Source organism: Nicotiana sylvestris, chromosome 7 (genome assembly GCF_000393655.2).
Source record: "Nicotiana sylvestris chromosome 7, ASM39365v2, whole genome shotgun sequence".
Taxonomy (NCBI): Eukaryota; Viridiplantae; Streptophyta; class Magnoliopsida; order Solanales; family Solanaceae; genus Nicotiana; species Nicotiana sylvestris.
Genome location: NC_091063.1, coordinates 162496141 through 162568229, shown reverse-complemented (window position 1 = coordinate 162568229; position 72089 = coordinate 162496141). Strand labels below are relative to the sequence as shown.

At 40.4% G+C, this 72089-nt stretch overlaps 1 long non-coding RNA gene across 1 annotated transcript; it reads right to left on the bottom strand.

Annotated features, from left to right (window-relative positions):
* Window positions 1–33787: 33787 nt before the first annotated feature.
* On the bottom strand, window positions 33788–51389 carry LOC138874199 (uncharacterized). Its single transcript, XR_011401242.1, has 5 exons — window positions 51056–51389; window positions 37616–37687; window positions 35482–37093; window positions 35191–35262; window positions 33788–34668 (listed from the first exon to the last, which is right to left on the bottom strand). It is a non-coding gene; the product is annotated as an uncharacterized lncRNA (long non-coding RNA).
* Window positions 51390–72089: the final 20700 nt, after the last annotated feature.

The window sequence follows — 72089 nt, the reverse complement described above, 5'->3', positions numbered from 1 at the left end:
GGGGCGGATTAGAGAGATTTTAGGGCAATTGGGCCAATGAAGAATGGTTTTGGCCCAATTCGGAATTAGACAAAGCTTCTTTCCTTTTTCTTTCTTTTTCTTGATTTTAACCTATAAAATTCATTAAAAACCTAAACCAAATCCTAAATCACATCTAATATATATAATTAAATCAATTATCTATTTTTAGCATTAGAATAATTAATTAACTTAAAACTAAAGAAAGAAAAATACTAATTTTAAAACTAGAAGCTAAATGTGTAAAATGACCAATTTGTTTTATTTAATAATGCCATTAGCTCACATATTTTAATCCTAAATACAATTAAGACCTAAAATGCTATGCAATAAATATTTGAGATATTTTTTGGTATTTTTCTATGATTTAAAGTATTAAACATGCAACTATATGCAAACAACAATTAGCAAGAAATTCCTAAAAATTCTATAAAATTAAAATAATTAGAAAAATCTATTTTTGCGAATTAGTAGAAGTATTTTTATTCGGCCAAAAATCACGTGCTTACAACAATAATAGTAAAGTTACTTTACTTTCTTTACAGTAAAATTACAAAACTATTTTTTGTCATATTAAAGTATTAAACTTTATTCAGGCATCAGTAAAGTTACTAGAATTTTAATTATTATAACAACAAAAGTATCCACCAAAGTGACTTTATTGTTACAGTGAGTAAAATTCAGTTAATTTAAAGTGACACAATAATTTGGCATTCCAAATGGTGATTTAGTTTGCGACAAAATTTCTTTTTATATTTACGAATGTTAAAGATTAGATACTTTGTATCTAATCGTCATCGAACCAATAATAAATAATATATAGAGGTCGTTACACATCAATAGATAACATTAATTAACACAAAAAAGATGAGCTCATATAGAAATTAATAAATTGAATTTTAATATACAACTACATATCAAGTATCAATATTATTGTGTGTAATTATTTTATTTTCTATTTATTGATCATGTGATGTAATTTTCAGTTATGTACCAATTACACTCACTTTATACGAGTAACTGTCCAAAAAATACTTTGACGATATTTTTGATTAATTTAATTAACGAAAATGATGATAAACTATAATTACGTATTTTAGTCGATTATTATATTCCAGTTCACTGCACTTCAGTTGAGTTTGAGATTTAATCGTTAGTGTTGTGCACTAATTATGTATTTTGTACCTTGTAGGAGTGATTCCGAGTTATGTAGATGTTATGGAATGAATTCAAGTGATTTGGAGCTTTGAAATCTGATTAAAAGCCCAAGAAATTAAGTCGGGATCGTGTTCGCAGATCAATGGATGATAGTTAAGAACGAACGAAGAATCGAGTACGCATATAGTGTACTGTCTAGTAAAATACATATAACTTTTTGCTCAAAACTCCATTTAGGCTCCACAATATATGGTTGGAAAGCTAACTTAAAGGGCTACAACTTTCATGCTTCACATGTTTCCAAATATCCAACATAACAGGGTGAAAAGAGCGCGGCAATTACGTGGCCGTGCATTGCAGGCAGAACACTGATCAAAATGTGCGGTTAATCCGCGGTTGATCCGCGGCCAGGCATGTATTGTCCGGGAAAAGTGTCCTTTTTTGCGTAGGAGAAGGTGTAATTATTTGGGCCCGACCCTACTTGTTATATATACAGGGAAAATGGTATTTTGAGGACTTTTGACATAATTTAGACCTAAGTAGACTAAGGAGACCGGGGATTCGACCTAATGAGGCAAGAACACACTAGGAGCAAGGCGGAGAATTCTTCTACGAGTTTTTCACTTCCTTCTTCCTATTTTCATTATTGGTTATAAATTCTCGTATTGTAGTTTTGCATACTATTATGAATAGCTAATTTGTTATCTAGGATTTTGATGGAACCTATTGGAGGATGATTTTCCTGTTACGTTAATATAGATTTGCTATAGCTTTTTCTCTAATTATTCAACTACGTTTATATTGTGGTTAGTTGAAGAGCTCTCAATCGACTGTGCTTATTTAGTGTGTATTACCCAGGAGAGAGTGCATATTTAGGTAGTTGTTGAACAACATCACTTCTAACGTATATGAGGGATCAATACGGAGGGTTTAAAGGTCGGATTAAGGATAACGAAACCTTGGTGTGATCCGAGTGAGCCGTATTAATGCCAGCTAGCGTAATCCGGGATAATATGTCTAGTAAATTGTGGTAACTACTCAGGAGAGAGTTACGACAGTCAGAGTGCTCATGATCGGTAGAAAAAACTTAGGCAAATTTATAAAAAATGTAGCGGAAAGGATTTCGACAATAGGGGAAATCATAACTCTAGACCTCCGTAATCTTGTCTCCAATCTTTATCCTTGTTAATTTATAGTTTTACTGCTTTCTAGTATTTGTTAGTTAATTAGATAAAAATAAGCATTATAATCTTTATTATTAGAAAATTATTTGGATTTGTGTTTCTTAGGGATATTGAACAACTGTATCTAATCCTTAGTTCTCTATGGGATTCGACTTCGGACTTGTAAACCGGATTATATTTGCAACGACCGCTTAGTCCTTTTTATAAGTCATAGTTGGGCGTGATTAAATTTTGGCGTCGTTGCTGGGGAACTAACGGTGTAGCTGTAGGTGTACATATTTCTAGGTTGCAAGTTTGAACTTTTGTTTTTGTTTTCTTGTATTTGATTTTTTTTTTTAATTTTTTTGACTTGAGAAACATGGAATCATGGAATTATGAGAGTTTTGATGTTGGTAATTCTACTTTTGATCCCCCTTATGCATATTGTGGAGGAAACCACCCATGGCAAAATTATCAAAATATTTCCGAGAGCGAGTTATGTATGTCAACTCAATCTTATGGGTGGAATGTGTGTGATATGTGTGGTGGTCAAGATGGTCACTTTCATGGTTGTGCTTATAATTCTTATCCTCCCCCAACCCCTTACTTTGATGGTTCTTCATTTTCTTGTGAAGTTAGTAGGAACAAATAACTCAGGGATGATGACCTGAAACAGATCGAGGATATGCTAAAGTACCTTGTGGAACAATATGATGAGATACAACTGCGGGTACAAAGGCAAGATGCAACTATTCGCAACCTGAAGGCACAAGTGAGTCAACTAGTTGAAGCATTTAATGCTCAACAAGCCAATATTGTGAATAGTAACCAAGAAGAGTGCGAATTAGATACCGAAATTGAGGTTATAATGGAGGAGATCAGAGTAGAACACCAACAATCTAACCAACTAGAAATTGAGGATGTCGATGTTAAAGAAGTAATACTAGAGTCAACCAGGGACGTTGAGGATATACATTTAGTTGACTTTAGTGTTTTGTCACGACCCTAACCCTGAACCCGGTCGTGATGGCGCCTCTCGTGAAGACAAGGCTAGCTAGACCAAAACAAAATACCTCATTTAAACAGTTAAATATCATAAATAGTTCTAAAATATGATATAATAACCATAATTTGCGGAAATAACGATAACAACAGTAGAAACCATCCCGACACAGCCCAAAACGGAGTGTCACAAGTCATGAGCAACTAATAAATCCGGATACCAGTCTACTAGACACGAAATCCGATACAGAAGTTCAAGGACATGAAAATAGTAAGATAAGGGAGGCATAGGGGTTGCGGATGCCAATAGCTACCTCGTAGTCTCCGAAAACACTGTCTAGACTGGGAGGATCAACACTCAGGAGCGGGCTCTGCGATGCCTGAATCTGCACACATGGTGCAGGGAGTAATGTGAGTACTCCGACTTAGTGAGTAATAATCATAAATAATAGCTGAAAGCAAGAAAACACATAAAGGCACAAAGCAATTCTATATCAAGCAGTAAAAATCACTTACAGCAGTAAATCAGTGAGGAAGTCAAATGAAATTCCTTTAAACCAAGTAAAACAGGTAATTTAGCAGGTAAATAACAAGTAGAAATAAGCCCATCGGGTACAGTAACAACCGCTCAAAACAGTATCAGCCCCTCGGGCTCACTCTCAGGACAGTATCAGCCCCTCGGGCTCACTCTCAGGACAGTATCAGCCCCTCGGGCTCACTCTCAGTACAGTATCAGCCCCTCGGGCTCACTCTCAGTACAATATTAGCCCCTCGGGCTCACTCTCAGATCGTGATGGGTACCCGCGCTCACTGTCGGTGTGCAGACTCTGGAGGGGCCCCTTACGGCCCAAACACTATATCAAGCCACCTCGTGGTATCATCTCTCGGCACTCGGCCTCACATCACTTGGCACTCGGCCTCACGTCACTCAAGCCACCTCGTGGTGTATATAAGTATCTCAGGCCCTTGGCCTCATATCGCTCAGCATATCCTCACATATGGCCATCGGCCTCACTCAGTCCAAAAATCATCACAAGCCCTTCGAGCATTAGTAAAACAGTAGTTCTCAGCCCAAAACATCTTTTAGAAATATCATTTAAGTTTCAAATATGAGTAAAAGTGGCTGAGTTTGCAAAACAGTAAATATCAACAGGACTGAGTTCAGGTGATAAATCAATACAATGAGAAATTAGTGATAAAAATCACCGGAGGGTTCAAATAGTTGGCACGAAGCCCAAATATGGCAATCAGCCCAAACCATGATGATAACAAACAAGTTTCAGTCAAATACGCGGTAAAATCATCAGTCGGGATGAACCAAGTCACAATACCCAATAGTAAACGACTACACGCCCATCATCAAGCACGTGTCTCACCTTAATATAGCACTACGATGTGCAATCCGGGGTTTCAAACCCTCAAGACATCATTTACAATCATTACTCACCTCGAACCGGCTATAACTCTAGCTCGCGATGCCTTAGCCTCTCGAATCGGCCTCCACGCGCGTCGAATCTATCCAAAATCAGAACGAATACGTCACAATATGCTAAGGGAACAAATCCCAAGCGAAAACAATCGAAAAATATCAAAAATTCCGAAATTAGCAAAACCCGAGCCCCGATCCCACTTCTCGAAACTCAGAAATTTTTACATCATTAGATTCCTTCTCACCCCAAGAGTTCATACATATTAAAATTTCTCAAATCCGACCTCAAATGGTCCTTCAAATCCCAATTTAAAAGTTCAAAATCTCAAACCCTAGTTCTTCCATTTTTAGCTTAAGTTCCATGAATTTCTAGGTTGATTTCACAATAGAATCACGTTTTAGGTTCAAAAATCTTACCTCCAATTAATTCTCCTTAAATCCTTCTTTAATCGCCCTCAAAAAGCTCTCAAAATGCTCAACTATGGAGGAAAAATGACTCAAAATCGTGGATGAAATAACTTATAAACCTTCTGCCCAGTTCTGATATTCCTTCTTCGCGAACGCGGTCAAACTCTCGCGTTCGCGATGCACAACTTATCTTACCAGATTTTCCTTCTACGTGATCGCGACATAGGACTCACGAATGGGATGCTTTGCCTAGTCAACCCTTCGCGAACGTGACAACACACCTGCGAACGCGAAGCCCAATTTCACTTCTAATCCACTGACTCAAATCCTTCTATGCGAATGCGACAATACCCCTCGCGAACGCGATGCACCAGGCTCACTCCCCTTCGCGAACGCGTGGCCTGCCTCGCGAATGCGAAGACCAATTTCACACCTTCCTCCTCTTACTCTTCGCGAACGCGAGGACCCCTATGCGAACGCGAAGAGATAAATTGTTGCAACTGCTGAGATCAATTTTCTGCAACTTTCCAAACTCAAAAGTTGTCCGATTGACCACCCGAAACTCACCCGAGGCCCCCGAGACCTCAACCAAAAGCACCAACACATCCTAAAAGCTCATTCAAACTTGCTCCAATCATCAAAACACCTCTAACAACATCAAATTACCCAAAACTCATCGAATTCAAGACTAAGTTTTCTAAAAACTTCCGAAATACGCTTTCGATCAAAAACCTAACCAAAACACGTCCGAATGACCTGAAATTTTGCACACACATCCCAAATGACATAAGGAAGCTACTGCAACTCTCGGAATCTCATTCCGACCCTCGAATCAAAGTTTCACCTACCCACCAGAAATCACCAAAATGCTAACTTCGCCAATTCAAGCCTAATTCTACACCGGACCTTCAAAACCAATTCTGATCACTCTTAAGTCATAAATCACCTCCCGAAGCTAACTGAACCATCGGAACTCTCATCTGAGCCCTCTAACACACAAGTCAATATCCGGTTGACTTTTCCAACTTGAACCTTCTCAAAAGAGACTAAGTGTCTCATTTCTTACCAAATCCACTTCGAACGCAACCTACTCAACTCGATCATATAAAACACGGATAACGAAGCATAATAAAGCAGAAATGGGGGTAACAGAGCGGTAACTCATGAGACGACTGGCTGAGTCATCACATCCTCCCCAACTTAAACAAACGTTCGTCCTCGAACGAGTCAAGAAACATACCTGAAGCCTCAAATAGGTGACGATATTTGTTCCCCATCTCCCGCTCAATCTCCCAGGTAGCCTCCTCCACGGGCCGACCTCTCCACTGCACTTTCACTGAAGCTATATCCTTTGACCTCAACTTTCGAATCTGACGTCCCAAAATAGCTATTGGCTCCACATCAAAGTTCAAATCATCATCCAACTAAACCGTGCTGAAGTCCAAAACATGAGACGGGTCCCGAATATACTTCCAGAGTATAGAAACATGAAATACCAGATGCACGCTAGACAAGCTAGGTGGCAAAGCAAGATCATAAGCCACCTCCCCGATCCTCCGAAGCACCTCAAAATGCCCAATGAACCGCGGACTCAACTTCCCTTTCTTCCCAAATCTTATAACACCTTTCATGGGCGAAACCTTCAGCAAGACCTTCTCACCAACCATGTAGGATACATCTCGAGCCTTCCGGTCCGCATAACTCTTCTAACGCGACTGTGCTGTACGAAGCCTCTCCTGAATCACCTTCACCTTCTCTAAGGCATCCTGAACCAAATCTGTCCCCAATAGCCTAGCCTCGCCGAGCTCGAACCAACCCACTGGAGATCTACACCGCCTCCCATACAAAGCCTCATATGGAGCCATCTGAATACTCGACTGGTAGCTGTTGTTGTAAGCAAACTCTGCAAGTGGTAGAAACTTATCCCATGAACCTCCGAAATCAATAACACAAGCACGCAACATGTCCTCCAATATCTGAATAGTACGCTCGGACTGCCCGTCCGTCTGAGGATGAAAAAACTGTGCTCAACTCCACCTGAGTACCTAACTCTCTCTGCACGGCTCTCCAAAACTGGAAAGTAAACTGAGTACCCTAATCTAAAATAATAGAAACTGGAACACCATGTAGCTGAACAATCTCCCGAATGTATAACTCTGCTAACCGCTCTGAAGAATAGGTAGTACACACAGGAATAAAGTGCGCGGACTTGGTCAGCCGATCCACAATCACCCAAATAGCATCAAACTTCTTAAAAGTCCGTGGAAGTCCAACAACAAAGTCCATAGTGATCCTCTCCCACTTTCACTCAGGAATAACTATCTGCTGAAGTAAGTCACCCGGTCTCTGATGCTCATATTTCACCTACTGATAATTGAGACACCGAGCTACAAATCCCACAATATCTTTCTTCATCCTTCTCCACCAATAGTGCTGCCTCAAATCCTGATACATCTTCGCGACACCCGGATGAATAGCATACCGCGAGCTATGGGCCTCTACCAGAATCAACTCCCGAAGCCCATCCACATTGGGCACACAAATCCGGCCTTGCATCCCCAACACCCCATCATCACCAATGGTCACATCTCTAGCATCATCATGTTGAACTCTATCCTTAAGGACAAGTAAATGCGGATCATCATACTGGCGCTCTCTGATGCGATCATATAAGGAAGACCGAGAAACCACATATGCCAACACCCGACTAGGCTCCGAAATATCCAACCTTATGAACCGATTGGCCAAGGCCTGAACATCAACTGCAAGAGGTCTCTCCCCAACTGGGATGTATGCCAAACTCCCCATACTCATTGCCTTTCGGCTCAAAGCATCAGCCACCTCGTTGGTCTTTCCCGGATGGTACAATATGGTGATATCATAATCCTTAAGTAACTCTAACCATCTCCGCTGCCTCAAATTAAGATCCTTTTGCTTGAACAAATGCTGAAGACTGCGATGATCGGTGAATACCTCACAAGATACACCATACAAATAATGCCTCCAAATCTTCAATGCATGAACTATGGCAGCCAACTCCAATTCATGAACAGGGTAGTTCTTCTCATGGGGCTTCAACTGACGAGAAGCATAAGCAATAACCCTGCCCTTTTGCATCAATACACAACCAATCCCAACTCTCGAAGCATCATAATACACAGTATATGAACCTGAAGCTGATGGCAAAACCAATATTGGAGTTGTGGTCAAAGCTGTCTTGAGCTTCTGAAAGCTCTCTTCACACTCGTCCGACCATACAAATAAAATACCCTTCTGAGTCAACTTGGTCAAGGGCAATGCGATAGATGAGAATCCCTGAACAAACTGGCAATAATAGCCTGCCAAACCAAGAAAGCTACGAATCTCTGTGGCTGAGGACGGTCTGGACCAACTCTAGACCGCCTCTATCTTCTTTGGATCAACCTCAATACCCTCGTTGGACACCACGTGCCCCAAGAAAGCCACTGAACTGAGCCAAAACTCACACTTAGAGAATTTTGCATAAAGCTTCTCTCTCCTCCCTCAATCTCTGCAATACAACTCTCAAATGTTTCGCGTGCTCCTCCTGGCTACGAGAGTACACCAGAATATCATCAATGAAGACAATAACAAATGAATCAAGATAAGGCCGGAACACATTGTTCATCAAATGCATGAACGTTGTTGGGGCATTGGTTAGCCCAAAAGACATCACAAGGAACTCATAATGACCATATCTGGTCCTGAGAGCAGTCTTAAGAATATCTGAATCTTTGATCTTCAACTGGTGATAGCCCGAACGAAGATCAATCTTGGAGAACACTCTTACTCCCTGAAGCTGGTCAAACAAATCATCAATTCGAGGTAAAAGATACTTGTTCTTAATTGTTACCTTGTTCAATTATCTATAATCAATGCACATTCTCATGGTGCCATCCTTTTTCTTCACAAACAGGACTGGCACACCCCAAGGTGACACACTAGGCTGAATAAGCCCCTTATCTAGGAGTTCTTGAAGATATTCTTTCAATTCGTTCAACTCAATACGGCAGAATAGAAATGGGTTGAGTGTCCGGCACCAGGTCAATACCAAAATCAATATCCTTGTCTGGAGGCATGCCCGGCAGATCTACAGGAAAGACCTCGGGAAAATCCCTCACAACTAGAATAGAATCAATACTGGGAGTCTCAGCTCCGACATCCCTCACAAACGCTAGATATGAAAGACAACCCTTTCCAACCATACGTTGGGACTTCAAGAACGATATCACTCTACTAGGAACATAATCAGTCACACCACGCCACTCGATCTGCGGTACACCCAGCATAGCCAAAGTGACTATCTTAGCATGACAGTTTAGAATAGCACGACACAGAGATAGCCAATCCATGCCCAAAATGACATCAAAATCCACCATGCTCAATATCAATAGATTCACTTGGGTCTCCAAACCCCCAATAGTCACCACACATGACTGGTACACATGGTCTACAACAACAGCATCGCCCACCGGGGTAGATACATGAATAAGTAAAGTAAGAAACTCACAAGGCATACCCAAAGAACAAGAAAAGTATGATGACACATAGAAAAAGGTGGAACCGGGATCAAATAATACAGAGCCATCTCTGTGGCAGACTGAAACAATACCTGTAATGATAGCATCTGAAGCAATAGCATCTGGCCTGCTTGGAAGTTCATAGAAATGGGCCTGACCGCCCCCTGATCGACCTCCCCCTCTGGGGCGACCCTTGGCTACCTGACCTCCACCCCTAGCTAGCTGGGCGGGAGGTGAAGTAACTGGAGCAGAAGTCAAGGGCTGACCCCTCTGCTGGGACGAACTAGCAACATGACGAGGACACTGCCTCCACACATGACCAAACTCTCCACGCTCAAAACAACTCCCAGGTGCTGGAGAAGGGGACTGAAGGGAACCCCTCGCACCGGAGTGGCTAGCTAATGCACTGGGCATAGAAGAACCCTGAGCCGATGGGGCACGAGATGAACTCTGAGCTGGGAGGGCGTTGAGTGAAGGCTGACCCTACTGAGACCCATGATAACCACAACCTGAAGATGCCCCGCGATACTCTGGACAGGCTGACTGAGCAGGCCTAAAAGAACAACCTCTACCATGCTGGAACTAGCCCCTCGAAGGAGCACCACTGTAACTGCCAGATCCTCAAGGCCTCTTGGCCTCCCTCTCCTCTCGATCCTGACGGCGAACCGTCTCAATCTCGTGAGTGATATCAACCACATCCTCGAACGTAGCACCTAACACCCTCTCTCGGGTCATAAGAATATGGAGATGATAGTTAAGGCCATCAACAAATCTCCTGATCCTCTCACGATCTATTAGAATCATCCAAACGGCATGACGAGCCTGTCATACCTCTTTTTTCCGCCCCCGCGAGGGTGCAAGGGAGTTTTTCCAATTAAAGGACAATCGAAACGGGATTTATTTATTTATTTCAGAGTCGCCACTTGGGAGATTTACGGTGTCCCAAGTCACCAATTTTAATCCCGAATCGAGGAAAAGAATGACTCCATATTACAGTCTGCGCACCAGAAATCCGGATAAGGAATTCTGTTAACCCGGGAGAAGGTGTTAGGCATTCCCGAGTTCCGTGGTTCTAGCACGGTCGCTCAACTGTTATATTCGGCTTGATTATCTGATTTTATACAAATATGAACTTATGTGCAAAATTTTATCTTTTTACCGCTTTCTTACTTATTGTTATTATTTTACGAGAATTGCAACGTCGTGGAAACATATCTCGAACCACGTTACATCAATGCACCCGTAGTTGTTTGGCATATCTCGACTCGGTTGAGATTTGGATTTGGGTCACATAAATGTGCACCCGAGTTAAGGAAAATAAATTATTAAAGGCGCGCCTAAAGCAACTAGCGTCTTGTTATTTTGGGGAAGGCCGTAAAATTCGCTAAACGGCCTGTCCTCGAATTCTAAGTATTTTAATATATATATTTAGAGGGCCCCGCAGCTTGTGCATTTTTTGTTTGTCGAGGCTCGTCTCATTCATTATTAAAAAGAATTTGCAACGTCATGGAAATGCATCTCAGACCACGTCACAATCAATGTACCCGTGATTAGAGACACATTTCGATTTCGTTGAGATTTGGATTTGGGTCACATAAATGTGCACCCGAGTTTAAGGAGATAACATTATTAAATACGCGCCTAAAGCGACTAGCGCAGGGTTATTTTGAGAAAAGGCCGTGAAGTTCGCTAAGCGGCCGATCCCGAGTTCTAAGTAATTAACACATACATTTGTGAGGGCCCCGCAATCTATATATTTTACTAGGCGAGGCTCATCTCATTTATTTTAAATGGACAATTAAAAGGAAAGTAACTACATTTATATTTTTATTTGTCTCTAAATAAAGAAAAATCCTAGTTAATTACATGCTAAAAAAACGTAACTTATTTAATTAATAGATTACAACAGATGCTAACGAAAATTATACTTGAACTTGTAAAAATGAAAAATTGTTTCGCGCCTTATTCCATAAGCTAATATTACCAAAAATGGAATTATGTATATAAAAAAACGTACAAGATTGACTAACGTTACTACAATTAGCCATTTTTAACTGTGGTGAGGTTAACTAAATGATCAAAGCTATAGACTAATTCATTAACCCTAATGGATTCGCAATTTAACTATACTTTATTGAAACTACTCTACATTAGTGTAAGTATACTTAATTATTAATACATAAAATTATCGACTACGACCTTTATTTATTTATTTATTTATTTACTTTTATTATTATTATTGGAGCTATAATGTTGACACTACCCAACCACCTTATTTTTACATTTTTATCAAGTCCACAATCTATCTATGTGAGATTATTTGTAACATGAATTAATGCCAATACTGATGAGAGTATAATCACTTAAGAGGACTAATGGAAATTAGTTTTAACCATCTAAACGAAATACTAATTGGGTTTTGACTAAGTACTCTATCTCATTTATGGACTACTTGAATATATGCATGGAAACAAACAACTAACTAGAGATATGCTACTTATCATGATTTACCCCATTAATCTAATAAAATTGAAAGGTTCATGTTATATCAGCGCATGACCATTTATATGATTCCTTCTCTTTTCAATCCAATTATACAAAAATAAAAATAAAAAAAAATAAAACAGTTCATAAAAAAACTAAATAGACCAGATTGTCTACTATCTGCTTTATTGAAACGGTTCCATTTTATTGCTGCATTTCAACTTCAAAGCTTTATCACTATAAGATTCGAATGTGTACCTGGAATTCGAACTACAAATAGAGAAAAGAGGTCAGGAGCAACAATGTACAACAGTAGCACAGCAACAGAATCCCACAGCAAATAACAGCAACAAAACAGCAATAACCAATGTAACAATGGTCAGAACCAAACTGAAAACCCCAGAAAGCTTGACTGAAAATCAGTAGTACTAAACGCAATCCAACAGATGGCAGTAACAAAGTTCTGATTTCAGCAGTAAAGAAAAGAACCTCACTTTCAGTTTTTAGCTCTCAAAGACTGATTTTTAGTTCTGAAAAATTAGCCTATCTCTCACTTTTAAGTGCTGAAAATTTCTGTTCTCTCAACTTCCAGTCTCAATCCTTTTTTTTCTTTTTTCCAGTCCCCTCTTTCTCTATATCAACTCCCCTTACTTATAGGCTAGAACTAAACATTATTTATTCAAAGTTTTCACTTTCAGCCTGTATATTCCCTCTCATGTCTATACACTTTTATCATTAATCCCATGCTTATTTTCTGATTTTCCACCCTTAAAGATACCAAACAGGGTGTATTCTGCACTACTAATTCCCTTTTCATTAAATAATTCATTAATTTTAATTATACACTGAATATTCAACTGGCAGACTACTAACACTAAGCATTTAAAAAAAATTAACACCCAAAAATAAACCTGAAAATCCCCTATTATTATTGCCTTGCCCTCACTCTTAGCAATCTGTATTTAAACCTCTCTGATTTACAACTACACCAAATCACTACACAGCTACAACCAATCCTTAAGTCAAATTCACACGAATGATTCAAGCATCAAAACAGACCAACGGAGTGATTCATGCTGTATTCGTCCAAACAAAGCAGTCATAAACTAACTATTCGACGAAGTTGTTCAAATCGAATGTAGCTTATAACTCAAACAAACAGAAGAAAAACCTTGACCAAATAAAAAGGTCTTGAAGAAGAAGGAGAATTAATGAACAAAACAAGATTACAAAAATAACACTTTAAACAAAGAATCAATAATCCGAAAAATAGAATGAACCAAACAAGATTACAAACAACACTTAAAACCAAAAACCATAACAGAAAATAAATCAAATGAACTAAATAATCTTGAAAGAAAAATCTGACACTTGAACGAACCCAAGTCGAACTCGGAGTTGAACATATTGGAGGTCGAACGGACTGTTTGGTTCACTGCTGTGCGCGAGGAAGCGACGGGGAGGCTGGTTATGGTCGTTTTGACATGAAAGAGGACGAGACCATGGGCTATGGCGTGAGGGTTTTCTTCAGTTTTCTTCTTCTTCAAAAATGAAGAAGAAGATGAACAGTAGCTTTTTTTTTTCTTTCTCCTCTCAATTTTTCACGTTTTGTCCCCTTTTTTCTTTTCTCAAAATTTTTGGTTTTAAAAATTCTTTCAATCCCTTCCCTTCTCACGTTCTGTCCGCCCCCTTTTCAAACTTTTTCAATCCCTTTTTTTTTGCTTTTAAAATTCTTTTCATCCCCCTTTTTGTCTTTTTCCTCCCCCCTTTTCACGTTTTGTCCCCTCCTTTTTCCCAAAATTTTTCAGCCTTTTTCATTTTAAAATCTCCCCCCCCCTCATGCCATGCTTTGTCCATGTATCAAGGGACATGGACCCCACGTGTGTAGGGGTTCAAGACATTTGTCCCCCATGCGCGATGGGTTTGGATTATTATGGGTCAAGTCCGAAAATTAGGCCTAAGAATGGGTAATTTAAACTCAAATATTATTCTTTTGTCCGAACCCGAGAATAAGAACACGACGTTGTTCAATTAATCCTATGTAAGTAAAATAACTACCAAAAGACTAATATTTAAGACAAAACTATATCTTTTTAAATATTTTTTCAAGATTAAAATAGCTACAAAATATTAATAAAACTATTTTTGTAATTTTCGTTTTTATATAAAGATAAAATATAAAATAATATTTTTGTATTTTTTCAAAATTAAAATGACTACAAAACATTAATAGAACTATATATATATATATATATTTTTTTATAGAACTATATAGAACTATATTTTTTGGTAATTTTCGAAATTATATAAAGTACAAAAGTAAGGTACAATTTTTGTATTTTTCAAGTTTATGAGAAATACATAAACTAAAATTTATATATATATATATATATATATATATATATTTTTGTAGTCTTCTTTTGCGGCGAAATAAGATAAAATAGTCAAAATAGCTATATTAGACTCAATTCAAATATTAACGTCTTGTAGCCCTCTTTTCTTTTTTTTTATTTTTGATAAAACTAAAATTCTAAATTGAGCTACAAACTAAATTGACTCCAAAAATACTAATTAAACTCCTAACAAAAATTATCATACACAATTAAACGCCAATTAAAACAAAATTGCATAATTTGACATTAAATGCTAACAATGCAAAAATATTCCTATTTTTGTGACTTTTATTTTTTTGTAAAACAAACTTAATTAAATACTAAATGAAAATGTGATATATTTTATATTTTTATTAATTAAAACAAATAAACATGCACTCATAAAAATACAAATAATTATACAAAAATACCACAAAAATAACAAAAATTGCACACAAAGGAAAATTGTTTTATTTTGAATTTTTTGGGAGTAATTCTTTCATAGGGCAAAAATCACGTGCTTACAGCTGCCCCTCTTTGCCCGAAGACACGAAGGTTTTTCGTGCAAAGATAAAGTGAGCGATTTTTTGCCCGTCCGAGTACTCCGTGTGAAGCATTTTTTTTGAAAAAGATTTAACCGAACCTTTGCTTCAAAGGTTTCCTACATATCCTGGGCTAAACAGGAATCAGGTCAATGTAGTTCGGGAAGTCTTGGTAGCTGGGACTACCGGGGAACTGTGGTTCTGTTGTTACTGCTGTTGTATATTGTTACCACTTCCTTACTGATCTCCTTATTACACCGTATCCAAAAAGAAAACAAGAAAATCAGAAGCTAGGCTAGCCTATGGATCACAAGATCTTATCTATTTTCAACTTGTCTTTGCTGCCTTGCTTTCTTGTCGGATTGTGTTTCTTCCGGTGCCTTTCTTCCGTGAATTTCTGGCCCTTTGCTTTTCTGAATACCAATTTTCATCATTTTGCTCGGTCCGCTGGGGATATGGCTTCCTTCATTAGGCTTTTCGGCGGTTCCTCTGGGGATACGACTCTCTTCATCAGATCTGTTATGCTGGGCATAATTTTAATGTTCACATGCCACTTTTTTCGAGACGCGTCTTTTCTTCCTTTTGACTCATGCGCTTGAAACTTGTGCTGGGACCTCTTGTTGCAACCTTCTGCTTTCCGTTGCTGGGGATTTTTATTGTTTCCTGCTGGGGATTCCTGTTGTAACCTTCAACCTTCCGATGGGTTACTGATTTTAAGATCTGCAGTATAAGACTCAAAAGTATTCCTCTCGTTATACAGGTGGGTGCCTGAATGCAAAAATATGAAATGTATGCCCGCATTATACTGGTGGGCGACCTAGAACAGAAATGAAAAGACAGAAAATGTATTCCCGCATTATACTGGTGGGCGACCTAGAACAAAAATGTATTCCCGCATTATACTGGTGGGCGACCTAGAACAGAATGTATTCCCGCATTATACTGGTGGGCGACCTAGAACAGAAATGTATTCCCGCATTATACTGGTGGGCGACCTAGAACAGAAATGTATTCCCGCATTATACTGGTGGGCGACCTAGAACATGAAATGAAAAGACAGAAATGTATTCCCGCATTATACTGGTGGGCGACCTAGAACAGAAATGTATTCTCGCATTATACTGGTGGGCGACCTAGAACAGAAATGTATTCCCGCATTATACTGGTGGGCGACCTAGAACAGAAATGTATTCCTGCATTATACTGGTGGGCGACCTAGAACATGAAATGAAAAGACAGAAATGTATTCTCGCATTATACTGGTGGGCGACCTAGAACAGAAATGTATTCCCGCATTATACTGGTGGGCGACCTAGAAAATGAAATGAAAAGACAGAAATGTATTCCCGCATTATACTGGTGGGCGACCTAGAACAGAAATGTATTCCCGCATTATACTGGTGGGCGACCTAGAACATGAAATGAAAAGACAGAAATGTATTCTCGCATTATACTGGTGGGCGACCTAGAACAAAAATGTATTCCTGCATTATACTGGTGGGCGACCTAGAACATGAAATGAAAAGACAGAAATGTATTCCCGCATTATACTGGTGGGCAACCTAGAACAGAAATGTATTCCCGCATTATACTAGTGGGCGACCTAGAACATGAAATGAAAAGACAGAAATATATTCCTGCATTATACTGGTGGGCGACCTAGAACAGAAATGTATTCCCGCATTATACTGGTGGGCGACCTAGAACATGAAATGAAAAGACAGAAATGTATTCTCGCATTATACTGGTGGGCGACCTAGAACAGAAATGTATTTGTTTCCTCGTTCCTCCGAGGAATTTTTTTGACAACGACAGAAAATTTTCTGCCCCGGTTTTGGTGACCTTTCTGGCATCGCGTCCTTCTGCCATCATCAACCTTTATTTTCCTGCAGCAGACAAAAGGACTTTATTAATTTCAATCCTAGTGTTAATTTTCCGGTTTTCTTTTCTTGCTCTGTGCCCCCACCACTGGTTGGGGGACAAAGTTGCTTGCTGGGGGTGACCTGTCTGATGGGGATGGTTTTCCCCCTTTTCTGCTTTTCTCTTTACAGAATCAAACTGTGGGAGTCCGTTTCCCTCCCGAAACCACTCCTTTAGGAGTTTTATTTCCTCCCGGAATGGCAAGGCATAGAATTGCATTGCCTGGGGATATCTTGCACCAGATTGATTTCCCTTTCTTGTGGCGTCTGACTACTTCGGATTTGGGTCCGGGATTTATCAACATTCTGCGGGGAAACCTTCTCGGAACTTGGTCCACAAGTTCTTCACCCGTCATTTTCTGCTCTCTTTACGTCACCCTTCTTTCTACACAATTCGTCCTTTGGTTTTGCAGCCGATGCCTTTTGTCTTATTGCCTCGGCTCTTAGCCTATCCTTTCGTATTTTGCTTTTGTACCCCTTCGACCTCTGGTAGTAAACTTTGAAAAATCTTTTTCAAAACGAATTCTTAGGAAGAAAAATAAAAAAAAAGATAGAAGAGGAGGAAAAACTCTCTGAACCAATACTTGATGGAAAAGGGAAAAGAGAAGAACTTATCTGGAAGACATGGCTGGTCCTTGTGATCATGACATGCACCGTAGATTCCTGATCCAGTCTATTTGTATCAATCAACTTGCCTGATGACCTTACTTGCTGGGGATAAATGGGTGTCAATTTCTTTGCGAACGCGGACCCTTTCGTTGATCTGTCTTGTCACCTCATAGTGCCTTTCGAGGGGTTTTCACTAATGAGACTCTCTCTTTCTCTCAGCTCCCGGCGCCTTATGGTGCCTGTGAAGGTTTTCACCGATAAGACTCTCTCGTTTTATATCTCTCATCTTTCGTCGACTTGTAGTGCCTGCGAAGGTTTTCACCGCCAAGACTCTCTCATTTTATTTCTTCAACGGAGAATTGGAGTGCTGTCGATATGACCCTCTCTTTTGGAGATTCCTTTGGACTATCAATTCATTTCCAGTTTTATGATCCTCTTCTTCGCCGGGGATCAGTGTATTATTCTCGGCTTTATTTGCCTGACTTGGCACCTCTTGGATATTGATCGGGAGGTCTTTTGGACGTCGATGTTGGTTTTGGTGTGGGGCTAAAAGAAAGGCTATCAAAAAATGAAATAACTTTGATGGGTGATCCGCTACAACTTTTGGAATCAAACCTTTGTTGGAACTTTAAAACATAACCTCTGCCCCAGTTTTCTTGCTTGGGGGATTTTATTTTTTACACTATGTTGAGCTACGTGCGTTACGCACACTGTGCCTATTATGCACACTATGTACACTATGCACACTATGACCGAGCCGTTAGACACCTATGTATCCTCTTTGAGGAATCAGGTCAAACGTAGTTCCCAACGGTTTCGTTTTTCTTGTGATTTTTATCTTCTCTTTTTTTCATTTTCTTTTAAATTTTTCTTTCTCTTTTTTTCTTTTTTCATATCTTTCCATTATGTGATTCCAAAAGGGGGATATGAAAGAATAACTTAAGGCTCAAAAAGGGGGAAACAAGGGTAAAAAGTATTTGGATAGAAGAAAGAATTGCCTCCGTCATTTCATTATCCAATAAGTGCCAAATACAAACAAATGAACCGACAATTGCCATAATTAAAGAAATTACGCGTAATATCTCTTGACTGCATCCGAATTGATAGCCATGTCGACACATCTTCCCTCGATATCCGTCAGACACAAAGCACCATTGGACAACACTCTGGTCACGATATAAGGCCCTTGCCAATTTGGGGCGAACTTGCCTTTTGCTTTGACTTGATGCGGGAGGATCTGCTTCAATACCTGCTGCCCTACTTCAAACTTCCTGGGGCGTACCTTCTTATTGTATGCCTTTGCCATTCTCTTCTGATACAGCTGACCATGGCACACCGCTGCCAATCGTTTCTCGTCTATCAAGCTCAACTGTTCCAATCGAGCTTTGACCCACTCATTATCATCAATCTCGGCTTCAGCGACAATCCGGAGGGACGAAATTTCAACCTCCGCTGGTATTACGACCTCAGTTCCGTACACCAACAAATAAGGAGTCGTACCTATGGAAGTCCGGACGGTAGTGCGATAACCCAACAAAGCAAAGGGTAATCTCTCGTGCCATTGTCTAGATCCTTCTACCATCTTTCGCAGTATCTTCTTGATGTTCTTATTGGCTGCTTCGACCGCTCCATTCGCCTTGGGGCGATATGGGGTAGAATTGCGGTGTGTAATCTTGAATTGTTGGCATACCTCTTTCATCAAGCTGCTGTTAAGATTCGCACCATTGTCCGTAATGATCACTTTGGGGATCCCAAATCTGCAGATGATATGGGAGTGAACAAAATCCACCACTGACTTTTTAGTCACCGATTTGAAGGTTTTAGCTTCGACCCATTTGGTGAAGTAGTCGATGGTCACCAGAATGAACCTATGGCCGTTGGACGCTGCCGGCTCGATAGGCCCAATGACATCCATGCCCCATGCCACAAACGGCCAGGGTGCTGACATCGTATGTAACTCTGTTGGCGGAGAATGAATCAGATCTCCATGTATCTGACATTGATGGCATTTTCTCACGAAAGAGATACAGTCATGCTCCATGGTAAGCCAATAATACCCTGCTCGAAGGATCTTCCTTGCCAATACATATCCGCTCATATGTGGCCCGCAAACTCCAGTATGTACCTCTGCCATGACCATCGGGCTTGACCGGCGTCTATACATCTTAACAATCCCAAATCCGGGGTTCTTTTGTACAAAACTCCTCCGCTGAGGAAGAAACCATTCGACAAACGCCGAAGGGCTCTTTTTTGGTCTCCAGTGGCCTGTTCCGGATATATCCCCATTCTGAGGTACTCCTTGATATCATGAAACCAAGGCTCGCCATCTGCTTCATCTTCCACCGCGTTGCAATAAGCGTGCTGATCACGAACCTGGATGTGCAGAGGGTCAACATACATTTTGTCAGGGTGGTGCAACATTGATGCTAAGGTGGCCAATGCATCCGCAACCTCGTTATGAACTCTCGGGATATGTTTGAATTTCACCGATCGAAATTGCTTGCTCAGATCGTGCAAGCATTGTCGATAAGGTATGAGTTTCAAGTCCCGTGTTTCCCATTCGCCCTGAATCTGATGTACCAAGAGGTCCGAGTCTCCCAAGACCAAAACGTCTTGGACATCCATGTCCGCAGCCAATCGCAGACCCAAAATGCAAGCTTCATACTCGGCCATATTATTGGTGCAATAGAAGCGTAGTTGAGCCGTAACAAGATAATGGCGTCCTGTTTCAGAAATGAGTACTGCTCCTATTCCAACCCCTTTCGCGTTTTCAGCTCCATCAAAGAAAAGCTTCCAACCCGGTTCCTCGGGTAACGCCAGCTCACTTGTATGCATCACTTCTTCGTCGGGAAAATACTTTCTTAAAGGCTCGTATTTTTCATCAACGGGATTCTCTGCCAAATGGTCGGCCAGCGCTTGGGCTTTCATGGCTGTCCTTGTCACATAAATAATATCGAACTCTGTGAGCAGAGTTTGCCATTTTGCCAACCTCCCTGTGGGCATAGGTTTCTGAAAGATATACTTCAATGGGTCCAAACGGGATATGAGATAAGTAGTATACGAGGACAGGTAGTGTTTCAACTTCTGAGCTACCCAAGTTAGGGCGCAACATGTTTTCTCGAGTTGAGTGTACTTGACCTCATATACTGTGAATTTCTTGCTAAGATAGTAAATGGCCTGCTCCTTCCTTCCTGTGTCATCGTGTTGCCCCAGTACACAACCAAATGAATTTTCCAGGACCGTCAGATAAAGAATTAAGGGCTTCCCTGGCTTAGGCGGGACCAACACGGGTGGATTAGACAGATACCCTTTGATTTGGTCGAAAGCCTCTTGACACTCTGCCGTCCAACTTACCGCAGCATCCTTTTTCAGCAGCCGAAATATGGGCTCACAAGTTGCTGTGAGTTGAGCGATGAACCTGCTGATGTAATTGAGTCTACCCAACAGACTCATTACCTCTGTTTTGTTCTTTGGCGGTGGCAAATCTCGGATGGATTTGATCTTAGATGGGTCTAACTCAATACCCCGTCGACTGACGATGAATCCTAACAGCTTTCCTGATGGAACCCCGAATGCGCATTTGGCCGGGTTAAGCTTGATATCATACCTTCGGAGTCTTTGGAAGAATCTCCTTAGGTCTGCTACATGGTCTTCCTGACGCCAAGACTTTATGATCACATCATCTACGTACACCTCAATTTCTTTGTGTATCATGTCGTGAAACACAGCAGTCATCGCTCTCATGTACGTTGCCCCGACATTCTTCAGTCCGAACGGCATAACCCGATAGCAATAAGTTCCCCATGGCGTAATAAAAGCTGTCTTTTCCGCATCTTCCTCGTCCATTAGGATCTGATGATATCCCGCATAGCAATCCACAAAGGATCCGATCTCGCGCCCAGCGCAATTATCGATCAGGATATGGATGTTGGGCAACGGAAAATTGTCCTTGGGACTTCCTTTGTTGAGATTGCGGTAGTCGACGCACACCCTGATTTTCTCATCCTTCTTTGGAACTGGTACTACATTGGCCAACCACTCGGGATATCGAGTGACCCGAATGACCTTCGCCTACAACTGCTTAATCACCTCTTCTTTGATCTTTACACTCATTTCTGTTTTAAATTTCCTTAGCTTTTGCTTGACCGGAGGGTATGCCAGGTCAGTGGGCAATTTGTGAACCACTAAATTGGTGCTTAATCCCGGCATATCATCATATGACCATGCAAAAACATCTTTGAATTCCACGAGGGTTTTGATCAATTCTTCCCTGACATTCGGCTCAATATGGATGCTGATCTTGGTTTCTCGGACATTATCAGCGTCTCCTAGATTCACAGCCTCAGTGTCATTTAGGTTAGGTTTGGGTTTTTCTTCAAATTGGCACAGTTCTCGGTTTATCTCTTCGAAGGCTTTATCTTCGTCATATTCAGATTCATCGTCACAAACGACCTCTTGCATCATTGAGTCGGATTCAGATTGATTTATTAGACTAGGTCGAAGATCCGCTGTGCATGCCATGTCATTAGAACCAGTAAAAAGAGAACTGTTCAGAAAGAAAAAGAACAAAACAAAATTAAAATGAGACAAAAGAAGAGAACTTTATTAAACTTGCGGGATAAAAGGGTTCACACTTTTACAAAACAAAAGTAAAATTTGGATTACACCCTGGAATAATCCGAACAAAACAAAACAAACAAAAAACATAAATCAAAGCCTACTACCAAGACTCCCCTCGGACAGGAAGAGGAGTAACCGTCCAATTGTTGGTCTTGGCCTCAGGCCCCACAAATTGTATCTCCGCCCTGATGGAACTCTCTCCAGCTTCTACCATACTGACATCAGCGAATAGCCTCTCGAAACTCTGATTCAGGTCCCCATCCATACCAATCAATGGTCCTAGAATATTTGGGACTGGCGGCCCCTTGGCGCTTGCTCTGACAAAAGACCTTGAGAGACGTGGCACTGGCTTGGGCAGAAACCAAACTCTCTTCTTCATTTTTCGCGCTTGCTTCCTATCTGCCGCGGTTGGTTTCAACCCCAAACCGAAGTTTTCCAAGTTCTTGGGCAGGGAGACAGGTCGGACAATCCCCTGAAGCTCAACTCCCAGGCCTTTTCCTGGCACGAACCCGTTGCCCAGCATTTTCGAGACCATCATGATTGTTGCGGAAGCTACCCTAGGGTACTGAAGGATCACACCCTCAGAAATCTTGTTTGCCGACATTGTATCGAAAATCTGGTAGACCCAAGGACCTTTGTCATCATCGGTCTCTATGAATGGCACAATGGCGCCACCCATGGTGCATGACGTGTCCTCGCCGTGTAGTACGACCTCTTGTCTATCCCACTCGAACTTGACCATCTGATGTAGGGTGGAAGGCACTGCTTTGGCTGCGTGGATCCATGGTCGTCCTAGCAGCATGTTATAAGATACTGTGGCTTCTAATACCTGGAATTCCATGGTAAACTGGACCGGACCGATGGTCAATTCAAGCACAACATCCCCCACAGTGGTTATTCCATTTCCGTCAAATCCCCGGACACAGATGTTATTCTTGTGGATTCTTCCGTGGTCGATCTTTAACTGGTTCAGAGTGGATAATGGACAAATATTGGCACTCGAACCGTTATCCACCAATACCAGAGCAACTACCGAGTTTTCGCATTTGACAGTTAGGTAGAGAGCTTTATTGTGCTCCGTACCTTCCACTGGCAGATCATTATCTGAGAATGTTACCATGTTCACCTCGAAAATCTTGTTGGCAATGGTTTCCAGGTGGTTTACAGAAATCTCATTGGGTATATGAGCTTCGTTTAATATTTTCATCAGGGCCCGACGATGCTCCTCAGAATGGATTAGTAATGACAGCAGCGAGATCTGGGCCGGTGTTTTCCTCAGCTGTTCGACCACGGAGTAGTCCTGTACTTTCATCTTCCTCAAGAACTCCTCAGCCTCTTCTTCGGACACAGGTTTCTTGGTTGTAGCGGGGTTGGTTCTTCTCAGCTCCACCGGAGCAAAACACCGACCTGATCGAGTCAGCCCTTGCGCTTCACAACTAACTTCCTCCACTTGTTTTCCTTTGTACATCACCACTGCCTTCTCATATTTCCAAGGCACAGCCTTGCTATCAATCATCGGCAGCTGAACTACAGGCTTTATGGTGACCAGTTCCCTGTATACCCCTTTCAACACAACCGCAGGTGTGGGCGGAGCCCCTGATATTACCAACTTGTTTGGCTCGGGTTTGCTTGTTATGGCGGACGGGCTCTTTCCCAATATCACTACTGGTTTGATGCCTTCTCCCTGGGACTGTACCCCCGTTCCTCCACTGTTCGGTCCTTCTTTCGGAGCGGCCAGGATCATCATCACTGTTTGTGAGGGTTTTCTCAACTCTCCTCCCTCATACACCAACTCAATCATGTGAGTCTCGTGGTGCGCTGGCAGTGGGTTCTGCTTGATGTTAGGAGCCTCCGGTGTCTGGACCTCGATCTTATTGGTATCAATAAGATCCTGTATGGCATGCCTCAACTTCCAACACTTTTCGGTATCATGCCCCAGCATCCCTGAGCAGTACTCACAGCTTACTGATTGGTCCAAATTCTGGGGTGGGGGATTTGGTTCTCGAGTCTGGACAGGACTAACCAAACCCAATTGCCTCAATTTGTGGAACAAAGCGGTGTAGGATTCTCCCAACTCGGTAAAAGTTCTGTGTTTTCGCAGCTTGTCATTCCTAGCATCCGGATTTCCCCGAAAGCCTGCCCCTGGAGAGTTTCTATATGCCCTCGGTGGAGGATAGGTGTTTTGTGGTGGTGCATATATGTTCTGGGGAGCCGGCGCGCGCCATTGCGGGCGAACCGGAGGCTGAGTATATGTCTGGGCTTGGTGTATGGAGAAATGTGGTTCTCGAGGTGGGTAATAGTGCTGTGTTGGGCTGTATGGGTAGTTTGGCCTGTGGGGCCTGGGTTGGTTGTAGTGGGGTTTGCCAGACCTGGGCCAACTGCTTGCCTCAATCATGGCAATTTCTTCTTTCTTCCTTCTTCCCAGCGCACCTCCCGTGCCGCTCTGAATAGCCTGGGTTGTGGCCTTGAGTGCCGAGTAATTCAAGATTTTGTCAGACCTCAAACCCTCCTCTATCATGCCCCCTATCTTTACTACCTCGTTGAAGGATTTTCCAACCGTCGTCACCAAGTGACCAAAGTAGGTTGGATCCAGTGTTTGCAAGAAGTAGTCCACCATTTCTCCCTCTCTCATGAGAGGATCCACTCTAGCTGCTTGTTCTCTCCAGCGGAACCCCGTACTCGCGAAAACTTTCCCCGGGCTTCTTCCCAGTCCTCAATAATGTGAGACGGTCAGGGACTATCTCGAGATTGTATTGGAAATGACCTGCGAAAGCCTGCGCCAGATCATCCTAAGTGTACCATCTGCTGGAATCCTGCCTGGTATACCATTCTAGTGCCGATCCGCTCAGACTTTGGCCGAAATAAGCTATCAGCAGCTCATCTTTGCCACCTGCCCCTCTCATTTTGCTACAGAATCCCCGCAAATGCGCCATGGGATCATCGTGCCCTTCATATAAATCAAACTTAGGCATCTTGAACCCAGCCGGGAGTTGGACATCCAGGAAAGGGCATAGATCTTTGTAGGCCACGCTGACCTGGTTGCCCAATCCGTGCAGGTTCCTGAAGGACTGCTCCAGGCTTTTGAATTTCCTCAATACCTCATCTTGTTTTGGGGCTTTAACCAGCTTTTCAATTTCTGCCGGTACCTCCAAATGTGGATTGTAGGCATGTGGTTCGGGGGCATGGAATGTAGGCTTAGGGGGATAGTATTGCGTATCGGGAGCCTGAAACAATGGCTCGCTGGCCGTTCTCTGCAGGGTGGCTGATGTGGGTCCCGCAAAAGTGGGAACATTTGGTGTTGGGAGAGGTTGATACGGTGGTGGAGCTTAGGAATCGTGGGGGCTTCTTTCTTGATGATAACGGGGATTTGTGAGGCTTGTTGAAGGGCCGGAGTGATGGTATTCCGGCATGTGCCCCAGTGGCTCAGGGTTCTTTTATGCTTTGGCTAAAGCTAGCTGCATTGCATTCATCTCTAGTCTCATCCTTTCAATCTTTTCCATCGCTTCTTTTAACAACTGGCTTATCGGCCTTTCTCCCTCGGTACTATTCTCTGAAGTAGTCATGCTTGTTGCTACTGGTCCTTTGGATCTGGTTTGGTAAGGGTGTGTTGCCAGAATTCTTGAACAACTAATTGTCTGGATGCAGACAACAACAAACTTTGTTAGCGTTAGAGCTTAACAGATTTGATAACAACACATCGAGGATGCAATGCTCCTAGGCAGTTAACTGTTTCTAACATGCTTTGATTCAAACAACATGCGTCATCCCGCCTTGCTCATTTGTCCTTTTAAAGCACTTTGGGAAACCCTGTATTTTATTTTATTCTTATATTTATTATTTTTCTTTTTCTTTCTTTATTAAAGGCGGTTGAATCTTATGGGGATTGCCTACGTATCACGTCCCCGCACGAATCAGACCAGGCGTAGTTCTGCCATAAAGTAAAGAAACACAAAATTCTTTTGGAATCATTAAATTCATTCTCAAAATTTTGCTATTACAAATTACTTCAAACAAGGAACAGTAATGGTACAGACTCCACAGTTCTTAACCCGATTTGACTAAAAGAAAAGAAAACAACATATGGGAAAGCAACAAAGTCAAATAAACAGGACTCGACCAAAGATTAATTTTCCAACTTAGGGGCCCGCGAGGCATCATTCGGCCTTTCCGCGGCCCTTGGTGTGAGGTCTCTCTGCAAGCTTTTCAACTCGTTCATAATCCGGTGGCAGCCCATGATGGAAATAAGGAGGGTCTTCCGAGGTATTTGCTCACATGCTAGGCATTTCATGTAGATGTAATGCCCAATTTCGTCGATCCTTCCTCGAATGTTGTCCCTTTCAACGAACAATTGTCTGATTCGTCGGTTCTTCAATCCCAGTGCTTGAGCATTGTCGGCAAGTCAATCCTGTAACAACTCCATTTGTCTTTCCATGCAGGTCATTGCATCGTAACAGTGTCTTCTGTCAGCCTGGGCATCTCGTGCTTGTTTGATGATCCGATCATGAAGAGTGGAGTTCGTTTTCCTTAATATCCCGATGCTCATTTCATAGTCCTTTATGACCTGTTGCAGACGCTGCCTCCGGGCCATTGTGCATTTTGCCCATCTGACCTTCATCCTTGCTACGCAAGCTTCTGATTGTTCTAGTTTTCTTTGGCTTTGGATGACCTGATTTCTCAAATTTGCTATCAATCTTTCGTCGGAGCGACGCTTTTGTCGGTCGATGTTACTCTTACTGGCTTGGCGAATGCGGGCCTTTAGTGTCTGGTTTTCTTGGGCTAACTTGTTCTTCTCAACCCGCTCAGAGGTGATTTGCACGTTGTTCTCAAATACAAGCCTTTCAACTTGTTGTTTTAGCTTCCCGATTTCAGCCCGGTAGCCTTCCTCTCTTTTTAACCAGCCCCATTGTGCATGTGATGATTCCTCAAAGTCTTGGATGTGAGCTCTCTTAGTTGGTCTCTGGTGCTCAAGCTCTCTTCGGTACCACGTGAGGTATTTTGGCGACACTTCGCCCTTGGCCCTGTCTCGTACACAAGTATCTACCTTCAGGGTTTGACATTCATTCCAGATTCGCCGAACGACCGCCTCAGGGAACTGCCCACCAGGCCCGATTTCGATCACCTGACTACTGAGATCCTCTTCTTTTGGGATTATTTGGTATCGTCCCAACTGTCTCAATACTCTGCATGGTGCTTAGGGCTGGATACTTTGGAGACCCATCAACAGTAAATAAGATTTGGTGGCTGACATGTGTATGACTTCCTCTATGGGTAGCCATTCGAATGCCCACTCTATCTGGTTTGCTGAAATAGAGCGCAGTAGCGTGACCCATTCGGCGACCCCTTCCGGCAATCTGAAACCGTCGATCCTGGTGGGAAACTCTTCTATACAAGTCTTTTGTGATGACCCATATTTCAGCAATTGAGGGCGATGACATAGATGCTCTATCATCCACATTTGCAGTAGTATGTTACATCCTTCGAAGAAAACCCCTCCGGTTTTGCAAATAGTGAGTGCGCGGAAAATATCTGCTATTATCATTGGTGCTAGAGTGTTGTTTTCTTGCTTGAGCAAAGTGCTGACGACCTCAGCGATTTGTATGTCAATTTTCCCATCCTTTCTAGGGAACACCAGAAAACCTAGAAAGGCTATCATGAAAGCAATACATCTATGTCATTCTCATTTCAAACGGCTTTCCCCACTGCAAATCTTATTCTCGGGATTGTTGAACCCTCCCAGATGACCGTACCTATCGTACAAAAATGCAAAACTACAAAACCCTTTTGATAACTCTGGGTTATGTACCGTTCTGCGGATCTTTACGATGTCCAGGAATTTGTGTATGGTTACGGTCCTTGGTGCAATGAGATACTGCTCTTTCATAGGGATGTTAGGACATCCAATGTACCCTGCCAACTCCTCCAGTGTCGGGGTGAGTTCGAAATCTGAGAAGTGAAATACGTTGTGAGCCGAGTCCCAAAATGAAATTAGAGCCCTGATAACGTCCCCTCGTGGATCGATGTCCAGCAATCCAACCAAATTTCCCAAGTATATTTTGACCGTATCTTGCCCTGATCCTCCCAAGTCGTTCCACCACATGCGTAAGCCCAGAGGAACTCTGTTTATAATGGCCTCAGATGAACTCCTACTTGTGCTCATTCTGCACATTTATTAAGGTGATTTTAGACAAGGAATTTTTTTTATTTTGACTCCAAACATTTCTTTTTTGAAAGAAATAATATGTGTATATACATACATGGGTATATATATATATATATATAATTATTGGTAAAACAAAATCGGGGAGTTGGACCCAATAAGGGTTGCCTACGTATCCCACATCCGGTGGGAATCAAACTGACGTAGTTCGGGTAAGAAATTTATCACGGTTTTTCAAAAATATTTGGACACTGCCTTTTAAGCGAGAAATTTTGAAATTCCTTTTTTCATCTTTTTTATTTATTTATTTATTTATTTATTTATTTTTCAAAATTCCCGTTACCACCTGCTGGTCAACATGCAAATTTGAAGCAAATTAATGCGATAACAGATAAAATGCCACATGATGGTCTTTTTTTTGTTCCAGGTTGCTATTCCTAGACGGGCCCAACCCCTGTGTTGAGTCCCCTAAGTCAAATGCAACGTGATGCAAATAAACATTTTCCTACTAGGGATCCGGCATGAAGTTATGTTTTACTAAGCTTCAAACTGGGCTTTGTTCTAGACCTGGCTTACACGAGCGGACAACTCGAGTTGAGGAGGGGGCTACGTACCGGGGACCCGCGGGGTCGTCCGGCTTTGTAACTTATCCGAGCCTCTTTCTACTTGGGTATGACACTAACAGAATAGGGAGTCTCGACCAGCGAGCTTCTCCCCGGAGGTAAGAAGAGAAGGGTTTCGGCGCAGTTTATATATACAGTCAAATAATATCAAAGCGGTAACACACATCATTTTGCACATGAATCACATATAAGGATATCAGATAATAAATAAAGCCAAATAGAACAATTATTCCAAGCTCGAATTTCTAACCCTGAACCAATGGTTCTGGGTCTTTCATCCCCAGCAGAGTCGCCAGAGCTGTCACACCTCCTTTTTCCGCCCCCGAGAGGGTACAAGGGAGTTTTTTCCAATTAAAGGACAATCGAAACGGGATTTGTTTATTTATTTCAGAGTCGCCACTTGGGAGATTTAGGGTGTCCCAAGTCACCAATTTTAATCCCGAATCGAGGAAAAGAATGACTCCATATTACAGTCTGCGCACCAGAAATCCGGATAAGGAATTCTGTTAACCCGGGAGAAGGTGTTAGGCATTCCCGAGTTCCGTGGTTCTAGCACGGTCGCTCAACTGTTATATTCGGCTTGATTATCTGATTTTATACAAATATGAACTTATGTGCAAAATTTTATCTTTTTACCGCTTTCTTACTTATTGTTATTATTTTACGAGAATTGCAACGTCGTGGAAACATATCTCGAACCACGTTACATCAATGCACCCGTAGTTGTTTGGCATATCTCGACTCGGTTGAGATTTGGATTTGGGTCACATAAATGTGCACCCGAGTTAAGGAAAATAAATTATTAAAGGCGCGCCTAAAGCAACTAGCGTCTTGTTATTTTGGGGAAGGCCGTAAAATTCGCTAAACGGCCTGTCCTCGAATTCTAAGTATTTTAATATATACATTTAGAGGGCCCCGCAGCTTGTGCATTTTTTGTTTGTCGAGGCTCGTCTCATTCATTATTAAAAAGAATTTGCAACGTCATGGAAATGCATCTCAGACCACGTCACAATCAATGTACCCGTGATTAGAGACACATTTCGATTTCGTTGAGATTTGGATTTGGGTCACATAAATGTGCACCCGAGTTTAAGGAGATAACATTATTAAATACGCGCCTAAAGCGACTAGCGTATTATTATTTTTGGGTAGGGCCGTGAAATTTGCTAAACGGCCCTTCCCGACTAAAAAAAATTCTTAAACCTTTACTGAGGGTCCTGCAAATTATTTTTTATTTTTTTTTTATTTGACGAAGTTCGTCTCACTTATTTATTTATTTATTTTTAAAAGGAAAGTAACTACATTTATATTTTTATTTGTCTCTAAATAAAGAAAAATCCTAGTTAATTACATGCTAAAAAAAACCGTAACTTATTTAATTAATAGATTACAACAGATGCTAACGAAAATTATACTTGAACTTGTAAAAATGAAAAATTGTTTCGCGCCTTATTCCATAAGCTAATATTACCTAAAAATGGAATTATGTATATAAAAAAACGTACAAGATTGACTAACGTTACTACAATTAGCCATTTTTAACTGTGGTGAGGTTAACTAAATGATCAAAGCTATAGACTAATTCATTAACCCTAATGGATTCGCAATTTAACTATACTTTATTGAAACTACTCTACATTAGTGTAAGTATACTTAATTATTAATACATAAAATTATCGACTACGACCTTTATTTATTTATTTATTTATTTACTTTTATTATTATTATTGGAGCTATAATGTTGACACTACCCAACCACCTTATTTTTACATTTTTATCAAGTCCACAATCTATCTATGTGAGATTATTTGTAACATGAATTAATGCCAATACTGATGAGAGTATAATCACTTAAGAGGACTAATGGAAATTAGTTTTAACCATCTAAACGAAATACTAATTGGGTTTTGACTAAGTACTCTATCTCATTTATGGACTACTTGAATATATGCATGGAAACAAACAACTAACTAGAGATATGCTACTTATCATGATTTACCCCATTAATCTAATAAAATTGAAAGGTTCATGTTATATCAGCGCATGACCATTTATATGATTCCTTCTCTTTTCAATCCAAATATACAAAAAAAAAAAAAACAGTTCATAAAAAACCTAAATAGACCAGATTGTCTACTATCTGCTTTATTGAAACGATTCCATTTTATTGCTGCATTTCAACTTCAAAGCTTTATCACTACAAGATTCGAATGTGTACCTGAGATTCGAACTACAAATAGAGAAAAAAGGTCAAGAGCAACAATGTACAGCAGTAGCACAGCAACAGAATCCCACAGCAAATAACAACAACAAAACAGCAATAACCAATGTAACAATGGTCAGAACCAAACTGAAAACCCCAGAAAGCTTGACTGAAAATCAGTAGTACTAAACGCAATCCAACAGATGGCAGTAACAAAGTTCTGATTTCAGCAGTAAAGAAAAGAACCTCACTTTCAGTTTTTAGCTCTCAAAGACTGATTTTTAGTTCTGAAAAATTAGTCTATCTCTCACTTTTAAGTGCTGAAAATTTCTGTTCTCTCAACTTCCAGTCTCAATCCTTTTTTTTCTTTTTTCCAGTCCCCTCTTTCTCTATATCAACTCCCCTTATTTATAGGCTAGAACTAAACATTATTTATTCAAAGTTTTCACTTTCAGCCTGTATATTCCCTCTTATGTGCATCTATACACTTTTATCATTAATCCCATGCTTATTTTCTGATTTTCCACCCTTAAAGATACTAGACAGGGTGTATTATGCACTACTAATTCCCTTTTTCATTAAATAATTCATTAATTTTAATTATACACTGAATATTCAACTGGCAGACTACTAACACTAAGCATTTAAAAAAAATTAACACCCAAAAATAAACCTGAAAATCCCCTATTATTATTGCCTTGCCCTCACTCTTAGCAATTTGTATTTAAACCTCTCTGATTTACAACTACACCAAATCACTACACAGCTACAACCAATCCTTAAGTCAAATTCACACGAATGATTCAAGCATCAAAACAGACCAACGGAGTGATTCATGCTGTATTCGTCCAAACAAAGCAGTCATAAACTAACTATTCGACGAAGTTGTTCAAATCGAATGTAGCTTATAACTCAAACAAACAGAAGAAAAACCTTGACCAAATAAAAAGGTCTTGAAGAAGAAGGAGAATTAATGAACAAAACAAGATTACAAAAATAACACTTTAAACAAAGAATCAATAATCCGAAAAATAGAATGAACCAAACAAGATTACAAACAACACTTAAAACCAAAAACCATAACAGAAAATAAATCAAATGAACTAAATAATCTTGAAAGAAAAATCTGACACTTGAACGAACCCAAGTCGAACTCGGAGTTGAACATATTGGAGGTCGAACGGACTGTTTGGTTCACTGCTGTGCGCGAGGAAGCGACGGGGAGGCTGGTTATGGTCGTTTTGACATGAAAGAGGACGAGACCATGGGCTATGGCGTGAGGGTTTTCTTCAGTTTTCTTCAGTTTTCTTCTTCTTCAAAAATGAAGAAGAAGATGAACAGTAGCTTTTTTTTTTCTTTCTCCTCTCAATTTTTCACGTTTTGTCCCCTTTTTTCTTTTCTCAAAATCTTTGCTTTTAAAAATTCTTTCAATCCCTTCCCTTCTCACGTTCTGTCCACCCCCTTTTCAAACTTTTTCAATCCCTTTTTTTTTGCTTTTAAAATTCTTTTCATCCCCCTTTTTGTCTTTTTCCTCCCCCCTTTTCACGTTTTGTCCCCTCCTTTTTCCCAAAATTTTTCAGCCTTTTTCATTTTAAAATCTCCCCCCCCCATGCCATGCTTTGTCCATGTATCAAGGGACATGGACCCCACGTGTGTAGGGGTCCAAGACATGTATCCCCCATGCGCGATGGGTTTGGATTATTATGGGTCAAGTCCGAAAATTAGGCCTAAGAATGGGAAATTTAAACTCAAATATTATTCTTTTGCCCGAACCCGAGAATAAGAACACGACGTTGTTCAATTAATCCTATGTAAGTAAAATAACTACCAAAAGACTAATATTTAAGACAAAACTATATCTTTTTAAATATTTTTTCAAGATTAAAATAGCTACAAAATATTAATAAAACTATTTTTGTAATTTTCGTTTTTATATAAAGATAAAATATAAAATAATATTTTTGTATTTTTTCAAAATTAAAATGACTACAAAACATTAATAGAACTATATATATATATATTTTTTTTGGTAATTTTCGAAATTATATAAAGTACAAAAGTAAGGTTCAATTTTTGTATTTTTCAAGCTTATGAAAAATACATAAACTAATATATATATATATTTGTAGTCTTCTTTTGCGGCGAAATAAGATAAAATAGTCAAAATAGCTTTATTAGACTCAATTCAAATATAAACGTCTTGTATCCCTCTTTTCTTTTTATTTTTATTTTTGATAAAACTAAAATTCTAAATTGAGCTACAAACTAAATTGACTCCAAAAATACTAATTAAACTCCTAACAAAAATTATCATACACAATTAAACACCAATTAAAACAAAATTGCATAATTTGACATTAAATGCTAATAATGCAAAAATATTCCTATTTTTGTGACTTTCATATTTTTGTAAAACAAACTTAATTAAATACTAAATGAAAATGTGATATATTTTATATTTTTATTAATTAAAACAAATAAACATGCACTCATAAAAATACAAATAATTATACAAAAATACCACAAAAATAACAAAAATTGCACACAAAGGAAAATTGTTTTATTTTGAATTTTTTGGGAGTAATTCTTTCATAGGGAAAAAATCATGTGCTTACAGAGCCAACTCAGAAAACCTCGACTCATACTGTGACACGGTCATATACTCCTGCCACAACCACTCAAACTATCTACGCAGCTCCTCTCTGCGAGACTGCGGTACATACTTCTCCAAGAAGAGAGTAGAGAACTGCTGTCAAGTAAGGGGCGGCGCACAAACTGGCCTATGCCTCTCATACGCCTCCCACCAAGTGAAGGCAGCCCCAGTAAACTGAAAGGTGGTAAATGTCACACCACTAGTCTCAAGAATTCCGGCTGTACGGAGCATCCGCTGACACTTATCTAGAAAACCCTGGCATCCTCGCCCTCAGCACCACTGAATGATGGAGGCTGGAGTCTACCAAACCTCTCAAGATGACGCTGCTCATCATCCGACATAACTGGTACCATGAACTCCTGATCTGGTGCAATCGGCTGGGCTGGAGGTGCCCCCGGCGTCTGAAGTCCCTGCACTACCTGCTCAGGTGTGCGAGCAGCGGGGGTCTGATTACCTCCCCCGGCCTGTGAAGTAGCTGCTATTGTAGTGGCTGAAACTGCCTGAGCCAAGCCAGTGCAAACTGATAAGATCTGTGCCAAGGCCTCCTGAAGACCCGGAATCACGATGGGCACAGCTGGTGCCTGAACTGGTGCTGCTGGAGCACCCATAGCTGGAGCCTGATCCGGAGCTAAGGCAGCTGGTGGATCTATAGGTGTTGCCCTCGCTGCTCTGCCTCTGCCATGACCACGACCACGTCCACGGCCTCTGGTGGTCTCAGCTGGTGGCACTGGTGGTCGTCCACCTCATTTGGTAGCTTGCGTCCTCACCATCTGTAAGAGAATAGAATAATAAAAGTTCAGTACTCGGAATAACAAGTTCGCACGACAAGGATTTCAAGAATGTGAAGTTTTTCCTAAAGGTTCTGCAGCCTCTCGAGGATAAATACAGACGTCTCCGTACCGATCTGTGAGACTCTACTAAACCTGCTCATGACTCGTGAGACCTAAGTAACCTAGGCTCTAATACCAACTTGTCACGACCCTAACCCCGAACCCGGTCATGATGGCGCCTCTCGTGAATACAAGGCCAGCTAGACCAAAATAGAACACCTCATTTAAACTGTAAAATACCATAAATAGTTCTAAAACATGATATAATAACCATAATTTGCGGAAATAACGATAACAACAGTAGAAACCATCCCGACACAGCCCAAACCGGGGTGTCACAAGTCATGAGCAACTAATAAATCCGGATACCAGTCTACTAGATATGAAATCCTATATAGAAGTTCAAGGACATGAAAATAGTAAGACAAGGGAGGCACGGGGGCTACGGACGCCAACAGCTACCTCGTAGTCTCCGAAAACACTGTCAGGACTGGGAGGATCAGCACTTAGGAGCGGACTCTGCGATGCCTGAATCTGCACACATGGTGCAAGGAGTTATGTGAGTACTCCAACTCAGTGAGTAATAATCATAAATAATAGCTGAAAGCAAGAAAACACGTAAAGTCACAAAGCAATTATATATCAAGCAGTAAAAATCACTTAAAGCAGTAAATCAGTGAGGAAGTCAAATGAAATTCCTTTAAACCAAGTAAAACTGGTAATTTAGCAGGTAAATAACAAGTAGAAATATACCCCTCGGGTACAATAACAATCGCTCAGAACAGTATCAGCCCCTCGGGCTCACTCTCAGTACAGTATCAGCCCCTCGGGCTTACTCTTAGTACAGTATCAGCCCCCCGAGCTCACTCTCAGATCATGATGGGTACCCACGCTCACTGTGGGTGTGCAGACTTCGGAGGGGCCCCTTACGGCCCAAGCGCTATATCAAGCCAACTCGTGGCAACATCTCTCGGCACTCGGCCTCACATCACTCGGCACTCAGCCTCACATCACTCAAGCCACATCACAACATGACGAGGACACTGCCTCCACACATGATCAAACACTCCACACTCAAAACAACTCCCAGGTGCTGGAGAAGGGGACTGAAGGGAACCCCTCGCACCGGAGTGGCTAGCTAATGCACTCGGCATAGAAGAACCCTGAGCCGACGGGGCACGAGATGAACTCTGAGCTGGGAGGGCGTTGAGTGAAGGCTAGCCCTATTGAGACCCATGATAACCACGACCTGAAGATGCCCCGCGATACTCTGGACAGGCTGACTGAGCAGGCCTGAAAGAACAACCTCTACCATGCTGGAACTATCCCCTCGAAGGAGCACCACTGTAACTGCCAGATCTTCAATGCCTCTTAGCCTCCCTCTCCTCTCGATCCTGGCGGCGAACCGTCTCAATCTCGCGAGTGATATCAACCACCTCCTCTAACGTAGCACCCAACACCCTCTCTCGGGTCATAAGAATATGGAGATGATAGTTAAGGCCATCAAGAAATCTCCTGATCCTCTCACGATCTATTAGAATCATCCAAACGGCATGATGAGCCAACTCAGAAAACATCGACTCATACTGTGACACAGTCATATACTCCTGCCACAACCACTCAAACTATCTGCGCAGCTCCTCTCTACGGGACTGTGGTACATACTTCTCCAAGAAGAGAGTAAAGAACTGTTGTCAAGTAAGGGGCAGCGCACAAACTGGCCTACGCCTCTCATACGCCTCCCACCAAGTGAAGGCAGCTCCAGTAAACTGAAAGGTGGTAAATGTCACACCACTAGTCTCAAGAATCCCGGCTGTACGGAGCATCCGCTGACACTTATCTAGAAAACCCTGGCATCCTCGCCCTCAGCACCACTGAATGATGGAGGCTGGAGTCTACCAAACCTTTCAAGATGACGATGCTCATCATCCGGCATAACTGGTACCATGAACTCCTGATCTGGTGCAATCGGCTGGGCTGGAGGTGCCCCCGGCGTCTGAAGTCCCTGCACTACCTGCTCAGGTGTGTGAGCAGCGGGGGTCTGATTACCTCTCACGGCCTGTGAAGTAGCTGCTACTGTAGTGGCTGAAACTGCCTGAGCCAGGCCAGTGCAAACTGATAAAATCTGTGCCAAGGCCTCCTGAAGACCCGGAATCACGATGGGCACAGCTGGTGCCTGAACTGGTGCTGCTGGAGCACCCATAGCTGGAGCCTGATCCGGAGCTAAGGCAGCTGGTGGATCTATTGGTGTTGCCCTCGCTGCTCTGCCTCTGCCATGACCACGACCACGTCCACGGCCTCTGGTGGTCTCAGCTGGTGGCACTGGTGGTCGTCCACCTCGTTTGGTAGCTCGCGTCCTCACCATCTGTGAGAGAATAGAATAATAAAAGTTCAGTACTCGGAATAACAAGTTCGCACGACAAGGATTTCAAGAATGTGAAGTTTTTCCTAAAGGTTCTGCAGCCTCTCGAGGATAAATACAGACGTCTCTGTACCGATCTGCGAGACTCTACTAAACCTGCTCATGACTCGTGAGACCTAAGTAACCTAGGCTCTAATACCAACTTGTCACGACCCTAACCCCGAACCCGGTCATGATGGCGCCTCTCGTGAAAACAAGGCCAGCTAGACCAAAATAGAACACCTCATTTAAACTGTAAAATACCATAAATAGTTCTAAAACATGATATAATAACCATAATTTGCGGAAATAACGATAACAACAGTAGAAACCATCCCGACACAGCCCAAACCGGGGTGTCACAAGTCATGAGCAACTAATAAATCCGGATACCAGTCTACTAGATATGAAATCCTATATAGAAGTTCAAGGACATGAAAATAGTAAGATAAGGGAGGCACTGGGGCTACGGACGCCAACAGTTACCTCGTAGTCTCCGAAAACACTGTCAGGACTGGGAGGATCAGCACTTAGGAGCGGACTCTGCGATGCCTGAATCTGCACACATGGTGCAAGGAGTTATGTGAGTACTCCAACTCAGTGAGTAATAATCATAAATAATAGCTGAAAGCAAGAAAACACGTAAAGTCACAAAGCAATTCTATATCAAGCAGTAAAAATCACTTAAAGCAGTAAATCAGTGAGGAAGTCAAATGAAATTCCTTTAAACCAAGTAAAACTGGTAATTTAGCAGGTAAATAACAAGTAGAAATATACCCCTCGGGTACAATAACAATCGCTCAGAACAGTATCAGCCCCTCGGGCTCACTCTCAGTACAGTATCAGCCCCTCGGGCTTACTCTTAGTACAGTATCAGCCCCCCGAGCTCACTCTCAGATCATGATGGGTACTCACGCTCACTGTGGGTGTGCAGACTTCGGAGGGGCCCCTTACGGCCCAAGCGCTATATCAAGCCACCTCGTGGCAACATCTCTCGGCACTCGGCCTCACATCACTCGGCACTCAGCCTCACATCACTCAAGCCACCTCGTGGCGTATAAAAGTATCTCAGGCCCTCGGCCTCATATCGCTCAGCATATCCTCACATATGGCCCTCGACCTCACTCAGTCCAAAAATCATCACAAGCCCCTCGGGCATTAGTAAAACAGTAGTTCTCAGCCCAAAATATCTTTTAGAAATATAATTTAAGTTTCAAATATGAGTAAAAGTGGCTGAGTTTGTAAAACAGTAAATATCAACAGGACTGAGTTCAAGTGATAAATCAATACAGTGAGAAAGTAGTGATAAAAATCCCTGGAGGGTTCAAATAGTTGGCACGAAGCCCAAATATAGCAATCAGCCCAAACCATGATGATAACAAACAAGTTTTAGTCAAATACGCGGTAAAATCATCAGTCGGGACGGACCAAATCACAATCCCCAATAGTAAACGACTCCATGCTCATAATCAAGCGCATGTCTCACCTCAATATAGCACTACGATTTGCAATCCGAGGTTTCAAACCCTTAGGACATCATTTACAATCATTACTCACCTCGAACCGACTACAACTCTAGCTCGCGACGCCTTTACCCCTCGAATCGGCCTCCACGCGCGTCAAATCTATCCAAAATCAGAACGAATACATCACAATATGCTAAGGGAACAAATCCCAAGCGAAAACAATCGAAAAATATCAAAAATTCCGAAATTAGCAATACCCGAGCCCACTTCTCGAAACTCAAAAATTTTCACATCATTAGATTCTTTATCACCCCACGAGTTCATACATATCAAAAGTTCTCAAATCCAACCTCAAATGATCCTTCAAATCCCAATTTAAAAGTTCAAAATCCCAAGCCCTAGTTCTTCCATTTTTAGCTTAAGTTCTATGAATTTCTAGGTTGATTTCACAATAGAATCACGTTTTAGATTCAAAAATCTTACCTCCAATCAATTCTCCTTGAATCCTTCTTTAATCACCTTCAAAAAGCTCTCAAAATGCTCAACTATGGAGGAAAAATGACTCAAAATCGCGGATGAAATAACTTATAAACTTTCTGCCCAGTTCTGATATTCCTTCTTTGCGAACGCGGTCAAACTGTCGCGTTTGAGATGCACAACTTATATGACAAGATTTTCCTTCTACGCGATCTCGACATAGGACTCGCGAACGCGATGCTTTGCCTAGTCGACCCTTCATGAACGCGACAACACACCTGCGAATGCGAAGCACAATTTCACTTCTAATCCACTGACTCAAATCCTTCTATGCTAACGCGATAGTACCCCTTGCGAACGCGATGCGCCAAGATCACTCCCCTTCGCAAATGCGTGGCCTGCCTCGCGAACGCGAAGGCCAATTTCACACCTTCCTCCTCTTACTCTTCGCGAACGCGAGGACCCTTATGCGAACGCGAAGAGATAAATTGCTGCAACAGCTGAGATCAATTTTCTGCAACTTTCCAAACTCAAAAGTGGTCTGATTGACCACCCGAAACTCACCCGAGGCCCCCGGGACCTCAACCAAAAGCACCAACACATCCTAAAACCTCATTCAAACTTGCTCCAATCATCAAAACACCTCAAACAACATCAAATTACCCAAAACGCATCGAATTCAAGCCTAAGTTTTCTAAAAACTTCCGAAATACGCTTTCAATCAAAAACCCAACCAAAACACATATGAATGACCTGAAATTTTGCACACACATCCCAAATGACATAACGAAGCTACCGCAACTCTCGGAATCTCATTTTGACCCTCGAATCAAAATCTCACCTACCCACCGGAAATCGCCAAAATACTAACTTCGCCAATTCAAGCCTAATTCTACACCGGACCTCCAAAATCAATTCTGATCACACTCCTAAGTCATAAATCACCTCAAGAAGCTAACCAAACCATTGAAACTCTCATTCGATCCCTCTAACACACATGTCTATATCTGGTTGACTTTTCCAACTTGAACCTTCTCAAAAGAGACTAAATGTCTCATTTCTTACCAAATCCACTCCGAACGCAACCTACTCAACTCAATCATATAAAACACGGATAACGAAGCATAATAAAGAAGAAATGGGGGAAACAGAACAGTAACTCATGAGACGACTGGCCGGGTCGTCACATATTTTTTGTGTTGAGGAGGTCGAAAATCTCGAAATTCATGTATTGGAGCGCGTTGGACCTCATTCCAAACACTTCTCTACATTATGTTCGGACGGTGAAATGGGAATGAATCTTTACGAGCATAAAAAGGAGTCCAGGGAAGAGGTAGATGAGCCTTATATTTTGAAATTCTCAAGGCCGTCTAGGCAAGGTGACACTCCTCAGTCGAGAGCCAAAAAATGCATAAGAATCTATCTAATTTTTGTCTCGCAAGAATTTGTACCGTTCTAAGAGCATAATCATGAGCTTGAAGCAAAACTTGGGGTTCAATTCATAAGCTCAAGGTGGAGGCAGAAAGTGATTCACGTCGTGCTGCGACGTTAAATCAAGTGCTTGTTGGAAGGCATACCATCTTTACTGCTTTCTTTTATTTTTTATTATTATTTTTTTAATTGTATTATTTTTGTAGTGTCGATTTTTAATTTTCTAGGAGCATGGAAAGCAAAGCTATTGGAAGGAAGTAACAGCAAATCAGAGGGTTGGAACTAAGTGTGAGGTACCCGTAAGAAGGACCAGGCCTGAGAGAAGTCTGAGTAACCCATGAATGGCTAGTGCTTCAGCCTTTGGCCTACCAGGAAGTTTCTTTTACTCTCTTATAGTTATGATGTGCATTGGGGACAATGCACAATTTTAAGTGTGGGATGAGGAGATTGCCTCGGTGACTTTCAATGCTACTTTAGCTGTGTTAGTTTAATTGAATATTTTTTTTAAAAAAGATTGGATTTTCCCAACGATGGATCTATTAGACAATTTTATTGAGGGATTTAAGTCTAAAGAAAAATACAAAAAGATTTTCTTTTGTTAGGTAGTGTAGCAATTACCCCTTGATTTTTCTTTGTGTCGCGGTTCTTTTCCAAGGGTTTTGTTTGAACCAGGTATAGTTAGTTTCTTTTTTACTTTTTTTAGGAATAGGAAACATTGTGCTGTGTTTTGAATTAAAGCAATATCTCTTGACTTTGTTATGCCTTGAGAATAGTGAGTACTTGGATAGTGACGCTTAGGCTCAGTTTTTGACTCTTGTATAAGTACCTTAAATTGTATGTTCTTAACTTTGCTTAACTGCTTTGACTAGAGTGTCTTGATGATCCAATCTTTAGTGAGTCATGTGCCATGTGCATGTAAGGTTTTGTGTTATTCTATGTATTGCATTTGATGTCTAGAACTTGCCTCGTGTGTTTGCAAAGAAAAATAGTAGTTTTGTTCAGTCTTGGAAGTGATATAGGTGTTTCTTTGTTGAGTCATATATATATATATTACCCCCTAATTGTTATGTGTCGTAGTTAACCCATTTGAGCCTGTAATCCTATTTCTTTGGCAACCTCATTACAAGTCTTACCAATTTGTTTGAATTAACCATCTATTTGAACCTTTTAACCTCTCATGAGCACTTGAATTGTTATGAACTTTGTAAAAGTTAAAATATGGGGTGGTTGGTTCGGCTTTTGAGTGGAACTAATGAAATAAGGAGAAAGGTGCACGGTTTTGAATAAGTAAGAGCCACTTGAATTGGAAAAGAAAAGGAAAAGAAAGAAAAAAATAGTTGTATTGTTGTGAAAAATATTCTTTAATAGTGGTGACTCTTGATGTAATTGTGCTTAAATAATTTGGGAGTTAATGTATATTGATTTGAAGGTGGAGTCATGGTTTGATATAACTGTGGGGTTTTAAATATTAAAGTATATGTATTAAAGTGCTTAGGGAGGTATAGTAACTCTTATATCTAAATGCATCAACTCGTCCCGTAGCCTACATTACAACCAAATAAAGTTTTACTTGATCCTAGACTGAATGAGCTCGATTAGTAGAGTACTACATTACGGTCAAGTGTAACGACCCAGCCGGTCGTTTTAAGAATTTACACCCCGATCCCCTATTAACTGCTTTTCTGTGTTCATTTATGCTATTTTGAATTGTTGGGATGTTCGGTTGTGAGTTTTGGAGAGTTTTGGGACACTTAGTCCCTAAATGAGAGCTTAAGTTTTGGAAATTTGACCCTAGTCTGAATAGTGACAGCCTTAGAATGGAATTCTGATGGTTATGTTAGCTCTGTTAGGTGATTTCGGGCTTAGGGGTGTGCTCGGATTGTGTTTTGGAGGTCCGTAGCTAATTTAGGCTTGAAATGTCGAAAGTCTAATTTTGAAGTTTCCGGTTCGATAGTGGGATTTTGATCCGAGGGTCGGAATGGAATTTCGGAAGTTGGAGTAGCTCCTTCGTGTTGAATGTGACGTGTGTGCAAAATTTCAGGTCATTCGGACTAGGGTTGATAGAATTTTTGATCGAAAGCATATTTTTTAGAGTTTTGGAGTTCTTAGGCTTGAATCCGTGGGAGATTCATCGTTTCGATGTTGTTTTAGGCATTTTAAGGATTGGTATAAGTTTGGACAGTGGTATTAGACTTGTTTGTGATTTTGGTTGAGGTCCCGGGGGCCTCGGGATGATTTCGGAAGGTTGTCAGAAGGATTGGGAGTTGTTGAGCAGCTGAAGCTGCTGATCTTCTGTCATAACCGCACCTGCGGTTGGGTCCCACATGTGCGTAGTCGCAGAAGCGGCATTGTCATCGCAGAAGCGAAATTGGGTAGGAGTAACAGGATCCGCAGATGCGGGAGATTTACCACAGAAGTGGTACCGCATCTGCAAATGGGGAATCACAGGTGCGGAGAAGGCTGAGTTAGTGATTTTCGCAGATGCGAAAGGTTGTCCACAAAAGCGGTACCGCAGGTGCGGTCCCATAACTGCAGAAGTGGATTAGCGGGGCAGAAACATATAAATTCTTGTCTTCGCGAATTTTAGTCATTTTCACCTCTTTTCAAACGGGAAGAAGCCTTGGGGGTCATTTTCAAGAGGGATTTTCAGAAGAGTTCATTGGGGTAAGGTCTTTGGTCCCTAAACTCGTTACTGGAATGATTTTTATCATTTCAAGCATGAAAAATTAAGGAAAATTAGTGGTAAATTGGGGATTAGGGCTTGACTAATTAGAGACCTTTGAGTGATGATTTGAGGGACCATTTGAGGTCCGATTTTGGTACTCTTGGAATGACTGAACTCGTGAGAGTGTGAGGATTCTGGAAATGTAAATTTTACTTGATTCTAAGATGTGGGCCCAAGGGCGTTTTGGTCATTTTTCCTAATTTCGCGTATTAGCTTAGAATTTCTTTGTAGAATTAGTTACTTGAAGTGTTATTTACATTATGCAATTGAATTTAATAGATTTAGGTCATTTGGAGTCTAGTACTCGTGGCAAGAACGTGATTTCGGGTTGACTTTGAGCTAGTTCGAGGTAAGTGGCTTGCCTAACCTTGTGTGGGGGACCTTCCCCTTAGGATTTGGTATATTTGATAATTGAAATGCCCTGTATGTGAGGTGACAAGTGCGTACTTGAGCTAATTATTGAAAATCTGGTTTTCTTTAAGTAATTTCAATTGTGCTCCTTTTTCCTGTTTCATTTTACTTGCAATTTAAACATGCTGTTAGCTTAGAAAAAGCATGTCTAATTGACTTAACTATTTATTTGCCTAAACTGCCTTAATTAAATTATGTGAAGCACATTAATTTAGAATTACCTCTTTTACTTGGTACGAAATTGAGTTAAATTGAGTATTCTTATGTTGCTGCTGTGTGTTTTACTTTGGGACTACGGGACGGCATCTCGGGAGACCCTCTGTACGTATTTATGACTTGATTGAGGTGCGGGATACCAAGAGATCCCTGGCACATATATTGAGGATACCAAGAGATCCTCGGGGTACCAAGAGATCCCTAACATATATTGAGGATACCAAGAGATCCTCGGGATACCAAAAGATCCCTTGTATACATTGAGGATACCAAGAGATCCCCGGCTTATATATATTAAGGATACTGAGAGATCCCCAGTTATCATCCTTGTTGTGAGTGGTATTTCCTTGTGATTGTCTTTATCTTTGTTTCAGTTATTGTATTCCTTATTATTATGTATTAAATTCTTACCGTAGATTCTCAATTGTACTGCTTATCTTATTCTGTCATCTCTATATTTATTTAATCTCAGTAGGGCATTGACCTTCCTCGTCACTACCCAACCGAGGTTAGGCTTGGCACTTACTGAGTACCGATGTGGTGTACTCATGCCCTTTCTGCGCATGTTTTTCATATGCAGATACAGGTACTTTGACTCAGTCATATCACCCTTGAGGTGAGGCGACTGCTCCAGAGATTTCGAGGTATATCTGTCGCGTCCGCAGACCGAGGAGTCCCTTTCTATTATATCTTGTAGTGATAGCCCTTCTATTTTATTCTGTTGATGTAGACATTTCGGAGTTAGAGCATTTTTATTATATTCGTAGCTTGTGATTTATGGGTTTCCGGGTTTTTGGAAAACTGTATTGGTTTATGAGAGTTGGTACTGTATATGCCGAGTGGCACTTTCAAATGTTGTTTTATTACGCTATTTCTATTTTAAATTGTTTTCTTTTCTTTCGAAAATTTGGTTTATCTTTCGCGTTTTAGGCTTACCTAGTCGTAAAGACTAGGTGCTGTCACGATGGTTCACGGAGGCCGAACCAGGGTCATGACAAGTTGGTATCAGAGCTCTAGGTTCATAGGAGTCATGAATCACAAGCTGGTTTATTAGAGTCTCGCTGATCGGTACGAAGACATCTGTACTTATCTACGACAGGCTACGTAACTGTTAGGAAAATTCCATTTCGTTTGATTTCCTTGTCGTGCGAGATTTTTGACATCATAATTCTAAACTTCTGTCTTCTATTCTCTCACAGATGGTGAGGACACGCGCTACCCAAGATGATCAGGCACCCGCACCACTACTGTAGCCGTTAGAGCTCGGGCTGGGATAGAGGCCGAGGACGCGCACATGGTGCAGCCAGAGCACCTGCACGAGCTACCACCGAAGTACCGCCAGTAGTTCCAACCGGAGTCCAGGCACCTGATACGCCTACTGCTACTACTACTCCAGCACTTTAGGAGACTCTGGCACAGTTCATGAGCATGTACACCACTTTGACTCAGGCAGGGTTGCTTCCCCTCGCTACAGCTACATCTCAGGCCGGGGGAGGAGCACAAACTCCCGCCGCCCGCACTCCTGAGCAGCGAGTGCATGTTGAGCAGGTCCCTGAGATTATTCTTGTACAGCCTGCAGTCTGAGATCAGCTCAAGGATAGGGAAGCGGCTTCTGAGGATGAGAAGCTGAGGCTTGAGAGGTTCAAGAAGCACAAGCCTCCTGTATTCAGTGGGTTGGCCTCCGATGATGCCTTGGGATTTCTGGAGGAGTGTCACCGTATCTTCTGCACTATGGGTATGTCAGGATCGAGTTGGGTTTCTTTCATTGCCTTCCAGCTTTGAGGAGTCGCCTATGAGTGCTGGCGTACCTATGAGTTAGACAGTCCGGACGAGGCTGCTTCACTGACTTCAACCCAGTTTTCAGATATGTTCCAGAGAGAATTTATTCCTCAGAGCCTCAGGGATGCATGGCGCGCAGAGTTTGAGCATTTGCACTAGGGTGCTATGACTGTCTCGGAGTATGTTGTCCATTACACTAACTTGATTAGACATGCACCAGCCTTGGTTTCTACTGTTCGCGAGAGGGTTCACTAGTTTATTGAGGGGCTTATTCCCAGCATCAGGTCTAGCATGGCTCATGAGTTAGAGATGGATATTTCTTATCAGCAGGTGGTGAGCATTGCTAGGAGGATTGAGAGTATGCATGCTAGGGAGAGAGAGGAGAGGGAGCCCCAAGAGGTCTCGAGAGTCGGTCCATTATTCTGGTGCCCGTGCCCCAGCTGCAGGTCGTCATGGTAGGGGTTACATGAGTCACCCCATACATTCAGCTCTTCTAGCAGCCAATGGTATTTCAGCTCCTTCTAGGCCCTAGGAGCCTTATTATGCATCTCCAGTATCTAGTGCGCCTCTTGCGTGGGGTGCTTTCAGTTGTCAGTCTAGCAGACCTGGCCCGAGCCAGTCACAGTCACCATGTCCTCTCAAGGCTTGTTTTGAGTGTGGTGATACATGGAATATGGTGAGGGATTTCCCCAGACTTATGAGGGTTGCACCTCCGTAGACTTCTCAGCCATAGTGTGCCCCGCAGAGTTCTCAGGCTATGGTTACAGCTCCAGTTGCTACCCTACCTGCTCAGCCAGATAAAGGTAAAGGTCGAGGAGGTAGAGGTCACCCTAGAGGGGGAGGTCAGGCCAGATACTATGCCCTTTCTGCCCGTATCGAGGTTGTTGCCTCTGATTCTGTCATTACAGGTATTATACTAGTTTGTCACAGAGATGCATCGGTTCTATTCAATCCAGGCTCCACTTACTCTTATGTGTCTTCTTATTTTTCTCCGCATTTGGGTGTACCTCGGGATTCTTGGAGTTCCCCTGTTTATGTTTCTACTCTTGTGGGAGATTCTCTCATTGTGGACTGCGTTTATCGGTCGTGTTTGATTGATCTTATTGGTTTTGAGACCAGAGCCGATTTATTGTTGCTCAGCATGGTAGATTTTGATATTATCTTGGTCATGGACTGGTTGTCGCTCCATTATGCTATTCTTGACTGTCACGCCAAAACCGTGATGCTGGTTATGCCAGGTGTACCGCGTGTTGAGTGGAGGGGTACTTTAGATCACACTCCCAGTAGAGTTATTTCTTTCTTTAAATCTCAGCGTATGGTTAAGAAGGGGTTTGAAGCGTATTTAGCTTATGTGAGAGATGTCATTATTGATACCCCTTCGGTTGATTCAGTCCCAGTAGTGCAGGATTTTGCCGATGTATTTCCAGCTGATCTTCTGGGCATGCCGCCTGATAAAGATATTGATTTCGGCATTAATTTGTTGCCGAGCACTCAGCCCATTTCTATTCCTCCGTATCGTATGGCTCCTTCTGAATTGAAGAAGTTGAAGGATCAGTTACAGGAATTGCTTGATAAGGGTTTTATTCGGCCCAGTGTATCACCTTGGGGTGCTCCTATCTTGTTTATGAAGAAAATGGATGGTTCTATGCGTATGTGTATTGATTATCGCCAGCTGAACAAAGTTACAGTGAAGAACTGTTATCCTTTGCCTTGTATTGATGATTTGTTTGACCAGCTTCAGGGCGCACGGGTGCTTTCTAAGATTGACTTGCTCTCAGGTTACCATCAGTTGAAGATTCGAGAGCTAGATATCCCGAAGACTACTTTCATGACTCGGTATGGTCATTACGAGTTCCTTATTATGTCGTTTGGGCTGACCAATACCCCAGCAGCCTTTATGCATTTAATGCACAATGTGTTCCGGCCAAATCTTGACTCGTTCGTCATTGTCTCTATTAATGATATTCTGATATATTCCCGGAGTCGAGAAGATCGTGAGCAGCACCTAAGGACAGTGCTCCAGACTCTGAGGGAAAAGAAGTTATATGCTAAGTTCTCGAAGTGTGAGTTTTGGTCGGATTCTGTGGCATTCTTAGGTCATGTGATGTCGAGTGAGGGTATTCAGATGGATCTGAAGAAAGTGGAGGCAATGCAGAGTTGGCGCAGACCATCCTCAGCTATAAAGATCCGTAGTTTTCTTGTCTTGGCGGGTTATTACCGTCGTTTTGTTGAGGGGGTTTCATCGATTGCAACCCCTATGACCAGGCTGAACCAGAAAGGTGTTCCGTTCCAGTGGACGAAAGAGTGTGAGGCGAGCTTTCAGAAGCTCAAGACAGTTGTGACTACAGCCCCAGTTTTGATATTGCCTTCAGGTTCGGGGTCTTATACCGTCTATTGTGATGCCTCGTGGATTGGCCTTGGAGCGGTGTTGATGCAGGGCAGTAGGGTGATTTCCTACGCGTCCAGATAGTTGAAGGTACATGAGAAGAATTACCATGTCCATGATCTCGAGTTAGCTGCCATTGTTCACGCCCTGAAGATATGGCGCCATTATTTGTATGGTGTTCCTTGTGAGATTTATACTGATCATTAGAGCTTGCAGCACTTGTTCAAGAAAAGGGATCTAAATTTGCACCAGAAAAGGTGGTTAGAGTTGCTGAAGGACTATGATATCACTATTTTGTATCACCCGGGCAAGGCCAATGTGGTGGTCGATGCTTTGAGTCGCGGGGCAGAGAGTTTGGGGAGTTTGGCTTATTTACCAGCATCGGAGAGGCCTATGGCGATGGATGTTCAGTTCTTAGCCAGCCAGTTTGTGAGATTGGATCTTTCGAAGCCTAGTCGGGTTCTAGCTTGCGTGGTTTCTCGATCTTCCTTATTTGATTGTATTAGGGAGCGTCAGCATGATGACCCTCATTTGCTTGTCCTCAAGAACAAGGTTCAGCATGGTGATGCCAGAGATGTGACTATTGGTGATGACAGGGTATTGAGGATGTAGGGTCGGATTTGTGTACCCAATGTTGATGGGCTTTGGGAGTTGATTCTATAGGAGGCCCACAGTTATTCCATCCATCCGGGTGCCGCAAAGATGTACCAGGATTTGAGGCAGCACTATTAATGGAGGTGGATGAAGAAAGATATAGTTGGGTTTGTAGCTCGATGCCTCAATTGTCAGCAGGTGAAGTATGAGCACCAGAGACCGGGAGGATTGATTCAGCAGATAGAGATTCCGGAGTGGAAGTGGGAGCGGATCACCATGGACTTAGTTTGGCTCCCACGGACTTTGATAAAGTTCGATGCTATTTGGGTGGTTGTGGATCGGCTGACCAAGTCCGCACACTTCATTCCTGTGTGTACTACATATTCTTCGGAGCGTTTAGCAGAGATTTATATCCGAAAAATTGTTCGTCTGCATGGTATTCCAGTTTCCATCATTTCAGATAGAGGTACTCAGTTTACGTCACGGTTCTAGAGAGTCGTTCAGCATGAGGTGGGTACTCAGGTGGAGTTAAGTACAACATTTCACCCTCGGACGGACGGACAGTCCGAGCGCACTATTTAGATTCTTGAGGATATGCTCCGTGCGTGTGTGATTGAGTTTGGAGGGTCTTTGGATCAGTTCTTGTCATTGGCGGAGTTTGCTTACAACAACAGATATCAGTCGAGCATTTAGATGGACCGTTGAGGCCTTATATGGTAGGCGGTGTAGGTCCCCGATGGGTTGGTTTGAGCCGGGTGAGGCCAGATTATTTGGCAGAGACTTGGTACATGATGCTTTGGAGAAGGTTAAGGTGATTCAGGATAGACTCCGTACAGCCCAGTCTAGACAGAAGAGCTACGCGGACTGGAAGGTTTGTGATGTTTCCTATATAGTTGGAGAGCGGTTTCTGCTTTATGTTTCGCCTATGAAGGGCGTTATGAGATTTAGAAAGAAAGGGAAGTTGAGTTCGAGGTTTATTGGCCCTTTTGAGATATTGAGACGTGTTGGGGAGGTTACTTATGAGCTTGTCTTACCTCCCAGCTTGGCAGGAATCCATCCGGTATTTCATATTTCGATGCTCCGGAGGTATCACGGTTGTCACACCTCCTTTTTACCTGCACCCCCGGGAGGGTATATGTATAAGGGAGTTTTTCCAATTTAAGTGACAATCGAAACGGGATTTATTATTAAAAGATTCAGAGTCGCCACTTGGGATAATTTTATGGTGTCCCAAGTCACCGGTTCAAATCCCGAATTGAGGAAAAGATTGACTCTGTATTACAGTCCACGAACACAGAAATCCGGGTAAGGAATTCTGTTAACCCGGGAGAAGGTATTAGGCATTCCCGAGTTCCGTGGTTATAGCACGGTCGCTCAACTGTTATAATTGGCCTATTATCTGATTTTAATACATGTTTTAGCCTATGGTATATTTTAACTTATTAACCGCTTTTATTTAATTATTTTTTAGGAAAGATTCAACGTCATCTAAAATGCGTCTTGAACCACGTCACATAAATGCACCCGCGGTCCACGACACATTTTATCTAACGTTGTTGAGATTTGGATTCGGGTCACATAAATGCACACCCGAGTTTAAGGAAATTAATTTAAATTACGCGCCTAAAGCAACTACGCACTTCACTTTTAATATCTAAATTATAACATTTGAGAGGGCCATAGATGATTTAACTTGCTTATGGCATGCCTCAAATCTCTTTCTTCAAGGAATCGTAATTATGTCACGCGAACGTGTCCACGATCACGACTTGTTTGATTATCAACACAACTCTCATCTCCAAATCAATGACTCCAAGTATGTAACTCCCTCTCTTTCAATTCCGTTCATTAATTCCCATGCTTTTAATTTCTACAGAAAGGTTGTTTCAAAGAAACAAGTGCATATCCTTCAAGAAACGAACAAGGTGATAAAGAAAGTGATGTAATATTGAATGAAAGCAAGAATGGGGGTTCTATCACAATCAAATATTGAAAATTAGGGACACCATCATAATTGAAAGGACACAAGTCATACACCTAAAACAGTCAATTTGCCGAGTAATCAGATTACCATTATCAAACAAACGAAATTAAAATAAGCAATCAAAAGTATTGTGTTCCTAAACTTACCATAAACTTAACCCAATTTTCTGATTTTTCAAAGAAAAGCATCTCGAATGCTTTAACCAACAGGCCATGGTATATCAATGTATCACATCTTTTCATTCATTCAACAACAGGATAAAAAAAACGTAAGAACAAAAAGCATAAAGAAAACTAAGATGAGTCAGGATTTACGGATAGATATTCATGTTATTTCGAACCAAATATTCTAAGCATGCCATTGGTGATTAAACTCTACATTTCTGAAAATCAAAGAGCAAATAAAGTTTAAAATTGGGCCTTTTATCGAATTCAAAATTTCAATTTATAATACGAACCGGAAATGACCGCAAACGGAACAGAGACTCGACGACCTCGAAGCTTCATCGGAAATTGACGAACCTCGGACGGACCACAAATTAGTCGAATCCCATCTTTGCAACCCAAAAATCCGGAATTTCTGTCCGAAATTTGTCTCCAAAAGTCGAAATTCAAAAGAATCAGAATTCTTGTGTGTGAGTTTTTCTTATTTTTCATCCGAGAAACAGAGTGTGTGCGTGTGTTATTAGCGGTCGAATTTCCGACGAGATTGAGGAATTTTCGGCGCAAGATTGAGGGAGATGACTGCTGTTGGAATGAAGAAGGCAATGGACTTCAATTGGGGGGGGGGGGGGGGGTGTCGTTTGGTTCCAAAAGAAAATAGAACAGCGGGGAGGGGCTGTCCTTTTGCTGAAGAACGGCGCCCAGCTTTTGTAGATTTTTTTAGGTGTTATTTTGTGTTCCCTTTTAGATTTTTCAAGCCTTACTTTATAGGTAGAGTCTAGATTTAGATGTATTTTTATGTATTTTGCCCATTAAATCCTAGGTCTTTTGTGTATTAGGTCTTTAGGGGCTTTTTTGTTTGTTTTTATTCCAAATAAGAGTCTAGAAAGGTTCCTAGGCTTAATGGACTAATTCGAAGTGGGCCAAGAACTGGGTTTTAAAACTCTTAAAATTATGATCCAACACCTTAATCGACTCCTTTTAAAATAAGATAAAAATACTATATAATGCAAAAGCTAACATGAAACTATTATATATTTTTTGTATATTCAAGATTATGTAAAGATAAAAATAAGGTACTATTTTTGTATATTTTTTATTTAAATTTATGAAAGATACGTAAGCTAAAATATTTTTTTGTAATTTTCCATTTTTATAACGAAAATAAAGGAAAGAAGTCAAAAATAGTTGAAATAGCTATATTAGGCCTAAATTAAATATTTACATGCTAAAATATAAAAATCTTGGGCATGGTCAAAAATCACATGTCTACAACGGTGATTCGTCGCACGTGTTGGATTTCAGTTCAGTCCAGTTGGACAATGTAGACATGTGATTTTTGACCCTCCCCAAGATTTTTCACATTTTTAGCGTAAAGTATTTAATTTAGGTCTAATAGATCTATTTCAACTCATTTTTACTCTTTTATTTTACTTTATTACAAGAAAACAAAATTATAAATATAGGTTTATTAATGTTCTGTAGTCATTTTTAATATTAAAAAATACAAAAAAATAGTACCGTATTTTTATTTTCATATGATATTTGAAAATACCAAAAATAGGTTTGTTTTAACGGTTTGTTTTATTTTAATAATTATTTTAATAGTAGAATTAATTAATAAATGAGATCGTATTTTTAATCTCGTTCGCAAGGAAAGAGTAAATCTTGGGCTCAAGCAACCCATTTTTAGGCCTAATTTTGGACCTAGCCCATAATTCCTAGGACATATCCCCTAACCTAAAAACCCTTCTATATAACCAAAACTAGTCTAAAAATAACCCTAGAGTATACTTAGAGGATCAGCCATTTTATCATGGTGAACAAAAAGAAAAACCTAAGGACCTCCATTTCTCCTCTTCTTCAATGAAGAGATAACCTAAAAATCCCAAAGGGAACGAAAAAATTACAAAACAACGAAAAGAGGACCTATACACCAAGAGCTAAAATCAGTTGTTTCCGTCGACCACCTCACGCCCCTCCATTTCCAAAAACAACAGAAATCTTCTTCACCTCAAACCTAGGCAGCCATAACCTGCACAAAACAAAGACCAAGAAGACATGACAATCAAAAAGAAACAAACGAAGAGTAGAGGGGAACGGTAACAAAGAGACAAAGAGGTTTCGGGACAGTCCGTTTTGATGCTTGAGTTTTCTTCCAGTTCCAGCTTCCTATTTTGTCGTTGTAATTGCTTGAAGAATCCGCTTGATTCGAGGTTGTAGCTGCTGAAATTTTGTTAATGAAAGAGCTATAATTCAGGTTCATCTCTTTCCCTTTAATTCCCTTCATTCTGAAAACAATGATGGATTGAAGTATGCTGGAACCGTGGGATTTGTTCATAGCATGAGGTATTTTGATCAATTTGTTTTCCCCGTAAAATCTGAGTTGGAGTTATTTTTTATGATTTGCATTTAAGATGGAAGATGTATTACATAATTATTTTACAGTTTTAGCCAATATTCGGAAGTTGATTGCTGCTTCTCAATGTCAAATCTGCCTCTTCATTATTTTGTCCACTTGACATACATGATGTTTTCCCTGGAATATGGGTCTGTAAGAAATTAATTTGGAACTTTAATTGAAGGTGTTCGAGAGTAGGGGTTAGCTTTTAAAATTGTAAAGCAATTGCTTGTTTTCGTTGTACATAATTAAGAGCTTTCCATCAAGCATATAGTCAGAAAAGGAAGAGAAAAACCTTAAGGATCATGTCGACATTATAATCCCCGCTCGAATCCGATTGATTAATGTGTTTGTTGTTCTGATTTGCTCTAATAGCTTTCTGCCAAATTTTCTATTTTATTTCTATATGTAGGTGAATGTTTCCTGGTTTTGTTTATTTATTTGAGTTGAGGCCATTTTAATTATTTACTAAAAGTTATTGCATAATCTTCTTAGCGTAATTTTGCTTAGATTCAAAGACTATATGGGCAACTGTTTGGTCTTGCATATTTTTGTAAAATTAATGAGCCGATAGACTGTGCACAATGAACATCTGTAGAAATGTTTCTTTAGGCACGCATTTAATCTACCATCGTGATTGTGTATACGTTTGCGTAACATAATTACGATTCTAAAAAACAAAATCGGAGTATGAATTTGCGCAACTTCGATCAAACCTTTTCTTAATAGTAAAATGAGTTTTAATAGGCCGCTAATTAAATTTAGTTAAATGGAATCGAGGTGTGCCATGCCGAATAAAATCTTCAAATGCATGGCCCTCATTTAATTAATACTTGAATTCTTAGAATTCGAGGCGTGCCATTTAGCAAATTTTCATGGCCCTCGCAAAGTTACTAACGCGTAGTTGCTTTAGGCGCGTCATTTTAATAAAATTACCTTCCTAAATTCGAGTGCGCATTTATGTGACCCAAATTCAAATCTCAACAATGTCAAAATATGAAGACCACGGGTGCATTTATGTAACGTGGTTCAAGACGTGTTTTAACAATGTTGCAATTTTCCTTAAAAATAATTAAAGCGGTTATAAAGTTAAAATTTGCACATAGGTTCATAATTGTTTAAAATCAGATAATAGGCCAATAATAACAGTTGAGCGACCGTGCTAGAACTACGGAACCCGGGAATGCCTAACACCTTCTCCCGGGTTAACAGAATTCCTTACCCAGATTTCTGTGTTCGCGAACTGTAATACAGAATCAATCTTTTCCTCGATTCGGGATTTGAACCGGTGACTTGGGACACCATAAAATTATCCCAAGTGGCGACTCTAAATTTTAATTGAAATAAATCCCATTTCGATTGTCACTTTAATTGGAAAAAACTCCCTTATACACCCTTACGGGGGTGTAGGTAAAAAAGGAGGTGTGACAGCTCTAGCGACTTTGCTGGGGATTTTAACCTAGAATCTCTAGTTCAGGGTTCAGAATTCGAGCTTAGATGAATTGTTATATTTGGCTTTATTCATTATCTGATTTTATTACATGTTTGGGCCTAATGTGCTAAATGTTGCTTTTTACCGCTTTGATATTATCTGAACTGTATATATAAACTGCTACGAAACCCCTCTCTTCTCTCTCCTGAGGAGTGCACGCTGGTCGTGACTTCTTTCTGTTAGTGTCATATCCCAAATAGAACGAGGTTCGGACAAGTTGCAAAGCCGGATGATCTTTTGATTACCGGTACGCAGCCCCCCCGGCTCGAGTTGTCCGCTCGGGTAAGCCAGGTCTAGAACAATACACCCAGGTTTTAAACCTAGAATAACTCAGCATCATGTCGGATCCCTAGTAGGAACGTTTGTTTGCATCATGTGCATTTGACTTTGGGGACTCAACACAGGGGTTGTGTCCGTCTAGGACAGGTGTACCCAAATTAAAAGACCATCTTGATGCATCTTACGTGCTACTTACGTATCTGTCTGTTTCGACTTGCATGTTGACTGGCTTCTAGAATAGGGAAAGAAAATGAAAAAAAAGTAAAAAAGAAAATCAAAAAGAGGAGAAAGAAGAAAAAGAAACGAAAGTGAGAGGTAAATATTTAGAAAATTCTGAAATCTGCAAATATTCTGAAAAAAAAAAGTCATTTCAAAACGAGCCAAAATTTTCAAGTGTCATGTTTTCCTGTACCGTCAAAACTAGGCGAACTACGTGGGTCTGATTCTCACCGGATGTGAGATATGTAGGCAAACCTCATCGGTTCCGGCCCATAATTTTCAAAAAATTCAAAAATATTTTCTTTTACTTCCTCTCTAGAAAAGTTTTTTTAGACCCCAATTTTCAAAAGATCCAAAAATATTTTCCATTACTTTCTTCTTTAGAAAGCCTTTCTTTTAGACCCTAATTGTTTTTTTTTTAAAATATACAAAAATATTTTCTTTTAGTTACTTTCAAAAATCCAAAAATATTTTCATTCTTCTTTCAAAGTTGAAAAGAAAATTCAAAATTCAAAAATATTTTCTTTCCTTTTTAGAAGAATTTCTTTCATAAATTCAAAATAAAATTCCAAAAATATTTTCTTTCTTCTTTAGAAGTTTTTCTTTCGAAATTCCAGAAAAAAATTCAGAAACAAAAATCTTTCTTCTTTAGAAGTCTCTCTTTGCAAAAATGCTGAAAAATAATCAAAATTCAAAAATATTCCTTTCTTTTTTATAAGTCTTTCTTTCGAAAAAAATAAAATGAAAAATTCAAAATAAAAAAAAGTTAGTTTATTTACTTTATTCATGATCTTCCCGAACTACGCAAGATCTGATTCATGTTCCCACATGATACGTAGGCAACCCACATCAGGTTCGATCAATCGGAAAAAAAAAAGAGAGAAAAGAAAAAAAAGTGAAAAAATGATTATAATAATAAGGACCGACTGAGTCCATTCTAACATGTTTTGTTTTGAATTGTGAAGAAAGTTGAGGTGGTCGGTTTGTGGTAAGCCGGAAACACAAGATCCAAGGAAAAATGATAACTGACATCGAAGTTGTTACAAGTGCCCAAGAGACTCAGGGTTAGAAGGTTCAACAAGAGTCTACTGTGTTTGAGAAAAATAGAATACTGAAACAGCAAATGACCGAAATGTGTCAAGCATGGGCCAGTGGTCAAGGACAGCCTCGTCATGAGTTACAATTTGCTACACAACAAGAGCAGTACCACTCTCCTGAGTACCACTCATACTCGTTTGATCTTCCTGCAAACATTGAGAAGCCTGTCCGAAAGATGGTACAGTAAGAAATGACCCAAAGAGTGAAAAGCTTTGAACAACGGTTGAAAAACATGCAAGGGTCGGCAGGTCAAAAGAGTGTTGCCTTCAAAGATCTATGCATATTCCCCGATGTCCACTTGCCGCCTGGTTTCAAGACTCCCAAATTTGAAAAATATGATGGACGTGGAGACCCCATAGCCCACCTAAAAAGGTATTGCAATCAACTCAGAGGTGCGGGAAGAAATGAAGAATTGCTAATAGCTTATTTTGGGGAAAGCCTTACGGGAGTAACATCCGAATGGTTTATGGATCAAGACACATCTCACTGGTACGTCTGGGATGACATGGCACAGGCCTTTGTCAAACAGTTCCAATACAACATCGACATTGCCCCAGACCGCATTTCCCTTTCAAACCTGAAGAAGAAACCAAGTGAAAGTTTTAGGGAATATGCCATTAAATAGAGAGAGCAAGCAGCTATAGTTAAGCCACCCATGGATGACTACTAGCTAATCATTGTGTTCCTTCAGGCACAAGAGCCAGATTACTTTCAAAATATGATGTCTGCAGTGGGTAAATCCTTCTCGAAAGCAATCAAAATGGGGGAAATGGTTGAGAATGGTCTTAAGACAGGTAAAATTATATGTCAAGCAATTCTCAAAGCTACAACTCAGGCTGTCCAGATTGAATCTGATAATTTTAGTGGCACGAATGAGATGGATGAAGAAATCATGATGACATCAGGGTCGAGAAGAGGTTCAAGGAGAATGTCTCAAAGGTATGGCCAGCCTCGTCTGTTTTCCAATAACTCCCTTGAGCATTACTATCCACCTCATAACCCACAATACTCTATTGCTCCACCTCAGTATGTTAGCCAACCACCAAAATACCCCAGAAGGCGAGCACGAGTATCACAAAATCTCCACCAGCCTCCACAAAATTTTCAAGTGCCCTATAACCCACATCCAAGCCAGGGGTATAGAAGGGAACAAAGGTTGAAGGATTATTTTACGCCAATAGGAGAGTCCTATGCAAGCTTGTTTGAGAAGTTAAAGCATCATGATATGATTGCACTTATTCCTCCAAATCATGTGGACCCACGTGCAAGAAACTTTGACCCTTCTAAAAGGTATGAATACCATTCCAATGCCCAGGGGCATAATATTGAAAGTTGTTGGGATTTGAAAAGAGAAATAGAAAGGATGATCCAGGAAAACCTGATTGTGATCCAAGACAGTGACGCCCAGAATATCGCGCAGAATCCTTTACCTGCACATGATGATGCACACTTTGTGGGGATGATGCCCGATGATATGGAGTATGAGAATCCTCTCGGGAACTTGTCGACTGAAATTGGGGAAGGCCATGGTGATTCTGATTAAATGTCAAGCTTAGCAATTGAAAAGTCATTCTCTCCTCATTAGGAAGGAATCTTGGTAGCTTGTTTTGATGTTTTTTCTACTATCTGGGTTATTTCAGGCTTGTCATCCAGATTTTATTTGTTTGAGTCAAACCCTTCTATCCCTCCATTCTATTTGTGTGAGTCTTGTCTGTCTGTTCTGTTAACTCGGACTTTAGGTTGTTTGTCTTGCTGTCAAACCCTTTCTTCCTTTACTCAATAATATGTTTGTCCTTTTGTGTCATTCTGTTCTTAGTTCTTTTTGCACTAGTTCTAATAACATGACATGCATGTGGAAATTTTGGCCAGATCTTAGAAAATTGATTTAAGTTTAAATTGGACAACTGAGGAAAAGGCATTTTTGAGGGAATAAAGAGTTGGAATACTTTGGAACTAAGTTCGAGTAAAATTCACTTTCAAATCATTGTGAAAATCGGGCTTGAGGATGTTTAATCAATTGAAGTTTGTCGGAAAGTTTGTCATTAAGGGATGGAAAGTGTTTTGTGACCACGACACACCAAGAATACAGACATGTTCGTCAATGCTGGGATCGCGAAAAGATAACATGATTGGCATTCTCGAGGCTAGGAGGCCCTTGCTATCCAAACACTTTATAGCCTTCGCTACCCCTTTTTTGAGCCTATGTTATTTTCTTTGACCACCCTCTTTTGGAATCAAGTTTAGAGTCAAGAGTAAAAAAATAAAAAGAAAAAAAGAAAAAAAAAGGAAAAAGAAAAATAAAAGTCCATGCCCCAAGAGTACAAACTAGGGCAGCTTTTAGAAAGTTCTAAGTGAAAAAAAAAAGAATTGTCAAAGGTCCATGCCCTCAAAAATAGAAGCTGGGGCAAACAAAAAAAAAGGAAAAAAAAAGAAAAAAGAGAAACAGAAAAAAAAAGATGAAAATTAAATTAGGTCAGATGTTTGAACTACATTCGACCTGATTCCTTAAAAAATAAGGATACGTAGGCAGCCTCACGGTTCGGTCCAACCAAATAAGAATTTAGAAGAAAAAGAAAAAATAGAAAAAATGAATAATCCAAATATTCTCAGCATCTGAAACTGGGGCAAAGATTTTATTTCATTTTTGAAAGAGTCGATTCCAAGAGTTGTAAGTCTACAGCCTCTCATTTTGAGTTTATTTTGAGCCTTCATGCCGACCTTTCTTTCCAACCCTATCCAAAAACCTCCCAAATAAAGACATCCCAATATGCCTTCAAGAATGCCAAGAGAAGCATGCAATGAGCAACGGGTGTCACACGACATATTACACTGTCAAGTTACTCACAAAAAGTAAGAAAAAGAAAAAGAAAAATGAGAGAGTCTTACTGGTGAAAACCCTCACGGGCACAGTAAGGCGACGGTAAGTAGAGATGAATAAATGAGAGAGGCTTGTTGGTGAAAAATCCTCGGGGCACCACTAGTCGAAAGTGAGTCATAAAGCTGGTGTAAAGAATTGGCATAAACAAGCCCGACTTCAAAGGTCATAAGAATAGTAAAAGGGAAGAGTGAATTAGTTTGATAGATCAACCACTAAATCCAAAATGCATGTCATGACCATTAAGGCTAGTTATTGAGAAAAAAAAAAAGAAAAAAAAGGAAAGAGAAAACTCTTCCTTCTGTCCTTCCGACATGGGCATTTTTTTTGTTAATACTGGTTTCTTTGCATCATTTGTGTCCTTCACTCTGAGTCAGTCCTTGTCAAAACAAGCAAGAAAAGATTTTAAAATCTGCTACCAGCTTTTCAGTTGCATAAAGTAAATTTGGTCTGCACTCAGTTGTTATTGTCAATATACTTTGAGGATTCATGCAAAGGCTCCCCAAAAAGGCTCTTGTCAGCCTACTTGGCGCAAGGAAGATAACTGGTGATTCTCTCTGACAGACAAATCGCTCAAAAGCAGGGAGTCATCCAAGATATCAGAAAAGGTCATCTAAGAAAAGGTCTCCAGTGGGATAATGCTGATTGAGCCAGAAATACAATGGTACTGGGTGTGAAACAATTAGGGTTAATGTAGAGCAAAAGTCTCTTGAAGCCGACTCAAGCTGATTGAGCAGAAGCCAAGCTGCCCAAGACTCAAAACCACAAATCGACCACCATTTTCAAAACTGACCAATTTTTCTTTGTGTGAAAGAGGAACAAAGCAGTGCAAGGAAAGTGGTTCAAAAAAGAGAAGAAAAAGGAAAGACGAGAGGAGCCGACAAAGGGAAGTTTCTCAAATCTTTGCCTTTATTTGTCTTGCTATTGTGCATAAAATCTTGCCATTGATCTTTACATTTTTTCTCCTAGGATAAAAAGTCCTATTCTAATGGATCTTCTCCCAATAAAATCTTAGTCTGATGAATTTTTCTCCTAAGATAGAAGACCTAGTCTGACGAACTTTCTCCTAGGATTGAAATCTTAGTCTGATGAATTTTTCTCCTAAGATAGAAAACCTAGTCTGATGAACTTTCTCTTAGGATAGATGTCTTAGTCTGATGAAATTTTCTCCTAAGATAGAAAACCTAGTCTGATGAATTTTCTCATAGGATCAAAATCTTAGTCTGATGAGTCTTTCTTCTAAGATAGAAGACCTAGTCTGATGAACTTTCTCCTAGGATCAAAATCTTAGTCTGATGAATTTTTCTCCTAAGATAAGAAAAGAGACCTAGTCTGATGAACTTTTCTCCTAGGATCGAAATCTTAGTCTGATAAATCTTTCTCCTAAGATAGAAAACCTAGTCTGATGAATCTTTCTCCTAGGATAAACATCTTAGTCTAATGAATCTTTCTCCTAAGATACCAAAAAAGAAAAGAGACCTAGTCTGATGAACTTTCTCCTAGGATCAAAAGCTTAGTCTGATGAATATTTCTCCTAAGATAGAAATCTTAGTTTGATGAACTTTTCTCCTAAGATACCAAAAAGAAGTAGAAAAAAGGCCCAGTCTGATGAATTTCCTCCTAGGATTATTGTCTTAGTCTGATGAATCTTTTTCCTAAGATAGAAAACCTAGTCTAACGAATTTTCTCCTAGGATATTTTGAAAAAAAAAAGGAAATCTGGATTTGAAAAAAATGGGTCAATTTTTAGTTTTCTTAAGTTATCAATGTTTAGTTTTCTTGAAATCAAGGGCCTCGCTTGGAGAATATGGTGAGTTTTTACTTTGGTCAAGCTTAGTTTATAGTTTTCCTAGTCTATTCTTTAGTTTACTCTCATCATTGCATCAATAATACAAGTGGTTTATAATTTTGCTAACAACTCACAAATCTTCCTAGTGCAAACTGGGGCAAAAAAAAATTCTTTTGTTTTGTCTGTTTTGTTGTAATCAGGTGCCCACATGGAGAACAAGGGAAGACAACTCAAGTTTCAAGGGAAAGTAGTTTCGAAGGAAGACAACTCAAGTTTCAAGGGAAAGCAGTTTCGAAGAAAGACAACTCAAGTTTCAAGGGAAAACAGTTTTGAAGGAAGACAGTTCAAGTTTCAAGGGAAAATGGTTCAAGGTGCAAGGGAAAACAGTGTCAAGTAACAAGAGAAGACGGTTCAAGTTCAGCAATCCGGCGCCCGCCTGGAAAATAAGAGAATTCAATTCAGAATGCAATTCAGGTCAGCAACAAAAGAAGCTCGCATCAAGAATGCAAGTCAGCAGTCCGAGATGATCAACAAAAGTTAGTCACAATCCAAAATAAAAAGAAAAAAAATAAAAAGAAAGACAAGAAGTGAATCCAAATGCAGAAGTTAATGAAAGATGTGAGCTGCTCAAGACATGGTCGAGGTCACAAGCACTGCATGCCCGATTTTGATCCGAAAATCTGAAGAAGAACGAGCTAGCACCTGCAACTAGCAAGCGTCAAGGTTCAAATCCAAAGTCTGCATGAAGAACCATTCAAGACTCAAGATCAAGCTTCAGAAGACTTATAGATCGGAATCTTGTAACTCGTAGTTGATAGGCTTAGCTAGTCTTTTTCATGTTTTGATTTTTGATGTAACATCAGGACCGCAGACCAGAACCTCGACGGAACGGCACCTCGACCGGCTCTCCACCTCGGCATGCTCCATCATCCCACTCACTTCTGAACTACACGTGGCCTGATTCCTTTATAGCCAAGGATATGTAGGCAGCTCAGATACCAGGGCTCGGTCACATCTTCCTTTCTTTTAGCTTTCGGTTTCCCTAAATAAGGGTCGAGTCGAAAAATCTGTCTAGTCATTCTTTGTCTGAAAACTCTTCGTTCCAGTCAAAGAGGGACAGCTGTAGACATGTGATTTTTCACCCTTCCCAAAAAATTTTATACTTTAGCATGTAAATATTTAATTTAGGTCTAATATCGCTATTTCAACTAATTTTGACTCTTTTACTTTATTTTATTACAAGAAAATGAAAATTACAAAAATATTTTATTTTACGTACCTTTCATAAAGTAAAAAAAAATACAAATAGTACCTTATTTTTATCTTTATATAATCTTGAAAAATACAAAAAATATAATAGTTTCATATTTTAATATAATTTAGTTTAATTAATTAGAATATGTTTTTGCATCATGTAGTATAGTTATCTTATATTAAAGGAATTTAGCTATGGTTTTGAATAATAATTTTTGGAGTCTTCTTAGCCCAAAATTGAGACACAAAAAGACATGGTCCAACTCAATTACCCTTAGCCCATTCTTCCCAACCCATTAGCCCATTTAAGTGCAAGATTTAATCCTAGCCATCTATTTTCCTTCTAATCCAATGGCCATCATCTCTTTCCACTTCCATATAAAATACCCAATTATAGAAACCCTACACTTTAAGTTTTCAATTCCTAAACCTAGACCCCAAAAAGATCAGCCGCAGCCCCAAGAAAAAAACTGCTTCTTCTTAAAAAAAGAGGCAGCCACATCCCTTTGTCTCGGATCTTTTTCTTCACCATCGGTCATCATCATAAAACCAATAACTCTACCTTAATATCATTAGCCATGTAAACCAGCTATTAGAAACTCCCACTTTTACCACCTAAATATCAGCAAATCCACCTGAAATTCCACGAAAATCAGTGGCAAAGTAGCACGTAATAGTCCCAAAAACGGCCCCCATAAAATCATTGAGTTGAAAATTGCCAACGAGGTTCTGTCATCGACAATGTTTCCGTTCTAGGTTCAGTTGATGATGTTTCATTTTTGCTAGTAGATCGATACACCAGTCGGACTATTGGAGACTTCCAAGTGGTCAATTTTTCTTTTTTTGTTTTACCGAAAAAACCTTTGATCCGTCTACCTAACACCCTCCATCTTTTGCATCGTGCTCTTGTGTTGACATGAATTCCAAAGCACGTTAATTGCCATCCACTTAGTGCACATGTTGTTCCTTCCTGACTTAAATCACTGGCCTTGGCCTTGAAGTCTATTGTTCCCTCACTTGTCACGATAACTTTGATTTCTGTTTGGAATACCTTGCTTGTCACTGGTTAAACACTTTCTTTGTTGATATCATACCTTTGACCCATTCACCCAACATCCTCTATCTGTTGCACTGTTCATAAATTGAAATATATCAAACCTTTGTATTTCTCATGGACTCCAAAGCATGTTGATTGCTACCAACTCAGTGCGCTTGTTGTTCTTTCCTAACTTATGCCACTTTGATGTGCTGGCCAGATCCTGTTTTGTGCAATTGGAAAGCTGGTGACAAATTTTGAAGTCATTTCTCACTTATTCAGACCAAACAGACTCAGGAAGAAGAAGTAAACAAGACAAAAGGAACAGAGTAAAGGACAAAGGAAAGAGATTATTCCTAACAAGAAAATTACAAAGTAGAAACCTATCAGATGTGGATACCAACTATAATGACCATGACATGCACATGTTGATTAAGTGGCCTAATCTGTCAAACAAGTCGGATGGTCAACTCTTGTTATACCCCTGAACCATGAACTGGACTTCAATGCTCCGATTATCCAATCTGATTCACAATCCTTGTTCGACTTGTAGTGCCCGAAGGGTTTTCACCATCAAGCCTCTCTCATTCTGTTCTTTGTCTCAACTTACCGTCGCCTTACGGTGCCCGCGAGGGTTTTCACCAATAAGACTCTCTCATTTTTGGATTTCTCTCAGCTCCCGTCGCCCTATGGTGCCCGTGAGGGTTTTCACCATTAAGACTCTCTCATTTTTATTATTTTTCTGCTTGGACCAGAGTATTGCCCCTGATATGAATTACCTCTCCTTGCTTGACTTGCCATCTCTCGAAGACTGATCGGAAGGTCTTTCCTTGGACCGTAACGTGGGCTTTTGAATAGGGTTAAAAAGAAAGGATATCAAAGGCTCAAAACAATTCACATGGGTTCAAAATTACAACTTTCGGAATCAGATTTCTTACAACAACCACAACTTCTGCCCCAGTTTCTTGCTTGGGGACTTTTGGATTTTTATTTTGATGGGACCGAACCGTGAGGCTGCCTACGTATCCTTAAAAGGAATCAGGTCGAACATAGTTCATGTCATAGGAATTACTTTGTTTGTTGTGATTTTCTCTTTTCTCTTTCTTTTCTTTCTCTTTTTGCTTTCTTTTTCTCTTTTTGTTGTTTTTCTTCTTCTTTTTTTCTTTTCATTCTTTTCTTTCTCTTTTTTTCTTTTCTTTTTTTTGATTTTCATTTTTCTTCTCTCCCTTTTCGTTCTTTTATTTTCTCCTTTTCCTTTAATTATCTTTCACGCTTGTGTTTCTGATCTATGCTACTGATTCTGAAAGAGGGGTATGAAAGAAAATAAACAAGGCTCAAAGGGGTAATAAAGGATAAGGTGTTTAGATAGCAGAACAAAATGTCTTCGTCATTCCAATCTTCAAAACATGCCAAGTACAAACAACACAATTAAACAAACCAAGGAAAACATTCGTAACATCTTTTGATTGCGCCAGACTTGATGACCATATCCACACATTCGCCTTCTACATCTGTTACATACAAAGCACCATTGGACAACACTCTCACTCTCACTACCACGAACGGACCCCTACAAATTTGGGACAAACTTGCCGTTATCTTCACCCGATGCAGCATGATGCATTTCAATAGTGTATTTTTATGTTTTATCTGCCCCAGTTTCACACAATTCGGGCTTGAAGTGATCTTAAAATGTCTTCACTTATTTTCCTCAAATGTCCCTACATCTTCAACATTGTTTCGTTGCTTCGTGACTAAACTAATTTTAAAACCAGGTTGAGAATTACGCGTGCATATCATGTCACTAGAGTCAATCAGGAAAAGAACTATAAAAAGAAAAGGGAACTAAATGAAAATGACTAGAAATTACAAAAAACAAAAAATTGCATTAGACAGATGGTGAAAGGGTTTGAACAACAAAACAAACTAACTAAACTGGGGTCACAAACCTAGACAACACTAGACGGGCTACTATGACTAAACAAACTAGGCAAAATAAAAGGATAGAAGGGTTTGAGTCATAAGATAATATCCAGATTACAACCCTGAAATAACCCGGACAACAGAAATGACAACAAAATAAACCACCAAAACTCCTCTCTGACTAACCAAGAAATGAGCGTCTTTCCAATTGTCAAGCTCGACATCTTAGCCACTAAATTCCGCATCAACATTACTAGGACCCTCACAAACCTCCATCACATTGTTCTTAATAAATTGCTTTTGGGTTCCCTTTGCTGGCTCGTTCTTAAGATCAACCTCTGATAGCACTGAAAACATTGCAGCGCGTGGACCTTCGAGGATCTCAGAAGGATTCTCATATTCCTTTTCAAAACAAATCATACTCACCATATGCATCTCATTAGGAACAGGTGATGGACTTTGGCTAGTGTCTGCTGCATCTGGATTTTGCACGACAATGTCACCTGCATCAATAAGCTTCTGAATTGCTTTCTTCAGATTTCAACACTTCTCTATGTCATGCCTCTGGGCATCTCAGCAATATGTGCACCTTTGAGAAAAATCAAACTTCTTTGACAGAGGGTTTGACATTTTTATATGAATCGGCTTCAACATGTCCAATTGCTTCTGTGAGCACGTGATTTTTGTCTTACGCGACAATCGCTCCAAAAGAAATAAAAAATAATAACAAATGGTCCTGCTGTACAATTTTTGGATTTTACATGGCACTTTGTTAATTATTTATGATATTTTTGCCCATTTTATCTTATCAAAACAAAATACAAAAAATGTATGTGTCATGCGTAATTGGAACCGTAATCCGGTTGTTAAATAAGAAAACCATAAATAGGCATCTTTGTCCGTGATTTTTGTTTTGATTTTTACCTGCTTCAAATATTTTAATATGTGTGTGCAAATAATTGTATTAAGTGTCTATTTAATTTTATTTCTGATTTACTTAGGTTTTGTTTTAAAATAAAATATAATAATAAAAAATAAATAATAATAAAAGAGAGTGCAAAATTGGGTTGAAAATCAGTTGGGCTTATTTTCACTTTTAATTCAAGGCCCAAAATTCAAATCCAAAACCCCTGTGTGACCCGGTCCAGACCAGCCTACTCCAAAAGCGTTCAAACGACACCGTTTTAACCTGATCTAATCTGGGCCGTTGATCTCAGATTGATCAACGGCCTAGATCACATTCCCATACCCATGAACTAACCCGACCCGTCTTACCCAAACCAAGCCCCAAACCCTGAATGAGAAACGACACCGTTTCCTCATCAGATGAAAGATCTGAGCCTTCCATTTTGCCTCATCCAACGGCTGAGATCAACCCCACCCATCTCATATATAAGTTTCCAACCATACCCTGCCCCCTATCCAATACCCCAGCCTTCGTCCTCATCCCCTTCCCCACGAAACCCTAGCCGCCCCCTTATTCCTCGCCATTAATCCCGGCGACATGAACGCCGGTGACCTTCACCTTAACACCCTAGGACCACCTTGACACCCTGAACATGAATCTGTTGACCGTTTAGGTCGAATCATCCTCTAGGTTCTCGAATCTTCGAATGAAGATTCGAGCAAAAAACTCGATACACACCGATGCACCCCAGTTTCGTACCAGATAGTCCCCAGACCCCCCTCGTGACCAAACCATGCTTGGTTTGGTCCGAATCTAACCATGGAAGCCCAAATCCCAAATCTACCATCCACGAACCCTAAAACCCCCAAGCGTGGTCCGTGCCTGCTCAAGCCAAGAGATTAGGGTCTAATGGACCTTAATCGAAGTGTTTCTCATCTAAGAAACACTTCGATTAGAGTCCTTTCAACCTTAAAAAGGGTCTGTTCAAACACAATGCTGATTTTTTGTTTCTTCTATCAAAGCTTCTAAGGTAAGTTTGTTTTATCCTTGTTATTCAGTACGTGTGTGGTTTCAAGGTCTGTTCATATTTTGTGTAATTTGTTTCGAGTTTTATCAACTGTGTCCTGTCCACTTTGCCTGAACCTTGGTGTTTTGAGTCCTTCTTCTATTTGTTTTGATAATGTGTATGTATGTATGTGTTGTGCAATTAGCTGAATTTCAAATTTGAACTGATTAACTGATTCCTTGAGTAACAATTCTGCTTAGTCAGTACAATTCAAATCATGTGCTTGATACTGTTAAATGTCTGATTTTGGCTACAATTGTACATGTTATGTTTGATATAGTCGAGTCGACATGTGTCGTCAATTAGTTTCAGCTATCTGAACAATAACAAATTGACTTGTTTTTGCTAAGCATTGCCTGAATCGATTAGGAACTGAGTTTAGTTACTTATAATTGCTAATTTGATTTCAGAGGTGTAGGCTGTAATTGTAATCTGAATTGATGGCATGTGCACTTGTGCACAACATGTGCATAAAGGCCCTGTTTGAATTAAAATAGTTTGACAGCATATGCTGTCAGACTATATTCTGCTGCCCATACTCTACTTTAGTTTCAGAAATAATAAACATTACTCAAAAGTGAGTCTGCCAGGGAATATCATGGGAGTTTGTTTTTATTTTAATTGTTAAGTGGAAACTGAAAAGAAAGGCAGCACATGGGAGGGTACTGTGATTGTGTAACAGGCTGTTAAAGGGCAGATTTTAGGCTTATAAAGGAAAGAAGAGGGGCTGGGCAGAGAGGGGGATAGACAGGCATACAAACCTGGGAGGACAGATATAGACAGATAGACACACACAGACAGAGAGAGATTGGGAGGGAACTGGATTGATTTTGAAAACAAATTTTGAAAGAAGAAAAGGCAGGCAGATTTTTAGGCTTAAAACTCAGGTTTCTGGATATTAGATTGGATAATATACACACACACACACAGAAATAGATAGAGAGAGGCATAACACAGAAAAGAGGAACTGCATTTTTATCTTTGTCTTGATTCTCACGGGTCTGGATTTGCCTGTCCCATATTGATTTTCTTCTGAGTCCTGTTTGAGATTACTAGTTGTGTGTAGTATCAGTTCATTTCGGGATCTATTCTGCCTAAATTCTATTTCCATACCACTGGGAATTTGCTTCATTCTGCCATTTCTCCATTGGCTTTAAACTACATCTTGCACTGGGATTTTGTTTAATTGGTTACCTGCTGTTACTGTTGCTGCATTTGTTGCCATCGTTACTCTGCTGACTCCTCTTCTTTCTTCAATTGTAACACACTTCCAGGTACACAATTTCTGAAACCATATGTTGTTGAAAGTTTGAAGTTGGAAGCAGAAATAAAGGAACAAATGGCTGTTTACTGCATAGTACTTGTGTTCAAATAGGTCGAATGTTAGTTTAGCCTGTATTTGTTTAAATTCAAACTGCAAATACTCTGTATGAAATAACATACATTCTGATCTGAGATGAACTATTAGATAGTATTTGTTTGTTATATCAGATGTGTTTTAATGCACCCAACCATCAGGTCTTGTTTTAGTTACGACATCATAACATAGAATCGTAGCAAGTGTTTGTACGTGTTTTGTTTAGATCTCTAAACTGTTAAACCTGTCATATTTGGTTCCATTTAATTTCAAGATAATTGTACCCTAAACTAGTTCTCGTGCAGCGTTACGCTAACAGGGTGATGATGCACGCCAATCCTCTTGTTAGATTACTCGTTCCTATATAGGTTCAACATGGGCTTCAATATAGATTCATAGTTTCGAAATAATGCGTTGACTTTTGAGGAAAACTAATAGGCATTTTGAATTCAATTAGTAGTGGTTTTCTTAGTAAATAGTCGATTTCATTTATCTAGCCTAAATGAGTTAATTTTAAAAGTCAAATTCGAGGGTTTTTTAATGTAAATTCGGTACGTGTTATTAGTTTGCTTGCAATCTTGCTTGGCAAATTAAGTATTATTGAATAATAGAATATAGAATGAAAGCAGTTTTTCTTTGTACAAACTCGGTCGCAATTTTCCATTCGCATTAGCCGTAAACTAATAATTAATAAGTTACGTTTTTAGCATGTAATTAATTAAGAGATTTTCTTTTATTTTAGAGACGAACTTAATAGGAAAATATAGTCACTGTAGGTTTATCCTTTTAAATAAAAATGAGACGAGCCTCGACAAACAAAAATGCACAAGCTGCGGGGCCCTCTAAATGTATATATTAAAATACTTAGAATTCGGGACAGGCCGTTTAGCGAATTTTACGGCCTTCCCAAAATAACAATACGCTAGTTGCTTTAGGCGCACCTTTAATAATTTAACCTTCTTAAACACGGGTGCACATTGATGTGACCCAAATCCGAATCTCAACGGAGTCAAAATGTGTCGACGACCACGGGTGCATTGATTGTGACGTGGTTCGAGATGCATTTTCACGACGTTGCAATTCTATAAAAATAAATGATAATAATAAAAGCGGTTTAAACTTAATAAAAGCACATAAGTCACAACATGTATTTAAATCAGATATTTAGCCATTATAACAATTTAAGCGACCGTGCTAGAACCACGGGATTCGAGGGTGCCTAACACCTTCCCTCGGGTCAACAGAATTCCTTACTTAGAATTTCTGGTTCGCAGACTTCATTTGGAAAAGTCGAAAATTTCCTCGATTTGGGATTCAAGATAAACCGGTGACTTGGGACACCAAAAACCAAACCTTTCCCAAGTGGCGACTCTGAATTAAATAAATAATCCCATTTCGAATATTGTCACTTAAATTGGAAAAACTCCCTCGCACATTTAACCCTTCGGGGCGGGCGAAAAGGAGGTGTGACAGCTCTGGCGACTCTGCTGGGGATATAACCCAGAACCATTGGTTCAGGGTTCAAGAATTCGAGCTTAGAATAATTGTTATATTTGGCTTTATTATCTGATCTTTATTACATGTTTTTGCATAACGTGCTAAATGTTATTTTTACCGCTTTGATATTATCTGAACTGTATATAAACTGTGCCGAAACCCTTCTCTTCTTACCTCCGGGGAGAAGCTCGCTGGTCGAGACTCCCTATTCTGTTAGTGTCAATACCTGAAATAAGAAAGAGGTCGGACAAGTTACAAAGCCGGACGATCTCGCGGGTCCCCGGTACGTAGCCCCCTCCTCGACTCGAGTTGTCCGCTCGGGTACACAGTCTAGAACAAATACCCAGGTTGTGAACCTAGTATAACGAAACTTCATGCCGGATCCCTAGTAGGAACGCTTATTTGCATCATGTTGCATTTGACTTAGGGGACTCAACATAGGGGTTGGGTCCGTCTAGGACTAGCAACCTGAAATGAAAAGACCATCCTGCTGCATCCTATTTGTTTTGCGCATTTATTTGCTTCAGTTCCGCATGCCGACCGGTTTCTAAAAATAAAAGGAAAAAAAAGCAGCGTAGGGAGATATTTACTTCTTTTGGAAAAACCAATGTCCGAGTAGTGTCGAAACCTCGCCGGAATTTCTTCTAAAAAATATATAAAAAAAAAGAAGATTTGTCTTCTAGTTTGATTTTTTTTAAAAAAAATATAATATAAAAATTTTCTGTTTATTCATTTTCAAAATAAAAAAAAAGAGAAGGTATTTATTTAAAAGTAAAAAAAAAGACGGAAAATTCATAATTCAAAAAAAATGTTGTTTCTTTCGTAGTACCCCTTGTATAAATTCAGACTAATAGTCCAAATATTTCCTAAAAAAAATAAAAAAAATATTTTCTTTAGCCTTTATCTCTTTTCAAAAGAAAAAAAAATAATAAAAATATATATTCTTGTTTTCTAGGTTTATTTTTCTATTCACGATGTCCCGAACTACGCCGGTTTGATTCTCACCGGATGTGAGATACGTAGGCAACCCTCGTCGGGTTGAACCCCATTTTTGCTAAAATAGCCAAAATCAATAAATAAATAAAAAAAAGAAAAAAAAAGGGAAAAAGATGTGTCAAATTTTAAAAGAGTCATAAATAAGTCAGGTGATGCTGTTTTGTCATAAATAGCCGAATGTTCCCGAAAAGGGACGCCGGAAGGCTGACTTTGCATAAACAGCCACCTTTGGGTCTTGTTTAGCATTTTTGTCCAGTTGACCCACACAGCCTTAAAATCTTCGTCCCCGAAGTGTTTAAAGGCCGTGTTCAAAACTTGATCCCCTTTGTAAAATATTTTGAGTCAAGTCATTTTTGTTAAAATCACCTTAATAAATGTGCAGGATGAGCACGATGCAAAATGAACATTTTTCAATAATGACCAAAATCCCTGTCAAGTTACGGCTATGGTGGAATGATCTAGGTGTTGAAGGACAAAATGAGGTCAAGAAATATCTGAAAGGTCTCGTGGGTTTGTTGGAAATCCAGCCTCGGGGAGATATCATAAGAGCTTTGGTTACCTACTGGGACCCGGCGCACAATGTTTTCCATTTCTCTGATTTTGAACTCACCCCGACTTTGGAAGAAATGGCCGGGTACATCGGGAATGCTGAACTTCCGTTGAGGCAAAAATACTTGGTCGCCCCAAGAGTTGTCACGGTACATCGGTTCCTAGATTCATTGAAGATACCCAGAACGGTCCACAACCCGGATCTGGCAGCCGGATTTTGTACTCCATGCTTCATATATGATAGGTACGGTCATGAGGGGGATTCAATAATCCAATCAACAAACTGTGCAGCAAAGGTGTTCGTCAGAAGTGGGACAAACACAGACGGGTAGCTTTCATGATGATGTTCCTGGGCCTTCTAGTATTTCCAAGGAAAGACGGAAACATTGATTTGAAGATATCCGGGGTCGTCAGCACTTTACTCACACAAAATGACAGTACTCTCGCACCTATGGTGGTATCTGACATCTTTCGAGCTCTTACAGCTTGTAAAGTTGGGGGAAATTTCTTCGAAGGTTGTAACTTGCTCCTACAAATATGGATGACCGAGCACCTCTGCCATCATTCCGAGATTCTGAGCCATGGTTCCCCGG